The 72,089-nt window shown below is 42.3% G+C and overlaps 2 pseudogenes; one reads left to right on the top strand and one right to left on the bottom strand.

Annotated features, from left to right (window-relative positions):
• Window positions 1-1,492: 1,492 nt before the first annotated feature.
• LOC113611980 (retinol dehydrogenase 12 pseudogene) lies at window positions 1,493-2,440 on the bottom strand (annotated as a pseudogene).
• Window positions 2,441-19,621: 17,181 nt separating this feature from the next.
• LOC113611947 (SUZ domain-containing protein 1 pseudogene) lies at window positions 19,622-38,672 on the top strand (annotated as a pseudogene).
• The last annotated feature ends 33,417 nt before the right edge of the window (window positions 38,673-72,089 follow it).

Here is a 72,089-nt window from a genome sequence, read left to right as displayed (position 1 = left end):
TCCTCATTTGCTTCTGAGCCCTTATCAACAGCACCTTTAATGTTCATATTTCTACGATTTTGCTTATGACAATATATGTATTCTCTAAGATGATGTAGGTTTTCTCTTCCATGCTCCTCACTTCCTTCTGAGATCTCACCAGAATCACCTTCAAAGTTGTTATTTCTACTGACAGTCTTTTCAATTCAATCTAGGACATTTCTATTAAGCTTCTCAACATTCTTCTAGCTTCTACCCATTAGCCAATTCCAAAGCCACTTTCATATTTTTAGGTATTTGTTACAGCAGCATTCCACTTTTAGGTAGCAAAATCAGGTATTAGTTTCTTGTGGCTGCTGTAACAAGTGACCACAAACTTGGTGACATAAAACAATAGAGCTTTATTTTCCCACAGTTTGGAGGTCATAAACCTGAAATCAGCATCACTGGCCTAAATCAAGGGTGTCAGAAGGGCTGTACTCTATCTACAGGTTCTAGGGAGAATTCATTTTTTGCCTCTTTCAGCTTCTGATTACTCACATCATTCCTTGGCTTCAGGTGGCATTATTCCAATCTTGAAGGCCAGCATCCTCAGATCTCTCTATTCCATTATCACATTGCCTTCTCCTCTGTGTATCTCTTCAAATCTCTCTCCACCTTTCTTCCTTCCTTCCTTCCTTCCCTCCCTTCCTTCCCCCCTTCCTCCCTCCCTCCCTCCCTTCTTTCCTTCCACGTTCAGTTTTTATTTTCTCTAAAAATTGAGGTAAAGGGAACTCTTTAGAAAAAGAAACAATCTGCATGATTGAAAATGGAGGTCCTAACTTACACAGTGTTATATGTCAATTATATCTCAATAAGGCTGGCAATATTTTTAACCTTAAAAAAAGAACTGGAAAAAGAAAATGGGAAGGTCCAGCTTCATACAGTGGCTTCAGGATGCTCAGAGGAAGGAACTAAAGTTGGCCAAGGTTAGCCAAGATTTTCCTGAGTTGTCTAGACTCAAGAGATGCGACTAGAGAAAAGAGAAGAGAGAGAAGAAAAGAGAAGAGAAGAAGAAGAAGAAAAGAGAGAGAAGAAGAAAAGAGAAAACAGATCAGTCAAAAGTTTGAGTCTTACAGTCCCTGGAAATATGTAACACTGATGCTCCTGTCGCCTCAGCTGAAAATGTTCGCTGGCATTTCTGGTATTGATGAAGAAATTGCCCCCAATTTCCCAGGCTCTTCTGCCTTCCCCATGCCCACCTGGGATCTTCCCAGTCCTCCTGCCCCAAGAGAGCACTCTATTCATGAAATTATTGGAGAAGAATCCTCTGCAGTTGTGAGCATCTCATGCTGTAAGCCAGCTTCACAAGAGCGTTGGGTGTGCCAAGGTAAGGGTCAGGAGAATCAGAACAGGGCAGGGTTTGCAACAGCAGTAAACCAGAAGGAAAATCCTTCAGGATGGCCCTTCTCCTTGGTCCCCTTTCATTATGGCATGGACTTGGCCTGATAAGGCTGTGGCTCTTCCACCAGCTCTACTCCCACTGGATATCTAGAAGCTCACAGCTGACGTTCCACAGGCACTCAGCCATTTTGTTACTTCAGGCCCTTGGAGATACCCAGGTCCTCTTGCCGTCATTGAAGTACTTGGCACTCAGGGGCTCCAGGCCCTCAGTTATGGCACAGTGCAGTCTGGTCTGCGCCCTCTTCTCCCACACCAATTTGAAAAAGAGGGAGAAGAGCTGCCAGAGCAGGCACAGCAAGAAAGAGTATTGGACAAGCTCAGAGTGGACCATGCCTGGGTGCACTGCATACAGGGTGGCCCCCATCCGTTGGAGCCTCTTGGCCAGCTCCCAAGTAAAAAGTATATTGGCCATTTTGCTGTGGCAATATGCAAAGCCCCAGCTGTAGCACTTCTCACTCTCAAGGTCCTGGAAGTGAATCTTGTCAACATGGTGAGCCACCGATGACAGGTTCACCATCTGTGCAAGAGCAGACTCTTTCAGCTGCTCCAGGAGAGAGCAAGTGAGAAGGAAGTGGCCCAGGCAGTTGATTCCCAGGTGGGTTTCAAAGCTGTTAGCTGTCTTGGAATATGGACACATCATCATTCCTGTATTGTTGATCAGAATATGGAGCTGCTTTTGCACTGCCAGAAGGCTTTCAGCAAAAGCTCGGATGGATTTGGTACTGGATAGGTCCAGTTTCCACACCAGCACCTGAGAGTTCTTTGTATTAGCTCAGATTTCACTAGCAGCAGATTCCCACTTCAGTACATCTCAGCAGGCAATGCATACTCCTCTGCGAGTGAGCTCCCTGGCCGTCTCCTTACTGATGCCCATGTTGGCTCCAGCGATCACCACTATCTTCCTGGGAAGCTGCACATTTGTTCTCCAAATCTCACCAGCAAAGAACTTCCTAATGGACAGAGCTATCACATACAGGAAAGAAAGGAGGGAGGTGAGTAGTCCTAAGATAACCAGCATCTTTTCAACTTCTTTAGTTGCTGCTGCTTTAGCAAAAGCAGCTTCGACTCCAATTCTGGCTCCAGCCCCTGGTCTGGCTCCAATTCTTGGCTGCTTCTCTCTGCTTCTCCCTCCCACTCCCTTATCTCCTCTCTCTCCTGGACTCTGGGCATCTCTTATGTATCCCTTATGAAGATACATGTAGTTGCATTTAGGACCCACCCAGATAATCCAGGATAATCTCCACATCTCAACAGCCTTAACTTAATCATATTTGCAAAGAACCATTTTCCAAGTAAGGTAACATTTACAGTGTCCAGGGACTATGACCTACTATCTTTGGGGGCCATTATTCTGCCTACTGCAAGGAGTAAGTCAGATGCCTTGTTCTGAAGTTCTGGGGTCACTGGGTTTGGAAAGGAGTGACTGGAGCTCTTTGAGGTCGAATGGGGTGGAAGACAGTGCAGCCTGGTGGGAGGGATGTGGGCTCTGTAGGCAAACAGACCTGAGTTCACTTCCCTGCCCCAACACCTGATGACTGAGTGACCTTGGGCAAGTCACTCAACCTCCCTGACTTTCCATTTCCTCCTCTGTGAAATGAGGTAATAACTGCACCTCCCTCACAAGGCTATTGTAACTTGTGCTTGTAAAGCACTTAGCATAGGGCTAGGCACATAGTGAGTAATCTACGAACATTGACTGTTGTTATTATTGACTGATGAACATGGTGATAATAATACCATGCATGTATTGTGCGCTTACTCTGTTTTGGGTTCACAAGAAACCCAACCGCTCCCAGGAGCATGTGATATAGATGTCACAGATGTAGATTCAAGAGGCCAGAATTTGCCTAAGGTCAGACAGTCAACAAATAGTAGAGGGAGGAATGAAGACCATGTTTGGCTAATCCTTCACCACAATGCTAGTCTCCACCCCATGAGGAGACTGTAAACCCCAGCACCTGCAGAGAGCACGTGTAAATGAGGAATACATCTACAAGTAGGAAAGCCTGTGGCCAGTTGTGTGGAGGGACTTGCCTACTGTCAGGGCTACAGACTATAGTGTGAGAAACCAGGATGGTGGAAGTCTCTGTGCTCAGCACTTTTCCAACAAGGGAACAGGAGAGACTCTGTGCTGGTGGTGGTGACAGACCCCTGTGTGAGGGCAAGGCCTGCACCAGGACCCAGGATGCTGTGGACCTTCTGACTCCAGGATGGATGAATGAAAAGGCCAGCATTATGTGGCTGTGGGAGTTTCCCATATTGTCTAGAATATTGTTCATTGAGCTGAAGATTCTTTTGCTCTATAGTATATTTCCACTTCTCTTTTAAAAGAGTAAACTTTATATTGAAGTATAACATAAAGATGGAATTTTGCACAAATCATAACTATATCACTTGAGAGAAGCGGGGGAACTCAGAATCTGAGAGTTGGTGTTAAAGATAAATCATTGCTGCCGGGTATGAGATCAGAAAAATACATCTGCCAGTTTTATATCTCAACATCTTAGACTTTCTTGCATGTATTTCTGGCATGACTGATTATACAGATTGCTGCTATCTATGACGTTTTTTAAAAACAGCTTAATTGAGGTATAATTGACATACAGTAAATTGTACATATTTAAAGTATACAATTTGATAATTTATATTATATATAAATATATTCACCATAATCAAGTTAGTAAGCATTCATCACTCTCTCATCCCCACTTGCATACACCTAATCAAGCACTGATTTGCTCTCTGTCACTGAAGATTAATTTGCATTTTATAAGGTTTCATGTAAATAGAAACATACTCTATGTACCCCTGGTTGTCTGTCTTCCTTCACTCAGTATAATTATTTTGAGATTTATCCATGTTGTGTAGTATGGACTCCAATTTGTTTATTCAGTCACCTGTTTTTTAAAATATTTATTTATTTATTTATTTGGTTGCACCGGGTCTTAGTTGCAGCAGGCAGGCTCCTTTGTTGTGGCTCGCTGGCTCCTTAGTTGTGGCATGCGAACTCTTAGTTGCAGCATGCATGTGGGATCTGGTTCCCTGACCAGGGATCACACCCAGGCCCCCTGCATTGGGAGCATGGAGTCTTATCCACTGCACCACCAGGGAAGTCCCTCATTCACCTGTTGATGGACATTAAATTGTTTTCAGTTTTTGACTATTAGAAATAAAATTGCCATGCAAATCTTGTACAAGTCTTCATAGGGACATATATTTTCTTTTCTCCTGGGTGAAAACCTAGAAGTGGAATAGCTGTTAAACCCTCCAACTTTGTTTTTATGGTAGGTGCATTGTTAGATTTTAAAGAAACTACCAAACTGTTTTCCAAATTGGTTGTACCATTTTACGTTCCCATCAGCAGTGTATGGGCATTCCAGCTCTTCCACATCTATGCCAACACCTGCTATGGGCAGTCATTTTAATTTTAGCCATTTTAGTTAAGTGTGTAGTGGTATGTCTTTATGCTTTAAATTTGTATTCCCCTAATGACAATGGTGCTGAGCACCTTTTCATGTATTTGTCATTTGTATATCTTCTGCTCAAATCTTTTGCCCGTTTTTTATTGGGCTATTTTCATATTGATGAGTTTTGTGAGTCTTTTTTATGCTTAGATACATGTTTTTGCAAAGACTTTTCCTAGACTGTGGCTTGTTTTTTGTTTTGTTTTAACTATAACAATTTCTTGAGTACTTTAGTTTATTTATTTATTTATTTTTGGCTGTGTTGGGTCTTCTTTGCTGTGCATGGGCTTTCTCTAGTTGCAGTAAGCGGGGGCTACTCTTCATTGTGGTGTGGGCTTCTCATTGCGGTGGCTTCTCTTGTCGCAGAGCATGGGCTCCAGGCACTCGGGCTTCAGTAGCCATGGCCCGTGGGCTCCACAGCGCAGGCTCAGCAGCTGCGGCACATGGGCTTAGCTGCTCCACAGCATGTGGGATCCTCCTGGACCAGGGCTTGAACCCGTGTCCCCTGCATTGGCAGGCGGATTCTTAACCACTGCGCCACCAGGGAAGCCCTGTGTCTTGTTTTTTAATGATCTTAACTGTGTCCTTTAAAGAATGGATTTTTCAGTTTTGGTAAAATCTAATTTATCATTTTTTTCTTTTATGAATTGTGTTTTGCTGTCAAAACAAAGAAATATTTGCCTAACAATGTCAAAAATTTTTCCTGTGATTTCTTCTAGAAGTTTTATACTGTTAGGTTATACATGTAGGTCTATGATCCATTTTGAGTTAATTTTTGAATATATTGCAGGGTATGGATCCAAGTACATTCTTTTGCAATGAATATCCAGTTGCTCCAGCACCATTTGTTGAAAAGGCTATCCTTTCTCCACCACAATGCCTTTGTACCTTAAAAAAATCAGTTGTCTATATACATGTGTGGGTTTTTGTCTGGAGTATCTACTGTGCCCTGTGGACTGGTACACTGGTACAACCAATTTGGAAAACAGTTTGGTAGTTTCTTTAAAATCTAACAATGCACTTACCATAAAAACAAAGTTGGAGGGTTTAACAGCTGTTCCACTTCTAGGTTTTCACCCAGGAGAAAAGAAAATATATGTCGCTATGAAGACTTGAACGAGATTTGCATGGCAATTTTATTTCACTGCTTCCCAGAAGTGAAACTGATGTGTTAATGGGGCTGTGTAACCTTGGTCCCTACAACAGCAGCCCAAGTCAGCTGGATCCAGTACCCAGTACCCTGGAATGGTTGCAGTGACGCCCAGGCTCAGCATCCCTTCCAGGTGGATGTTGAGATTCACACCGCCTCTGGGTAGCAAAATCCAGATGCTGGTCATCAAATCCTGAATAATTCACCAGGTGTTCTTTCTCTGTCCCAGAAGTTCCCATGGCCCCATTGGCCCTTGTACCCTCATTCCTTTCAATCTGCAGAGCTGCAAAGGAAAGCAGCTTAGGCCATCTGCCAAGAAACCTGGGACACACAATTCTCCCCTTAGGCTTTTGAATCTGCTGGTGCGGCTGGTATGTCCTGGTACCTGGCTACCTGGAGGCAGGGGGTTGGACAAAATCACCTACTGGGGCATAGACAGCACAGAGAGGAGACACTTTCCGTAGCCCAGGTCCAAGGGTGTCAGATGTGGGTCCCTCACTCCTGCCCTGAGGATACCCCAGCTGCTCCTGGGCAGAGATGCAGTTTTTCTGCTTCCTTTAGTCCCTCCCAACCCCCTCCCCAGGGCTGTCCAGTGGGAGGAAGGCATCAGCCCACATTCTGATCATTTTCCTGGGGAGTGTTCTCGGTAGGTTTCGCTGGACATGTGAATTTATTCTGGAGGGGCGATAGTAGGGACTCAGTGGGACAGATGACAGGGCAAGGGCTCCTCCAGAGAGAGGCCAGCGTAGCCCAATCCCTGACTTAGATTCTTATAGATTCGCCTCCAGTTTTGCCTGTGAGTTGAGTGCACATTCCTTGGGCAGAAGGCCCTCCATCCCTGCCTCACCAAGTTGCACACTCTGTCATTTTTTTTTTTCCGATACGTGGGCCTCTCACTGCTGTGGCCTCTCCCATTGCAGAGCACAGGCTCCGGACGTGCAGGCTCAGCGGCCATGGCTCACGGGCCCAGCCGCTCCGCGGCATGTGGGATCTTCCCTGACCGGGGCACGAACCCGTGTCCCCTGCATCAGCAGGCGGACTCTCAACCACTGCGCCACCAGGGAAGCCCCGCACACTCTGTCTTTTATCTGCTTATCTATTTCTGACTCTTTCTCTCTCACAGCCTCTCAGATTCCTCTCTCCCTCCCTCACACTCTCCCTCTTCTTCTGTTTCTCTCTCCTCTTTACCTCTTGCCTAAAGGTGTTTGTGGCAGCATCTATAGCCAATGTCCAAACCCTAATACAATCACAAACCAGGGCAGTGACGTTGCCTTTTAGTTGTTGTCATATCTTGGGACCCCAGCAGGACCTGGACACCCTGCTGAGGTCACCAGTGTATCATTTACTTCCAGCCTCGAATGAAACAACTCACTGCAAACCACCCCTGGAGATGTGACGTCAACCACCTGGGAGGCAGCGAAGGATGAGGAACTCTCAGCATCACCTTTCCACTTTGGACCAAGCTCCTGAACTGGAAAGGGCCCATCTGCTCAGCCCTCCCCACTCCCCGTGCTGCAGGGTTTTGCAATGAAGTTTTTTCTTTCCTGATATCGATAACCTTTCTGCTTTTGCAAAATCAAAAATTTTAAGTTAATTTTGCATAATTAACTAGATTTTAGAGGAGAATTTTAATTCATGTTTCTTAGAAAAATAATTTTCTGTAGCCTTTTATTTCCTATTATTGTAGCAAGTACTCTAGAGATAATAACTAAATATTGGCCACACTGGCATACAGGACAAATTTTACCTTTCATTAAACCTAAATTAAATAAAATAGTGAAACTCCTCAGTCCTTAGGCTGAATAAGCCTGCAACCAAGAGCTCAGATGAATCCTCTTAACCTTCAACACACCATATCCAGGGAATCCAGTAGGCAGGGATATTTGCAATCAGGTCTCTAGAGACATTTACTGCAGAAAGGAACTGGAGCATAGACTCACAGGGAACCCCTCTCCCAGGGCCCAACACTTCACTCTGAGCCTGCACATGAGGTAATGAATGAAATTTGTAACCCAAAGGGAGTGGGGTGGGAACGTGGTGGAAAGGAGGAGGGCATGGGGACTAGGACAGAGCAGGAAGCATTATTTCTCTGAGTATACCTTTTTGCAGAGCTTTGAGTCTTAGAATAATCACGTTTCACAGACTCTAGAAAAAAAATAAGGAAAGTAAGAAAGTGGTTGCAAAATAAATAAATTAAAATAAACTAGGATGAGAGGGGAACCCCAAATGGGATGTAAACAGAAAAAATGGAACCTAACTGTATTACAAATGAATAATATAACCACACCGAAGGGCATGGGGGAGAAAATAACTAACCTAAGTAGCTTTGGGAAACAATATTTATTTTGAAGGCTGAAAGCAAAAAGAACTGTACACAAATGTTGTACTTTAGTTAGTTAATTTTTTTTTTTAAACAGGGGTATGTTTAGGAATTCTGAAACTACCTTATATGAAGATCTGAGCAAACAAATATATGATAGATAACAAGAGTCATGTTTTCCATTGTCAGAGAAAGGCATTTCAAATATGGGAAAGGGATAAGTTTACAATAACCCTGAGGTCTTGGATTGGAATCAGAGATATAAGAATGAATCCAAGGGACAGTCTACAAAACAACCTGCCTATGTTTGACAAAAATGTCAATGTCATAAAAGATGAAGAAATGCTAGATTTCAAAAAGACTGAAAAAAAAAAGACTGAAAGAAGTGACAAGTAAATGCAACACACTATCCTGGACTGGATCTGGGAACAGAAAAAAATGTTTTCTTTTGCTAGTAAGGGCATTATTGGGACTATTGGCACATTTTGAAAAAGATTTGCAGATTAGGTAATAGTGCTGAATCGATGTTAATTTCCTGGCTTTGTTTTTATACTGTAGTTATACAAAATAATGTCTAGCTTTTTAGGAAAAATACACTAGTATTTAGGGACATTTACTTTCAAATGTTTCAGGAAAAAATATAATTACTATTCTTGCAACACTATCTGTAAGTCTGAAATCATTTCCAGATAAAAAGTTAAAATAAATGCAGATTATTGGACCTCAACCTTACCTACTGGATCAGAAAATCTGGGTCTAGGGCCGAAGAATATGTATGAAGGGTATTACTCACTGTGTCAAAAAATTCTTGAGAAGAGCTTTGATTTTTTTTTAACATCTTTATTGGAGTATAATTGTGTTACAATGGTGTGTTAGCTTCTGCTTTATAACAAAGTGAATTAGCTATACATATACATACATCCCCATATCTCCTCCCTCTTGCGTCTCCCTCCCACCCTCCCTATCCCACCTCTCTAGGTGGTCACAAAGCACCGAGCTGATCTCCCTGTGCTATGCGGCTGCTTCCCACTACCTATCTATTTTACATTTGTTGGTGTATATATGTCCATGCCGCTCTCTCACTTCGTCCCAGCTTACACTTCCCCCTCCCCGTGTCCTCAAGTCCATTGTCTACGTCTGCGTCTTTATTCCTGTTCTGCCCCTAGGTTCTTCAGAACCGTTTTTTTATTTGTTTGTTTTTTTTAGATTCCATATATATATGTGTTAGCATACGGTATTTGTTTTTCTCTTTCTGACTTACTTCACGCTCTATGTCAGACTCTAGGTCCATCCACCTCACTACAAATAGCTCAATTTCGTTTCTTTTTATGGCTGAGTAATATTCCATTGTATATATGTGCCACATCTTCTTTATCCATTCATCTGTCAATGGACACTTAGGTTCTTCCGTGTCCTGGATATTGTAAATAGAGCTGCAATGAACATTGTGGTACATGACTCTTTTTGAATTATGGTTTTCTCAGGGTATATGCCCAGTAGTGGGATTGCTGGGTCGTATGGTAGTTCTAATTTTAGTTTTTTAAGGAACCTCCATACTGTTCTCCATAGTGTCTGTATTAATTTACATTCCCACCAGCAGTGCAAGAGGGTTCCCTTTTCTCCACACCCTCTCCAGCATTTATTGTTTCTAGATTTTTTGATGATGGCCATTCTGACCGGTGTGAGATGATATCTCATTGTAGTTTTGATTTGCATTTCTCTAATGATTAATGATGTTGAGCATTCTTTCATGTGTTTGCTGGCAGTCTGTATATCTTCTTCGGAGAAACGTCTATTTAGGTCTTCTGCCCATTTTTGGATTGGGTTGTTTGTTATTTTGTTACTAAGCTGCATGAGCTGCTTGTAAATTTTGGAGATTAATCCTTTGTCAGTTGCTTCATTTGCAAATATTTTTTTCCATTCTGAGGGTTGCCTTTTCGTACTGTTTATGGTTACCTTTGCTGTACAAAAGCTTTTAAGTTTCATTAGGTCCCATTTGTTTATTTTTGTTTTTATTTCCATTTCTCTAGGAGGTGGGTCAAACAGGATCTTGCTGTGACTTATGTCATAGAGTGTTCTGCCTATGTTTTCCTCTAAGAGTTTATCACGTCTGGCCTTACATTTAGGTCTTTAAACCATTTTGAGTTTATTTTTGTGTATGGTGTTAGGGAGTGTTCTAATTTCATTGTTTTACATGTAGCTGTCCAGTTTTCCTAGCACCACTTATTAAAGAGGCTGTCTTTTCTCCATTGTATATTCTTGCCTCCTTTATCAAAAATAAGGTGACCCTAGGTGCGTGGGTTTATCTCTAGGCTTTCAGTCCTGTTCCATTGATTTATATTTATTTTTTTGTGTGTCAGTACCATACTATCTTGATTATTGTAGCTTTGTAGTATAGTCTGAAGTCTGGGAGCCTGATTCCTCCAGCTCTGTTTTTCTTTCTCAAGATTGCTTTGGTTATTCGGGGTCTTTTGTGTTTCCATACAAATTGTGAAAATTTTTGTTCTAGTTCTGTGAAAAATACCATTGGTAGTTTGATAGGGATTGCATTGAATCTGTAGATTGCTTTGGGTAGTATAGTCATTTTTACAACGTTGATTCTTCCAATCCAAGAACATGGTATATCTCTCCATCTGTTTGTATCATCTTTAGTTTCTCTCATCAGTGTCTTATAGTCTTCTGCAGAGAGGTCTTTTGTCTCCATAGATAGGTTTATTCCTAGGTATTTTATTCTTTTTGTTGCAATGGTAAATGGGAGGGTTTCCTTAATTTCTCTTTCAGATTTTTCATCATTAGTGTATAGGAATGTGAGATTTCTGTGCATTAGTTTTGTATCCTGCTACTTTACCAAATTCATTGATTAGCTCTAGTAGTTTTCTGGTAGCATCTTTAGGATTCTATATGTATAGTATCATGCCATCTGCAAACAGTGACAGCTTTTCTTCTTCTTTCTGATTTGGATTCCTTTTATTTCTTTTTCTTCTCTGACTGCTGTAGCTAAAACTTCCAAAACAATATTGAATAATAGTGGTGAGTGTGGACAACGTTGTCTTGTTCCTGATTTAGAGGAAAAGGTTTCAATTTTTCACCATTGAAAACGTTGTTTGCTGTGGGTTTGTCATATATGGCCTTTATTGTGTTGAGACAAGTTCCCTCTATGCCTACTTTCTGGAGTGTTTTTTTTATCATAAACGGTGTTGAATTTTGTCAAAAGCGTTTTCTGCGTCTATTGAGATGATCATATGGTTTTTCTCCTTCAATTTGTTAATATGGTTTATCACATTGATTGATTTGCATATATTGAAGAATCCTTGCATTTCTGGGATAAACCTCACTTGATCATGGTGTATGATCCTTTTAATGTGTTGTTGGATTCTGTTTGCTAGTATTTTGTTCAGGATTTTTGCATCTATGGTCATCAGTGATATTGGCCTATAGTTTTCTTTCTTTGTGATATCTTTGTCTGGTTTTGGTATGAGTGTGATGGTGGCCTTGTAGAATGAGTTTGGGAGTTTTCCTCCCTCTGCTGTATTTTGGTAGAGTTTGAGAAGGATAGGTGTTAGCTTTTCTCTAAATGTTTGAATAGAATTCACCTTTGAAGCCATCTGGTCCTGGGCTTTTGATTGTCAGAAGATTTTTAATTGCAGTCTCAATTTCAGTGCTTGTGACTGGTTTGTTTATATTTTCTATTTCTGCCTGGTTCAGTCTCAGAAAGTTGTGCATTTCTAAGAATGTGTCCATTTCTTCCAGGTTGTCCATTTCATTGGCATACAGCTGCTTGTAGTAATCTCTCATGATCCTTTGAATTTCTGCAGTGTCAGTTGTTACTTCTTCTTTTTCATTCCTAATTCTATTGATTTGAGTCTTCTCCCTTTTTTCTTGATGAGTTTGGCTAATGGTTTATCGATTTTGTTTATCTTCTTAAAGAACCAGCTTTTGGTTTTATTTGATCTTTGTTATTGTTTCCTTCACTTCTTTTTCATTTATTTCTGATCTGATCTTTATTTCTTTCCTTCTGCTAACTTTGCAGTTTTTTTGTTCTTCTTTGTCTAATTGCTTTAGGTGTAAGGTTAGGTTGTTTATTTGAGATATTTCTTGTTTCTTGAGGTAGGATTGTATTGCTATAAACTTCCCTCTTAGAACTGCTTTTGCTGCATCCCATAGGTTTTGGGTCGTCATTGTCATTTGTTTCTGGGTATTTTTTGATTTCTTCAGTGATCTCTTGGTTATTAAGTAGTGTACTGTTTAGCCTCAATGTGTTTATGTTTTTTACAGATTTTTTTCCTGTAATTGATATCTAGCTTCATAGCGTTTCAGTTGGAAAACATACTTGATACCTTTTCAATTTTCTTAAATTTACCAAGGCTTGATTTCTGATCCACAGTATGATCTATCCTGGAGAATGTTCCATGAGCACTTGAGAAGAAAGTGTATTCTGTTGTTTTTGGATGAAATGTCCTATAAATATCAATTAAGTCCATCTTGTGTAATGTGTCATTTAAAGCTTGTGTTTCCTTGTTTATTTTCATTTTGGATGATCTGTCCATTGGTGAAAGTGGGGTGTTAAAGTCCCCTAGTATGATTGTGTTACTGTTGATTTCCCCTTTTATGGCTGTTAGCATTTGCCTTATATAATGAGGTGCTCCTATGTTGGGTGCATACATATTTACAATTGTTTTATCTTCTTCTTGGATTGATCCCTTGAACATTATGTAGTGTCCTTCTTTGTCTCTTGTAATAGTCTTTATTTTAAAGTCTATTTTGTCTGATATGAGAATTGCTACTCCAGCTTTCTTTTGATTTCCATTTGCATGGAATATCTTTTTCCATCCCTTCACTTTCAGTCTGTATGTGTCTCTAGGTCTGAAGTTGGTCTAGTAGACAGCATATATATGGGTCTTGTTTTTGTATCCATTCAGCCAGTCTATGTCTTTTGGTTGGAGCATTTAATCCATTTACATTTAAGGTAGTTATTGATAAGTATGTTCCTATTCCCATTTTCTTAATTGTTTTGTGTTTGTTATTGTAGGTCTTTTCCTTCTCTTGTGTTTCCTGCCTAGAGAAGTTCCTTTAGCATTTGTTGTAAAGCTGGTTTTGTGGTACTGAATTCTCTTAGCTTTTGCTTGTCTGTAAAGGTTTTAATTTCTCCGTCTAATCTGAATGAGATCCTTGCTGGGTAGAGTAATCTTGGTTATAGGTTTTTCCCTTTCATCACATTAAATATGTCTTGCCACTCCCTTCTGGCTTGCAGAGTTTCTGCTAAAAGATCAGCTGTTAACCTGTTGGGGATTCCCTTGTACATTATTTGTTGTTTTTCCCTTGCTGCTTTTAATAGTTTTTCTTTGTATTTAATTTTTGATAGTTTGGTTAATATGTGTCAGCATGTTTCTCCTTGGATTTATCCTGTATGGGACTCTCTGCACTTCCTGGGCTTGATTGACTATTTCCTTTCCCATATTAGGGAAGTTTTCAGGTATAATCTCTTCAAATATTTTCTCAGTCCCTTTCTTTTTCTCTTCTTCTTCTGGGCCCCCTATAATTCGAATGTTGGTGCATTTAATGTTGTCCCAGAGGTCTCTGAGACTGTCCTCAATTCTTTTCATTCTTTTTTCTTTATTGTGCTCTTCGGTAGTTATTTCCACTCTTTTATCTTTTGGGTCACTTATCTGTTCTTCTGCCTCAGTTATTCTGCTATGGATCCCTTCTAGAGAAGTTTTAATTTCATTTATTGTGTTGTTCATCATTGTTTGTTTGCTCTTTAGTTCTTCGAGGTCCTTGTTAAACGTTTCTTGTATTTTCTCCATTCTACTTCCAAGATTTTGGATCATCTTTACTATCATTACTCTGAATTATTTTTCAGGTAGACTGCCTATTTCCTCCTCATTTATTTGGTCTGGTGGGTTTTTACCTTGCTTCTTCATCTGTTGTGTGTTTCTCTGTTTTCTCATTTTGCTTAACCTACTGTGTCTGGGGTCTCCTTTTCGCAGGCTGCAGGTTCATAGTTCCTGTTGTTTTTGATGTCTGCCCCCAGTGGCTATAGTTGGTTCAGTGGGTTGTGTAGGCTTCCTGGTGGAGGGGACTGGTGTCTGTGTTCTGGTGGATGAGGCTGGATCTTGTCTTTCTGGTGGGCAGGACTGCATCTAGTGTTGTGTTTTGGGGTAACTGTGACCTTATTATGATTTTAGGCAGCCTCTCTGCTAATGGGTATTGTTTTGTTCCTATCTTGCTAGTTGTTTGGCATGGGGTGTCCAGCACTGTAGCTTGCTGATCGTTGAGTGGAGCTGGGTCTTAGCATTGTGATGGAAATCTTTGGGAGAGCTTTCGTTGTTTGATATTACATGGAGCTGGGAGGTCTCTGGTGAACCAATGTCCTGAACTTGGCTCTCCCACCTCAGAGGCACAGGCCTGACACCAGCCAGATCACCAAGACCCTGTCAGCCACATGGCTCAGAAGAAAAGGAAGAAAAAAAAGAAAGAAAAAAATAATAAAATAAAGTTATTAAAATTTAAACAATTATTTAAAATAAAAAACATTAAAAAGTCATTAAAAACAAGAAAGAAAGAAGAGAGCAACCAAACCAACAAACATCCACCAATGATAACAAGTGCTAAAAACTATACTAAAAACAAAACAAGACAAAAAAAAATGGTCAGAGAGAACCCTCGGACAAATGGTAAAAGCAAAGCTATACAGACAAAATCACACAAAGAAGCATACACATACACATTCAGAAAAAGATAAAAAGGGAAAAAAATCTATATATATATATACAAAAAAGGAGGAAAGCAACCAAATCAATAAATAAATCTACCAATGATAATAAACTCTAAATAGTAAACTAAGATAAACATAAAACCAGAAACAAATTAGATGCAGAAAGCAAACCCCAAGTCTACAGTTGCTCCCAAAGTCCACCGCCTCAGTTTTGGGATGATTCATTGTCTATTCAAGTATTCCAGAGATGCAGGGTACATCAAGTTGATTGTGAAGATTTAATCCTCTGCTCCTGAGGCTGCTGGGAGAAATTTCCCTTTCTCTTCTTTGTTCGCACAGCCCCTGGGGTTCAGCTTTGGATTTGGCCCCGCCTCTGTGTGTAGGTCGCCTGAGGACATCTGTAATTTGCTCAGACGGGCCAGGGTTAAAGTAGCAACAGATTAGGGGTCTCTGGCTCTCTCAGTCTGGAAGGAGGGAGGGGTACAGAATGCGGGGCGAGCCTGCGGCGGCAGACGCCAGCATGACGTTGTACCAGCCTGAGGTGTGCCATGTGTTCTCCAGGGGAAGTTGTCCCTGGATCACGGGACCCTGGCAGTGGCGGGCTGCACAGGCTTCCGGAGGGGGAGGTGTGGATAGTGACCTGTGCTTGCACACAGGCTTCTTGGTGGCTGCAGCAGCAGCCTTAGCGTCCCACGCCCGTCTCTGGGGTCCGTGCTGATAGCCGTGGCTCGCGCCCGTCTCTGGATCTCGTTTAGGCGGTGCTCTGAATCCCCTCTCATCACGCACCCCGAAACAATGGTCTCTTGCCTCTTAGGCAGTTCCAGACTTTTTCCTGGACTCCCTCCCAGCTAGCTGTGGTGCACTAGCCCCCTTCAGGCTGTGTTCATGCAGCCAACCCCAGTCCTCTCCCTGGGATCTGACCTCTGAAGCCCGAGCCTCAGCTCCCAGCCCCCACCCGTCTCGGCGGGTGAACAGACAAGCCTCTTGGGCTGGTGAGTGCTGGTCGGCACCAATCCTCTGTGCGGGAATCTCTCCGCTTTGCCCTCTGCACCCCTGTTGCTGGGCTCTCCTCCGTGGCTCCGAAGCTTTCCCCCTCGCCCCCGCCCATCCCCCATCTCTGCCAGTGAAGGGGCTTCCTAGCGTGTGGAAACTTTTCCTCCTTCACAGCTCCCTCACTAAGGTGCAGGTCCCGTCCCTATTCTTTTGTCCCTATTTCTTCTTTTTTCTTTTGCCCTACCAGGTACTTGGGGAATTTCTTGCCTTTTGGGAGTTCTGAGGTCTTCTGCCAGCGTTCAGTAGGTGTTCTGTAGGAGTTGTTCCACATGTAGATGCATTTCTGATGTATTTGTGGGGAGGAAGGTGATCTCCACATCTTACTCTTCCACCATCTTGAAGGTCTCCCCCCGAGCTTTGACCTTAACTTCATGAAAATTCTTAATTTCCAGGGGTCCTGTCATAACTAGTTTCCCACATAATTGAGACAACTCTTAAAGATGTACATAGTTTTGTATTATTCTGCTTGGGCTGTCATAACAAAATACCATAGACTGGGTGGCTCAAACAACAGAAGTTTGTTTTTTCACAATTCTGGAGGCCAGAAAGTCCAAGATCAAGGTTCTGGCAGGGTTTGGCTTCTGGTGAGAGCTCTCTTCCTGGCTTGCAGATGGCTATCTCCTCTTTGCATCCTCACATGGTGTCTCACAGATGTCTCTGGTGACTCCGGCTCTTTTCTAAGGACACCAGTTCTATCAGATCAGGACTCTACCCTCATAACCTCATTTAGCCTTAATCACCTCCTTAAAGGCCCCGTGTCCAATACAGTCACATGGGGATTAGGACATCAACATGCGGGGAGGGGGCGCTCAATTCAGTCCATAGCCACTACTGTATAACACTACTGAAGTCAAGACATGATTGTGGCTTTAGTCAGGACCACACAGAAGATTACGTGTCCCCTGTTGTCCACATTGAATCTGGGTCTTGGGTCAGACTTCTACCATCTATTTCCCTCAGATCTGAACCTTGGTCCTGGTCCTCTGTTAACTCTTCCTCTCAGGTCTGACTTGCACCTGGTTCTCTGTTCAATTTTCTCTCTACACAGCCTTCTGTTAATACTTCTGCCACTAATGTGCCGCTTGTCGGGACATCTAACTTAGGTCTCTGTTAAGTAACTATTTCATCATCAATTCAGTCTGGCGTGAAACCCAAACCCGAGTTCTATTTTTATTTCTTCCTTCATTAATGCCTCTTCTGATCTGTCAATCAAATCCAAGTTTCTTAACACCATTAGTTCCCCTCTCTGATCTTTATATTAAACCCAGATCACAGTTGTAGATTTTACTACCAATGCCCCTCTTTTCTGACCATGAATCTATCTGTTAAATCTTTAATCATCAGTGACCTTCAGTTTTAATCTCAAAACCAGGGCTCTGATAAGTATTCCACCATCAGTGTGCCTATGTTTTATATCTTAAACCTGGGCCTCTGTTAATGTGTCCACCATCAATGCTCCTGTAACCTTGGTCCAGAGTCTCTATTGAGATTTCTATCAATTTCCTTTGTTCTAACCTTGAACCTAGGCCTTTGAAACAATTCTGACATAACAGCTCGAGCCCCTCATTGATGCCCATCTGGTTTGAATTCAAACCTGATCTACCATCAGTTGTCTTCCCCTATTAATACACTGTGTCTGAATCAGATTTTCCACCACCATTAACCCTCTGGTTTGACCTCAGAATTAGGCATTATGGTAGATAGAATAATGGTCTCCCAAATATATCCACGTCCCAATCCTTGGAATCTGTAAATATGTTTTCTTACATGGCAATAGGGACATGGCAGATGTGATTAAGAATTTTGGGACTTCCCTGGTGGTCCAGTGGTTAAATCTCCTGGCTTCCACTGCAGGTGGCATGGTTGGGAAACTGAGATCCCTCATGCTGTGTGGTGCGGCCAAAAAAAAGGAAAAAAAAGAAAAAGAAAAAGAATCTTGAGATGGGAAGATTATTGTGGATTATCCAGATGGGTCTAATGTAATCACAAGGCTCCTCATAAGAGAGAGGGAGAGAGGGAGGAGAGTCAGAGTCAGAGAAGGAGGTGTGATGGTGGAAACAGAAGGTCACAGTCAAAGAGAGAGTTGAAGATGCTACATTGCTTGCTTTGAAGATGGAAGAAGGGGTCATTAGCCAAGGAAGCTGGAAAAAGCAAGGAAATGAATTCTCCCTAGAACTTCCAGAGGGAGTACAGCCTTGCCAACACCTTGACTTCAGCCCAGTGAAACCCACTTTGGACTTCTGACCTCCAGAACTGTAAAGTAATAAACTTGTATTGGTTTAAGCCAACACAAGTTTGTGGTCATTTGTTAGAGCAGCAATAGGAAGCAAATACAGGCATCTTTGAAATATTCCACCATTGATGCCCACCTGGTCAGTACTCAAACTATGTCCTTGTTAACTCTTCCACCATCCATGCCCTCTGTGTGATCTCAAATCCCAGCCACTGTTAGCCATTCCACCACAAGAATCCCTTATCTATGTCCTCCCAACCTGTGCCCCTGTTAACTTTTCCAACCTAAATCAATCTCTGATTTTTACCTTGAACTCAGGCAACTGTTATCTATTCCACCATTAATGGGTTCTGATCTAGATGTAGAATCTAGGCTTTTGAGGGTAGATAGTAAACAGTCCCTTGTGTCTGTGTATTGCACTTGGAGGTCTGTTCACTTTTTCACTATCAGGGCAATTTATGCGTGAATCTTTTCTCAAGCCTGTTAACTCTTTCCCTATTGTTGCTCCCCAGGGTCTGTACATTGACTACAGGTCTCAGTTAAATTCTCCCCATCTATGTTCCTTTGGTGTGTATGGAAAATCAAACATCTGCTAACTCTTCCACTGTTAGTGCCTCTTCTCCTATGTGCATCAACCCCAGCCCTCAGTTAATGTTTGTATCATGAGTGCCCATTACGTGTGACCTTGAAGTCAGGTCTTTGTTAACTCTTCCACCATCATTGCCCCTTTGGTATAGGTTGTGAGTTGTGGGCCATTGTTAATTATACCACTATTAATGCTTCTCTGGTCTATTTCAGATTTGGGTCTAAGTTAACATTTCCATTTTCAAAGCCTCTCTGAATGACTTTGGAACTGGGCCACCATTCCACTATCAGAGCCCTCCTAATTTGACCTTGAAATCAAGATTTTTGTTAAGTTTTCTCCATCCATACAACTTGGTAGAGATCTTGAATCCTAGGACATTCTTAAATACTGCACCATCAGAGATCCTCTAGTTTGTAGATATAGAACCTACGCCTTTGTTAACTATTTATTCCCGTTCTGGGCTGACTTCAATCTAGCCCTTTGTTAAGTTTTCTAAAATCAGTGCCCCTTAGGTTTCACCTTGAACCTCTGACTCAACTCTTTGAGCTTTGATATGGGCTGCAAAAGGTCGCTTCTGCCCACTTTAACTGACGCGGGTAGAAAGTCCAGGCTGTGAGTGACAAGAGGGGGCGGGCCCTGACCTGAGGAAGGAGCAATAGGAGGGCAGGAGGGTGGTGACGCTAGGCTCGGAGGAATGCGTCGGCAGTGAGGTCTGAGCCCCCAAGTGAATACAAACATGTCAAGGTACTCTTCACTTTCTCCAGACGTTTTAGAAATGAGGCTTCCACAGAACAGTCTTTCAGGTGGTGCTTCCACTCCCCGCCTCGCCCCCCGGTTCCCACCGAACACCCCAGCCAGTCGCATCGCCACGCCTTTGCTCACGCGGTGCCTCCGCTCAGGGCCTGGAATCTCCCCCCCAGGACAGTCGCGGCGCTTCCGAGCTTCACACTGCTTTCGAGCACCCTGCCTCGGAAATATCACGGGGACTCCCCGAGCTCCAAAACGCATATATCTTCTGGCTGGAATGGCAGCCCCCAGAAGCCGTGGGAGGCACTAGCCATTTCCCGGCCGGCAACAGAGTTGCTGGCGCAGAGCGAATGACGCCATTTTTGCTACTGGCAGAGCTGGGTTTGGCGGCTGGTTCTGATCTGGCGAAAGATAAGCTAATGCGCCATCCAGACCCACCGAGGAGAGCTGGAAGGGGAAGGGATTTTCGAGGGATGTTGAGCCCATTTGTGCAAGCGGGGAGCCAAGCTCCTCCAAGCCTGGGGAGCTTTTGGGTCCTGAGCGCAGAGCCAGGGTGAGGGGCCTGGCTGAGTGATGGGAGTCTGTCTGGTCAGTGATGGGGACATGTGGAAGCTCTAATGAGGGGTCCTTTGGACTGAATGATGTGAACTACAGTGATAGGGGAGTCTGGAGGATCAGGTGTGTGGGGTATGTGATGGGGAGTTTATGGGGGTGAGTGATGGGGGATCTGTGAGGTGAGCAATGCTGCCTGTAGGGTGAATGATGGGATTTCAAGGGGATGAGTAAAGGGGGTCTATAGAGTGAGTGAAGGGGGTCTGGGGTGAGTGATGGAGGGTCTGTTGGGTGAGTGATGGGGGTTTGTGAAGTGAACAATAGGAGGTCTATAGGATGAGTGACAAGGGTCCATGGAGACAGGAATGGGAATGTGAAGGGTCATGTTGGGATTCTTTGGGGTCCATGATGGGTGGCTCTTTGAGATCAACAATACATCCATGAAAACAAAAATCCCAGCCTTTTTGGTTTCAACATTCCAATGGAGGATTCAGACATTGAGGTTTTGATTTATATTCCCTGATGACTACCTTTTCATATATGTATTGATCACTTGGAGATCCTGTTTTGTGAGGTGCATGTTCAGATCTTTTGCTCATTTTTATATTGCATTGTCTTGGTGACGTGTTTTGCAACTATCTCCTTAATTTTTGGTTTCTCTTTTCCTTATTGTGGCTTTGAATATTAAGATTTTAAGTTAAACTGTAAAGCACAATGTAAATGTAACATTTTGTAATCCTTTTTTTTTTTGGCGGTACACGGGCCTCTCACTGTTGTGGCCTCTCCCGTTGCGGAGCACAGGCTCTGGACGCGCAGGCTCAGCAGCCATGGCTCACGGGCCTAGCTGCTCTGCGGCATGTGGGATCTTCCCAGACGGGGGCACGAACCCGTGTCCCCTGCATCGGCAGGCAGACTCTCAACCACTGCGCCACCAGGGAAGCCCTAACATTTTGTTATTCTTGAGTTAAAAACCAAACAATGTTTTCTGTAGTTTAGAAGGAGAATTAATTTTTTAGGGCATCCAGAAGCAGACTGAGGGTTGCATCTCTGAAAACCGTGGTGCCACAACAGCTAGGGAGGAGTTCTCTGCTTTTCATTTTCTCACCACCTCACCTTCTAATCACTGGTTGTGTGATCTCAGACAAGTCACTTTTCCTGTCTAGGCCTCAGTATCCTCTCTAGGAAATGAGGATGATATCAGGGCCTATCCTTGAGGCTTGGGATGATAATTAAGTGAGTTAATACCTGATTATTATCCACTCCCCATGGACTTGTAGCACCGATCATGTATATATTTAATGGATCTTCCATGAACTCTATGTCAGAGCTGCTCCTGTGATACCCAAGAAAATCCCATTAAAGAAATTAAATACCAAGGAATAAGATCGTGTCAGGTAGAGTTGAGCCTTGGAGGGCCGCAAACTATTGTAATATCTTGGGGGACAGATGTTTGTTTGTTATTAAACAGTTGGGAGCATGATCTTGTGGCCTGCCTCTTCTTCACGTCACAGCTATCCTTCCATGCCATTAACTTTATTTCTATAGTAGTTTATTTCCAAACTTAGTTTATTTCTGTGGAAGTTTTCAAACTTTGAGAACTGTATAATGAAACCCCATTTTGCACATCACCCAGTCTCATCAATCATCAACTCTTGGCCAGTCTTATTTCATCTAGACCAGGAGATGGAAAACTGCAGGCAGTGGGCCAAATCTGGCATGCTTTTATACAGCCATAAGCTTAAGAATGGTTTTCACATTTTTTTAATGGTTGGAAAAAAAAAGAAGAATATTTTGTGAAATGTGAATATGATACAAAATTCAAATCATAGTGCCCATAAATGAAATATTATTGTAACACAGTCAAGGAGCATAATTGTTTTGTGTATTGTCTGTAGCTGCTCTCACCCTGCAATGGCAAAGCTGAGTAGTTGCTGCAGGAACCATAGGCTTCACAATTCTAAAATATTTGCTATCTGGCTCTTTACAGAAAAAGTTTGCCAACCCCTAACCTAGACTACGCATTCATTTCTTCCTCCCAGATTGTTTTTTTCTTTGTTTTTAATTGAGGTATAACATAAAATGCACAGATATTAAGTGTACAGCTCAATAAATTTTTACATGTCTGTTATTATTTGAAGCAAGTCCCAGACATATTGTTTTATCCATAAATACTCCATTATGTATCTGTAAACGATAAGGACTTAAAGGTCCATACCATGGGCTTCCCTGGTGGCGCAGTGGTTGAGAGTCCACCTGCCAATGCAGGGGACACGGGTTCGTGCCCCGGTCCAGGAAGATCCCACATGCCGTGGAGCGGCTGGGCTCGTGAGCCATGGCCGCTGAGCCTGCGCGTCCCAAGCCTGTGCTCCACAACGGGAGAGGCCACAACAGTGAGAGGCCCACGAACCACACACACACACACACACAAAAGGTCCATACCATTATTCAAGGTAAAATAATTAACAATAATATCTTCAGATCATTAGTGGTTAAATTCCTTAATATCAAATATCTAGTCAGGGCTCAAACTTTAATGATTATCTCAAAGATTTTTTGTCTGTTCAAATTAAGATTCCAGACAAGGTTCATACTTCAAATTTGGTTTCTGTGTCTCTTTAGTCTCTTAATCGTCTATAGTGTTACTTTTAATGGTTGCCTGCCTTTCCATCCTTTGGAGGTTCCATAACTTATTCTCTCATTTCTCAGTGATTGGGCATGTAGGTTATTTTCAATATTATGGTTTTAAAGACAAAGCTGTGATGAAGGTTCCTGCAGTTAAATCTCTGTGCACATCCATGATTCTTACCATAGGACAAAGTTATAGAGATGGAATTGCTGGTCAGATGAGAAACACAAGTTATCAATGAATGAACAAACAACACATTTCACATCCAGCCATTGCAGAGTGGCTAACCCAACTTGGTCTCTGAAGACTCTTCTGTAGTAGTCTTCAGACTCTCTGAACACTCTTCCCACCCCACCCCAAGTAGCTTTCTAAAGAGGAAAAGAAAATGATTGAGTCTCAGATAGGTTGTTTGTTTCCCACTTGGTTTTCCCACAGCAAAATGGGAAAGGGCAATTAGTTGAAAATAAGAATTAGAGAAATTTAGAGGGAATAGAAGATCAAGAAGCAGGTAAAGTTTCTGTGAAGAGACAGATCATCTGGCCTTAGTTCAGATAAACTGAGCTGAACATTTTATCTGTGAGCTTCATGGCAGCCACAGTGAAAAGGGCAAACATGATCAGTTAGATGATTTGTGCTCTCCATCAAGAGAAATCAGTTCATCACTCCAGCTCCTCAGCAAGTCAAAATTTCTGGGCCTTTAGCCTAAGAAATTTTATTGTTGAGTTTTCCTAAGGGCCAATGGTTTTCAGCTCTGTGTGGTATCATCAGTAGTTGTTCCAAAGAGGCTGTTATTAGTTAAAAATTTCTGGCAGAGCCTTGGAGTGTGAGTGGTTTCCTGGTTTTCCATGGCTCCTTTGCTGTCATCTCAGTTTGTGGGGTCATGCTCTAACTCAAGGCCATCTCCTTTGCTCTTCCATTTTTAGTCTTTATTATTTTTTTCTCCTTGAAGGGCAATGCAATGTGGGGCAAAGAATGTAAACAACATAGCAAAGTAAAACAATTAGGAAGTGGAAATATCTCTGTAATCTAACTTCTGCCTTCTTCCCTGGCATAACTAGTATTATGTAATTTGGGGATGATCCTTCCAGACTCTTTATACATTTAACCTCATCCAGGTATGTAGGTGTGCATTATAAATATGTGTGAGTGATCTTATTATTTTCATGTATTTTCCTTTACCATACACAAAAAATACACACACTGTATCTTCTGTTCTGCAACTTTCTTTTTTACCTATTGATAAAATATATCCAATACATGTAGTTTTAGTACATTTTATTACAGAAATTTCAATTTGGAACGTCTACAAAAATAGATTTTAGTGAAGCCCTTTGTACTTATCAGTCAGCTGCAAATATTATCGACTGGTGGTCAGTCTTGCTTTATCTATCATTTATCTCCACACACCCTTATCATCATCATCATCATCACCATTATCACCATCATCATCACCACCATTATCACTATCATCATCACCTAGCCAGTCCCTTATTAATATTTTGTTTAGGATTTTTACTACTATGCTCATGAGACATATTGGCCTGTAATTTTCCTTTCTTGTATTGTTCTTGTCATGTTCTGGCATCACAGTTATGCTGGCCTCATATAACAATTTGGGAAGTGTTATCTGGAAGAGTTTGGGAAAATTGGTATTATTTCCTTCTTAAATGTTTGGAAGAATAAGTTATTAGGGTGTGGAATTTTCTTCGTGGGTAGGTTTAAAATTATGAATTCGATGTATTTAAAAGATATAATACCATTCAGGTTATCCATTTCTTTTTATGTCAGACTTGGTAAGTAGTGATTTTCAAGTAATTTGTCCAGTTTGTCTAAGTTAGGGGTCAGTAAACTTTTTCTGTAGATGACCAGATAGAAATATTTTTGGCTTTGTGGGCCATATGGTCTCTGTTGCAATTACTCAAATCTGCTATTGTAGGTTGAAAGCAGCTGTAGATAATATGTAAATCAATGAGGATGGCTGTTATCCAATAATATTTTATTTATGGACACTTGAAAGTTGAATTTCATATAATTTTCACATACTGCAAAATTTTCTTCTTTTTCACATTTTTTTCCCCAACCATTAAAAGTGTGAAAACCATCCTTAGCTTGTGGGCCAGATTTGGCCTGTGGGCCATACTTTACTGTCCCCGGATCTGCACTGTCAAATTTCTTGTCATAAAATTGGTCATAGTATCCTTTTATTAGCCTTTTATTGTTTGTAAGATACGAGGCCCTTGTTAATGGACCTTTTTATTGTTTCTAGTTTTTTCTTTGATATATAATAGTGAGTATAATAATAAAAATATTCACAGCCACTGTTTATTGAATGCTTACTGTGTGCCAGGCACCATTATAATAAATTCTAATGGAATTAACTCATCTAATTTACCCAGGAACACTTTGTGCTAGGTACTATTATTATCCCCATTTTTCAGATGAAGAAACTGAGGCACAGCTAGTACATGTTCTAGCCAGAAATCTAAAGCAGTGAAGTCATAAATAAGGGAACAGCCTTATAAATATATCTTTGTGGGACTTCCCTGGTTACACAGTGGTTAAGAATCAGCCTGCCAATGCAGGGGACACGGGTTTGAGCCCTGGTCCAGGAAGACCCCACATGCTGCGGAGCAACTAAGCCCATGCGCCACAACTACTGAGCCTGTGCTCTAGAGCCTGCAAGCCACAACTACTGAAGCCCGCATACCTAGAGCCCGTGCTCTGCAACAAGAGAAGCCACCGCAATGAGAAGCCTGCGCACCGCAACGAAGAGTAGCCCCCGCTCACCGCAACCAGAGAAAGCTCGCTCACAGCAACGAAGACCCAACGCAGCCATAAATAAATAAATGAATAAATAAATAAATTTATTAAAAAATATATATCTGGGGCTTCCCTGGTGGCGCAGTGGTTGAGAGTCGGCCTGCCGATGCAGGGGACACGGGTTCGTGCCCCGGTCGGGGAGGATCCCACATGCGGCGGAGCGGCTGGGCCCATGAGCCATGGCCACTGAGCCTGCACGTCCGGAGCCTGTGCTCCGCATTGGGAGAGGCCACAGCAGTGAGAGGCCTGCGTACCGCAAAAAAAAAAAAAAAAAAAAAAAAAAAAGATATATATATATATATATATATATATATATCTGTATATTTGTCAAGTATTTATATAGGCCAAATTCTTTTTTAAAAATTTATTTTATTTTTGCCTGCTTTGGGTCTTCATTGCTGCTCGTGGGCTTCTCATTGCGGTGGCTTCTCTTGTTGTGGAGCACGGGCTCTAGGTGCGCGAGCTTCAGTAGTTGTGGCTCGTGGGCTCTAGAGAGCAGGCTCAGTAGTTGTGGAGCACAGGCTTAGTTTCTCCACAGCATGTGGGATCTTCCTGGACCAGGGCTCGAACCCATGCCCCGTGATTGGCAGGCGGATTCTCAAGCACTGCGCCACCAGGGAGTCCCATATATGGGCCAAATTCTTAGACATGAGTGTGCTAGGTCAGAGAGCAAGCATGTTTAAAATTTAAAGATTATTTCTCAAATTCTATTTTGATATTGTATAATCAGCTACTACATGTGGCTACAAATCACTTACAAGCAGAACCATTTCCCAATATTTTCCCCACTACCAGATAGCATCAGTGTTTTTCATTCTTGCTGTTTTTATGGTTGAGCATTATATTTTATTTTCATTTGCTTTTCTTTAATGGTTAAACAAGCATCAGCATCTTTTCACATATTTATTTGCCATTTTGTGTTTCTCTGTAAATCTTCCCTTTCCTTCTTTGTCTTTTGCTTTCTAGCAGCTTTTTGTATATGAGTAATATGAACTTTGAAGTACACATTAAAATTTTTCTTTTGGATAGGTGGTGACTTATCTCTCAACCTTGTTGCCTGTCCTCACTAGAATATAAGATCTTCGAGGGAAGGTATTTTGGCCAGGTTTCTTTCCTGCTGTATCCCCAGTCCTTAGAACAGTGCCTGGTATTCAGCAGGTGCTCAGTAACTGATTGCTGAGTGGATGAATGCTTTTATTACTTAACAATATCTCTTAGAGATTGTTGCATATCATTGTACGTAGAGCTTACATGTTGCTTTTTATGGTTCCATATGGTATTTCCTTGTGGGGATTGAAGCATAATTGATTCATCCAATCCCCCATGAGGCTGTTTACATACTTTTGCTATTATAAACAGTACTATAGTACAGTATCTTCATATGTGCTGTTTTGCTCACATATATGAGTATTTATGTAGAATAATTTCTAGAAATGGAATTGCTAGTCAGAGGATATGTACATGTAAAATTTTGATGAATATTGCCAAATTAATTGCTCTTAAAATATATTATACCGGCATATACCCACAATTTGAGTGTGCTTGACATCTTCACCAACTCGGTGATGTATCAAACTCGAATCTTCAATAATATATAAAGGAAATGTGGTGTCTTGTTTTAATTTGCATTTCTCTTCATGTGAATGAAGTTGAACATCATTTTACATGTTTAGAATCCCTTTGCATTTCCTTTTCTGTGAATTGATGGTCATGTCCTTTGATGATTATTATTTTTTTAAACATCTTTATTGGAGTATAATTGCTTTACAATGTTGTGTTAGTTTCTGCTGTATAGCAAAGTGAATCAGCTGCATGTATACATATATCCCCACATCCCCTCCCTCTTGCGTCTCCCTCCTACCCACCCTCCCTATCCCACCCCTCTAGGTGGTCACAAAGCACCGAGCTGATCTCCCTGTGCTATGCAGTTGCTTCCGACTAGCTATCTGTTTTACATTTGATAGTGTATATATGTCAATGTTACTCTCTCACTTCGTCCCAGCTTACACTTCCCCCTCCCCGTGTCCTCAAGTCCATTCTCTATGTCTGCGTCTTTATTCCTGTCCTGCCCCTAGGTTCATCAGAACCATTTTTTTTTTTAGATTCCATATATATGTGTTAGCATACGGTATTTGTTTTTCTCTTTCTGACTTACTTCACTCTGTATGACAGACTCTAGGTCCATCCACCTCACTACAAATAGCTCAACTTCATTTCTTTTTATAGCTGAGTAATATTCCATTATATATATGTGCCACATCTTCTTTATCCATTCATCTGTCGATGGACACTTAGGTTGCTTCCATGTCCTGGATATTGTAAATAATGCTGCAGTGAATATTGTGGTACATGTCTCTTTTTGAATTATGGTTTTCTCAGGGTATATGCCCAGTAGTGGGATTGCTGGGTCCTATGGTAGTTCTATTTTTAATTTTTTAAGGAACCTCCATACTGTTCTCCATAGTGGCTGTATCAATTTACATTCCCACCAACAGTGCAAGAGGGTCCCCTTTTCTCCACACCCTCTCCAGCATTTATTGTTTATAGATTTTTTGATGATGGCCATTCTGACCAGTGTGAGGTGATACCTCATTGTAGTTTTGATTTGCATTTCTCTACTGATTAGTGATGTTGAGCATCCTTTCATGTGTTTGTTGGCAATCTGTATATCTTCTTCGGAGAAATGTCTATTTAGGTCTTCTGCCCATTTTTGGATTGGGTTGTTTGTTTTTTTGATATTGAGCTGCATGAGCTGCTTGTATATTTTGGAGATTAATCCTTTGTCAGTTAATTTGTTTGCAAATATTTTCTCCCATTCTGAGGGTTGTCTTGTTTATGGTTTCCTTTGCTGTGCAAAACTTTTAAGTTCCATTAGGTCCCATTTGCTTATTTTTGTTTTTATTTCCATTTCTATAGGAGGTAGGTCAAAAAGGACCTTGCTGTGACTTATGTCATAGAGTGTTCTGCCTATGTTTTCCTCTAAGAGTTTTATAGTTTCTGGCCTTACATTTAGGTCTTTAATCCATTTTGAGCTTATTTTTGTGTATGGTGTTAGGAATTTTTCTAATTTCATTCTTTTCCATGTAGCTGTCTAGTTTTCCCAGCACCACTTATGGAAGGGGCTGTCTTTTCTCCATTGTATGTTCTTGCCTCCTTTATCAAAGATAAGGTGACCATAGGTGCGTGGGTTTATCTCTGGGCTTTCTATCCTGTTCCGTTGATCTATATTTCTGTTTTGTGCCAGTACCACACTGTCTTGATTACTGTAGTTTGTAGTATAGTCTGAAGTCTGGGAGCCTGATTCCTCCAGTTCCGTTTTTCTTTCTCAAGATTGCTTTGGCTATTTGGGGTCTTTTGTATTTCCATACAAATTGTGAAATTTTTTGTTCTAGTTCTGTGAAAAATGCCAGTGGTAATTTGATAGGGATTGCATTGAATCTGTAGATTGCTTTGGGTAGTATAGTCATTTTCACAGTGTTGATTCTTGCAATCCAAGAACATGGTATATCTCTCCATCTGTTTGTGTCACCTTTTTTTTATTGTTTAATTTTTGGCTGTGTTGGGTTTTCGTTATTTCACGTGGGCTTTCTCTAGTTGCGATGAGTGGGGGCTACTGTTCGTCGCAGTGCACGGACTTCTCATTGCGGTGGCTTCTCTTGTTGCGGAGCATGGGCTCTAGGTACGCAGGCTTCAGTAGTTGTGGCATGCAGGCTCAGTAGTTGTGGCTCGTGGGCTCTAGAGCACAGGCTCAGTAGTTGTGGTGCACGGGCTTAGTTGTTCCGCGGCACGTAGGATCTGCATTGGCAGGCGGATTCTTAACCACTGTGCCACCAGGGAAGTCCTCTGTGTATCATCTTTAATTTCTTTCATCAGTGTCTTGTAGTTTTATGCATACAGGTCTTTTGTCTCTTTAGGTAGGTTTATTCCTAGGTACTTTATTCTTTTTGTTGCAGTGGTAAATGGGAGTGTATCCTTAATTTCTCTTTCAGATTCTTCATTGTTAGTGTATAGGAATGCAAGAGATTTCTGTGCATTAATTTTGTATCCCGCTACTTTACCAAATTCATTGATTAGCTCTAGGAGTTTTCTGGTAGCATCTTTAGAATCCTCTATGTGTAGTATCTTGTCATCTGCAGACAGTGACAGTTTTACTTCTTCTTTTCCGATTTGGATTCTTGATTATTCTTTTAAAAGTTAAGTTGTTAGTCTTTTTCTTCTTGCTTTGTAGAAGCTCCTTCTGTCTATTGAGGGCATTAACTCTTTTGTCCATCCTATGTGTTAGTTATCCATCTCTCCATGAAGGCAGGGACTTTTTTGTCTGCTTTGTTGCTTTACTTTCATCCACAGCACTTAAGCACTTATCAGTGGAGGATAGGAGATAGATAGATGATGGATAGATAGATAGAATATGATATATGTATAAATATATAAAATGTTAAATATAATCCTGTACATATAACATATATATATATATATATATATATATATAAAACTATAGTCATATAGATATCTTCTCTCTTGATAAATGCTTAAGTGCTGTGGATAAAAGTAAAGCAAGATGTACACACACTACTATATATAAAATAGATAACCGGGACTTCCCTGGTGGTGCAGTGGTTAAGAATCCGCCTGCCAATGCAGAGGACACGGGTTCTATCCCTGGTCCGGGAAGATTCCACGTGCCGCGGAGCAACTAAGCCCGAGCGCTACAACTACTGAGCCTGCGCTCTAGAGCCCGTAAGCCACAACTACTGAAGCCCATGTGCCACAGCTACTGAAGCGTGCGTGCCTAGAGCCTGTGCTCCGCAACAAGAGAAGCCACCACAATGAGAATCCCACACACCACAATGAAGAGTAGCCCCTGCTCACTGCAACTAGAGAAAGCCCGCGCTCAGCAGCGAAGACCCAGCGCAGCCAAAAAATAAAAAAATAATTAAAAAAAAAACCAACAAGGACCTACTGTATAGCACAGGGAACTATACTCAATATCTTGTAGTAACCTATAATGGAAGAGAATGTAAAAAAAAAAAAGAATATATTCTAATATATTTTTACATTGTAAATCAACTATATTTCAATAAAATTTTTTTTAAAAAGAAAGTAAAGCAAAATAAGGAAACAAGGAGTGGCCTGTAGGGTATGGGGTGGACAGGGAAGGCCTCAATGACAGGGTGCCATTTGAGCAGAGATGTGAAGAAATTGAGGGCGTATGTGAAGGACAGCATGTCAGGCAGAGGGAACAGGAAGTGTAAAGGCCCTGAGGCAGAGGCATACCTGAAATCATATCTCCAGTGTATTTCAAAAGTACTTCAAGGATTCACATTAAGTGGTCCCAGATTGTTGTGACCCCAGGTGCCTGAAAGAAGTGAATATAAATGCACTCTGGTGTAAGCCAGCCACCTTTCAACCCACAGATAAAATTCCAAAATATAAGAGCCAACAGTGGAAAAAAGTTATAAAACACATAAGCAAACAAGACACTATTAGCAAGATCCATAAGAAATAACAAACAGAATCTAACCCATAAAACTTCAGATATTATGGGACTTCGCTGGTGGTCCAGTGGTAACAAAAGAAGGTGTTTGCTAGGGCTGCCATAAGAAAGTACCAGGTGGCTTAAACAAAACATTTCTGGAGGCTAGAATCCAAAATCAAGATGTTGACAAGGTTGGTTCCCTCTGAGGGACTGTTAGGGAAGGATCTGTCCAGGCCTCTTTCCTTGGCTTGTAGATGGCTATCATCTCCCTGTGTCCTTCACATGATCTTCCCTCTGTGAACGCTTCTGTGTTTAAATTTCCCCTTTTTGTAAGGACACTAGTCGTATTGGATTAGAGCTCAACCTAGTGACCCAGTGACCTTATCTTAACTTGATTACTTCTGTAAAGTCCCTGTCTCCAAATAATATCACATTCTGGGGTACTGGGGTTAGGACTTCAACATCTGAATTTTGAGGGGAAACAATTCAACCCATAACAGAGGAATGGAACATATAAGTAGAGAGCAAGAGAATCCAAAGTGACTAAGCAGATTTTTAAAAATTGAAGTATAGTTGATTTACAATGTTGTGTTGTTTCAGGTGTACAGCAAAGTGATTCGTATATATATATACGAATATCAAGAATATATATATATATAAAACACGAATATATACGTATATATTCCTGTTTTCCCTTATAGGTTATTACAAAATATTGACACCTTGATTTCAGACTTCTAGCCTCCAGAACCGTGAGACAATAAATTTTTTTTGTTGTACCCATTGTTTTTTTTTCCTATTCTGTTTAATAGCTTTCTATCCACAAAAACAAGGGCAATATATACCTGTGTATAACACACTGTGCCACATCAGGCATGCTGCTGTTATTTTTTGTCCATTACAACCAGGGACTTTCTTAAGCATTCTATCATCAAGGTTTATAATGACATATAAATCAGTCTGTTGAGAACCGTAGACCACACAGTCTGATGGCCTGGTAGTGAGTAGTTCCCGGAAATTCCTTCTCAAATGGTATACTTTATAGTAGATGTATCTTGAAAAAACAAGAAGTAAAAGATACTGGCATGTAGAGTTCCATTTAGTCATCAACAGTTGGTCCAATTCATCGTTATATGGTACGACCAAAATGTAACCCAGAGTGATGCCACTCAGATGGCAGGCTTCCATTCAAACTTGTCAGGTTCCAAAAGCAGGGGCAGTCTTGGCAAACATATGGATTCACCTTTTCAAGCATCTGGTATAATTGTGCTAAGAGACCATATCATTCTCTTGCTCTGAGCTTCTCTCGAGGCACCAGTGTAATATTGTATTTCCCTCATTGCATAAACCATTTATTCATTCCTTTTCCCTCAGCTACTATTTCTCCTTTTTCTCCACTAGTCACTGATTTTAACCCAAGCGTTTCTACTGCTGGAAGGGATATTAAGGTCAGCTGCTGTGCCGGTCCAGATTGCCAACAGCAGTACCAGTCTAGTAATACTACACCCTCCCTAGTCTATTCCCATTCATATGGGTAGTGTTACATGGGTACAGAACTAGTGAGCTACTTTGACCAATAGGTAATAGAGCTGTATTAACTGTCAGATCCTGCTGTATTCACCCAGGTATTCATGATGGTTTCTTGGACCCTTTGTGTCCTTTTCTGCTGAAAAAATAGGAATCTACAATGGTGAGTCACACCTCCTAATTTAGTCCAGTGCTCTGGACATTGATTTGTTGTAGCATGGTAGTAAGGAGTTACTTCTCTTTCTGGCTAAGAGATGTTTCTTTGCCCTTCTGTAAGGCCACTTCTGTTTTTCTTTGGCTCCCCTAAACTGGGGATTGTGCATGGGAGTTTCCTCAATTCCCCAAACCCATGGATTTGGTGTGGATGTTTCGTTAGCTCCCCAGTCCCTAAAGATAGCATGTGGGGGTTCACATGGCTCTTCACCCCAGAAATTGCACATAGGGGTTCCCTTGGCTCTCTGCCCTGGAGACTGCATGAAGGGTTTCCTTAGCTCTCTAATCTCGGTTTAACTATTTGTTAATCCCATGGGTAACTCATTCTGCCAGGTGTCTTCCCTCCTCTTCTTCCCTGCTTACTACATACTTTACCATTACTGCACTTACTTAGTTGAATATCTTCATAAATAGCAAAAATTTACCAAATTTTCCAAAGGCAATTTGGAACTTCAATGACCTCTTTGGGAAACTTGAGGCCTTCCCAAACTGGCTCATCCAGGACTTGCCCCTTCCCATCACTTCCACTCCTTCTTCCTCCTTTTACTACCTTTGCTCTTCCCTGCAGCTCCCTTAAGTCCTTTGATCTGTCCCCCTTCAACATCCCTGCCCGACTTTTCTCTTCCCACTCCAGCCCCTCAGCTTGAGCTTTAGGCCTCCTGACTCTACTGCGGGAATCTCAGAGGCAACCACCTGAGGCTGAAAAAGCTAACTGGAAATAGACTGGCTATTTTATCCACTCAGATGTCTTTGGAGACACCCAGATGGCTGCTGGGTATCTCTTTGGTCCCCCTCCCCATATTTATTCCACAGCCTCCATAAGATTACATATCAAGTCAAAGAAGATGGTGGGAAACTCTAAGCCCTCATATGGAACAGATAACCTCAACTTGTTCCATCAGTCAGAATAATCCTGATTAATAATATAAAGTGGGGCAAAGACAAGGGCCAAAACTCTGTTATATAAACCAGGGAGTTTTGCAGTTCTGTGTTTATGCATGACTCAACTAAAATTTTAGAATAAAAGCTATAAGATCTTCATTTGTATATGTCTGTATGTTTATGTATGTATGTATGTATGTTATGAATATGTGATATTTTCCAACCTTCAGATGGCATTACCAAATTGTTCAAATATCCTGACATCTTTTGACATTTTGCCTTCCCCAAATCTAATCCCAATTGGTATCTTTTATACCCAAAATTGACTTTGGGGTTTCCCAGAGGGCCACTGGAAAATCACAAAGGATTTGTTCTTTCATCTTGTAAAAAAAGGTGCTAAAAATAATTAGGTTTATTTAATATTATATAAATGATTATATAAATTGCATGGGAAGTGTTGTCAAAAAATACTTAGACTTCCCTAGATTAAAGTTGTTTGGGTAAAATGTTATTCATATAAATATTTCAAAAATTATATAAAGTTCCTAGAGATTTGTCATTGCGCTCACTGTCCATGATATATTTCTATTTGTGTCCTCATGCTGCTTTACCTTATGTTAGGTAGCAACAATATAATTTTGGGAATCATAATTTCAATTATTTAAAAAATATTAACTTGGTCATAATTTTACTTTTCAAAATCCAGCATATTCTAGGCTAACTGGGGATTCCAATTCCAATTGGAAATTTACATCACTCACCTTTAGAGTTTTATTAATAGATAGATATTTAGGACCTTTTCTTCAGCTTCTAAATCTCATGGTTGTAAAATAAACATGTTCTAGACACAAGGAGGGGATACGGGGATATATATATATACACACATACATATACATATAGCTGATTCACTTTGTTATACAGCAGAAACTAACACAACATTGTAAAGTAGTTATACTCCAATAAAGATATTAAATTATAAAAATCAGTTCAAAGGGAAAAAAAAACATGTTCTTACTATCATATGTATGTTTTCTCTCTGGCTTAAAACTTTCCCTTGTAAAAGGGCTGCTGCCACTATGATTGCTAAACTTTTATCAGGACAGGTGTTCCACACATGGAGAATACCACTGTCTCTTTCAAGTGACTGAGGGGCCCATTTCACCAGTAAAGTCATCCAAGAAATCCAATGAGTTCTTCCTATATCACAAAAATTACACTGTCTATTATTCCCCACTCATCTGGAATGATAGAGCTAATGGACTATTAAAATGAAAGCTTGCTAAACTGATGGAAGAAGTCAATCTCCCATGGCCTAAGGGTTTTACCCTTATCCCTGATTGCCCTCTGGTCCTTTCCTGATGGGTTATACCAGCTGTCCCCATGTAAAATTACTGGCTAGCCCATAGAATTTTCTATTCTGTCTGGGCTCTTGAAGACTCTAACCTGGTCAATTCAGACATTCTAAAATATGGTAAGAAATTTATTCATTATTCCCAAACTTCTCTTCAACAGGTGGAAGCTGCTTTTCCTTCATTTCTCCTATGCAAACCACTATATAACCTACAAATTGGAGACTTAGTTCTCTCAAGGCAACCAGAAAACTAATCTTGATCCCTATTAAAAGGGCCCTTGAATCATCCTCTTTACATCACTAACACTGCTGCCAAACCCCAGGGGGTCAAACCCTGGATTGGTGTTTCTCAACTGAAAAGATGTTGAAATCTACTCTAAATGGAAGTCCATCCCAACTGCAGACTCTAAACTGAGGGTCTCTGAAAGCGGTGAGTAAGATGGAAGATGAGGAAGTCCCTGAGAGCTGGGAGGCGGCAGACAGTGGGGAAATCCAAATCTCCTCCAAAGTGCCCATTGGGATTCAGGACGATAGCCTTCCCATGGGGCCCCTCCACAGATCCGCATCCTCAAGAAGCCCACCAGCATTGGTGTGGTCAGCAGCCCCAACTCCACCAGCAGGCCAGCCCTTCCCGTCAAGTCCCTAGTGCAGTGTGAGGCAGAGTACGCAGAGGCCTGGAAGTGGATCATGGGCAGCACCAGCCCAGAGGAGGAGCAAGAGAAACCCATCCTCGACAGGCCAGCCAGGATCTCCCAACCTGAAGACAGCAGGGAGCCCAACAATGTGATCAGACAGCTGTTGGGTCCTGATGGGTTACAAGGCTTCAAACAGCACAGATAAATGCGGGCAGGAAAGGATGCCACCGCCACTGCCTCCGTCACCACTTCTTGGGTCGTCCGCTGTGGGTCGCACTGCTGTGGCAGACAGCTGGACTTGAGCAGAGGGAACAACCTGACTTACTTGCAATGTGATTCCCTTTGCTCCGCCCACTGTGACCTTGAACCCCATGTACTGTGACCTTCCTCCCCCCACTGTGATTGGCATGTCTAGAAGGGCTGTCCCAAGTCAATGGAAAGGGAAAGGGTGGGGTTAGAGGAGGGTTGGGGGGGACCCACCAAGGACTCAGAGAGTCAGACAGTGCCACTTGGCCACTTGGGGTAAAGCCAATGTCAGCAATAACAGTTTATCATGCTCATTAATTTGGGATTTTAAAACACAAATGAGAACTCCCATCCCCCCACGCTCAAGTGCATGTTTTCATCACTTAAAAGCAAGGTCCATCTGAAAATATCCTTTTTGTTTCTTTGCTTCCTATTTTTGTTTGTTTATACAATATTTGATTTGCAAAAGTAGAAGTGCATGGGAGGGGTTTTAGCAGTTTAATGAATTTTTAATTGAGAAAGAGTAGTTTGGTAGTCTACTTAAAAATGTTTCTGGGCAATTCACTAGAAACATTAACCAATAGGATTTTGGTGAGCTTAGCTTCTGTATTCCTACTGCAGCCCAGAAAAGGGGCAGGGCTCTGCAGCCCCCAGGACAGATGAGCACCCCATGCCTATACCTCCCTTCCCCCAGGTAAGTCCCAGAGCATCTGGGTACTACCTGAAGACTGGGCTAGCTCTATAGGCTCAGAGAGCCTGGGGAGGGTGCCAACCCCTCAACTCTAGTGTATTTTGGAAGATAGGGCAAGTGAACAGACTTCCCCTTCCAAAACCTCTCAGGAGGCTTACTACTTCTAGAAATGGGCAAGGAGTGAGGCTGCACTTTGGGGCTATAGGAGTAAGGGCTGTGAGGAACTTCCCTGGTGGTCCAGTGGTTAAGGCTCCGCACTTCCACTGCAGGGGGTGCAAGTTGGATCCCTGTTCGGAGAACTAAGATCCCACATGCCACGCGGTGCGGCCAAAAAGTAGAAAAAAAAAGTAAGGGCTGCAAGCCTTGCTCAGTATTTTGCTGTCAGCACAAGGAAAGCCAGGAGAGAGTCTTGACTCCAGGACTCCGAGCCTTCTGCCGAGTGTGGTCAGAAAGTAGGTAGATCTTCCTGCTCCAGCAAGGCTTAGAACTCTCAAGGGTCTGTGGAGTGCCATCTCTGTTGATGGCATCAGCTCCGTAACTCTATCCAGCACATTTCCCTTGTGAAATCACTACCTTGGGAGCAGACCATTCTCAATACATTTGGGAAGAGACAAGCTGTGCATTGCAAAGATTGGTAATGACAGACTGGTTCCCCATAGGCCTAGGCTATCCTCCAACCTGTCTTCCAGAGCAAGGGCCTGGAATGAAGGCAGTTTCCCCTCTGTCCTTGGAGCCTGGAGATTTGCTTTGGTTCTTTGAGGGGGAAGAGACTTAGGGGGCCCTGCCTAGAGCAGCTGTGTGTGTACACTCTGGCCCCTCTCGGGCTTTCTGATCTCTTCCATTGCATTGCACCTTATATCCCTCAGCCAGCCAGATGGCCTCCTCGCTCAGGAGTGGTTGGTGTGACATTTGTATAAGTCTTGGCCCACTACATCTTCCCCTAGGAGGAAAGTTCAGCTGTCAGTTGAGTCAGCAATTAGTCCACAGGCTTACAACTACATGAAGGCAGGAAATTGTCTGTGAGCAGAGCTGGAACAAAGCTTCAGTCAGTAAGAACCTGAAGGATGTTGAATGGTGCCCACAGGCTGCTCTGAGGGGAAATGACCTCCAGGAGTGGGGACGGGAGAAGGTTGCAGCTGTCTTTACAGTTCCACTGCCAAGACCAAGTTTCTGCATTCTAAATGGATAGTGTCCATCCCTCATGTAATAGTGGTTTCTGGCCCAAGATGAAACTATCCTTTTCAGTTGGAGAAGGTACAGAGGTAGGCCAGGTGGGAAGGCCAGAAGTGCTGATTGCTCAGCCGTTGGGACCACCTGTTCTTGCTCCCCTTCTCTAGTGGGAGCCAAGGGGAGGCTGGCTGATGAGTGTCTGTGGATCAAGGATGTAGTAGGGCCTGATGCTCCCACCTCCCTCTGGCCAAAGATGGGGCTCTGCCTGCTGTGTGCCTGTCACCACCCACCAGCAGTCATATCCTGGCTTCCCAGATGGAGAGGTGGCAGGCAAAATTTTAAAAAGAAAGAAATGAAAACAGGAAGCTATGGTGTTGGGGGGAGGTGGGAGGGGAGATGGGGAAACAGTTTGGATTTTGTGTGTGTGTTTGTGGGTGTTTTTGGTTTTTGTTGTTGTTTTTATGCAGTTGTCTGTAACTTTCCTTAAGTGCTTTTTCTTTTTTTTTATTTTCACATTTTATTCAGTACATATAACAATGCATATTAAAATATTAACAATAAGGAGATTTTTAATTTTTTGCTTTTATAAATCACTTTTCTTTTTAAAATTTTTTTTAAAAAAGTAAGCTGTAGGCTTTGGCTTGCAAAACACCAGGGGAGTGGGGGACAGAAACCTGAGGCTGCTGCCCCTTATCTGCCTTCACAGTACTGTCCCCTTCTCCCAGCTCCTCCCTGACTCTATGAGCCAGGCCTCAGACCTTCCACCTAACTGCTTCCCATGAACCACTACTCTGATGTCATCCTATAACCAAAGGAGCTGGGGGTCTGGGCCTGGTGACCAACCCTTTGCCACCCACTCAGTCAGGGTGCTCCCCACCTGCAGGCAGGCGGCAACACCCTATCTGCTACCATCAGCCCCTTCCAGAGCCCACTGCCCCACACCTCCCTGTCTAGCCCAGCCATATGCAGCTCTGCCCCATCTGGGGATGCTCTGCTCAGAGATGGGCTGGCAGGGCCGCCCCAGCCTCCCTGGTAGGCAAAGACTCTGGAAACCTCTGGAGTCCTGTGTTCGGCCATGTGATCCCAGGGGTGCACATGGGCCCCTTGGGTATCTGAACAGAAGGGTATGGGAGGGAGGGCCGCACCCCTGCAGTCCCGCTCTGCTGGTCTAATGGGCAGCTGCCCACCCTACCCCACCCCGCACCGCGGGCTCCTGAGTCGGCAGATTAAGCATTTTATAAATTGCATTTTAAATACATGTTTTAAACTTGAAAAAAATAAACAGAGGGTCTCTCGAGAGCCCCCAGAAGCAGATGTTGCCACAAGGTAGACTGCTTTCCTAAGAACTTCAGACCAAGTAAGTAGATGACATCATGAGGTGGTCAGCTTCCACCCAAGATGCCAAACAAGACCCTGTAGGATTCTCTTACATACTTCCTAATCTCACCATTTTTACTGTTCTTCTTGCAGTATCATCCTTTTTCTCTATCCCCTCCAGCATCATCTTTGCTATCCAGGTAACTCCTCCCATTACAACTGCAGCTTTCCATAACGAGCCTTCATTTGTATTATCTCCTCTTCCCCTTCACCCAGGCTGTTCTCCCCTTTAACAATTCTGCCATCCGTGCACGGACCCCAGAATCTATAGCGTTCCTTCACTCAACTCATAGTACAGTCTCACAACCTTACTTTAGAATGCTGGTTATGTTCTCCCTCTTCTTCGGAAGCCTCCAGCTTCCCTTAAATTCCTATGCCATCTCATATTTAAGGGCATCCTTTGTGCTATCACTCAGGGTCCCTTTAGCTTTTCCCCCTAGACTTCAAAAGGAATCTCGAACCTCAATACTCTTCAAAAAGGGCCATCTATGCTTAACCAGACTGCCTTCTTTTCTCACCTTAACTACTCTATTACCTCTGATTTAAGTTTTCCAGACACTAGATGAGGCAAGAGGTCTACAAAACATGTTACAACTACAAGCTTAGGCAGAATCCAAGCCCCAGAAGGAGGCTGTGCTCTTCTTGTCTCGTTAGGTTCTTAAGAAGCCTTAGAACAAGAGGCTAAGAGACTGGGAGTAAATCTAAAAAACTTGCTGCAACAAGTCAACTATGGGCAACCTGCATGCCTAGAGCTGCTGCAGTGCGGGCCACTTAGAAGTTCACCCAACCACCTGCATCTTCTATGCTCTGCTACAGAAAATAACCATGACTGTGGATCTTACCACTAACATCTAAAACCACTAACATCATTGCCAGAGAACTACAGGAACTCCAGTGAGTGGATCTTCATAATTGTCTGGCATTGGACACCAGCCTGGCTTCTCAAGGGGAACACTTTTGTAATGATCAGAAGCCATTGCTGTGCATGTGTTCCCTGAAACCTCTCTGATGGTTATGCCATCACCAAAAACATCCAAACATTCCAGAAAATTCTTCAGATTTCCATTGTCATATTCACTCCACTATCTGAATACCCTTCAAGCCCAATGTCTAGGAATCTTCTCGACTTGCTCTCTCTGAACCTCAAATCTTGGTTTTACTCGCTTATTCAACCTTTAATAACTATTATTTTATTTTATTTCTGAGTATTTCTCTTGTTAAATGCCTAATTGCTAAGGCCTTCCAACAGCTGTCAGCCTAACAGCACAATCAACAGATGATACAGTAGTCAGTTCTTCAGGAACAAGAGGAACATGAAGGCCAGCACCCCCTTGAAAACTATTTGGACCTAACTCAGCTTCCCAATGACTCTTATTCCATCCCTAATAGTGCTCAAGGACAGATTTTGTCTGACTTAAACAACAAGGGGGGACCGACTAAGTGTTCACAATTACCTGTTGCTTACCCTCTGCTTTGTCTTGACCAAACTTTAGTCAGGATTCTCCCTTCCTACAGGTTCCTGAACTCTGCTTGCCCCCAAGCCTGAGCAAACACAAAAAAGTGAAATTTGCCTCCCTTCTCAGCTTCTCCTGAGAATTGACTGACAACAGCAGGATACTTTCCTGTCAGACCCCACTGGCCATTTCCCCTTGCTTGTCCAACTTCTCTGAAAGATTCTGCTCATCTCTGCTTGCCTCCTCCTTACCCTGTGAAAGAAAAGCCTTTTTCTGCTTGATTTTGAGACCCTTGTAGACCTTATGGTCATAGCATTCTCCCTATTGCAACCAGCCCTCCCCCATTACAATAGTCCCTTTCCCTCCCTTCCAATAATCCTTCTGAAAAATAGTTTCTCCTTACTAAGTCCTGATTTGTTCTTCTTTGACAACCAACATGCAACAAGATGTGTTAATAAAGGCCCAGAAATAGGTAATCTAGAGCTATGCTGTTATCTAACACCATGGCTGCTAAAGTATGGTGAGATTCAGCCAAGAGTTCCAGTCCTTGGGCAATTTATTTACTTTGTGTGGATAACTCCTAGGACATGACTGGCTGTGTTTCTTTTCATTGTTGTGTGGCGTCCTGCACATACGCTGTTCCTACTGCCCATCTGCTCACCAATTAGTGATCCTAAAGTGGTTAGTATCAGGGGAATATTTGGAAAGATTGTGGCGTTGGAGAGTTGTGGCTAGTGTGGTTGATGAGGGTAAGTCCTTGCGGGGTTCTGCTGCTGAGTAAAAATCTACTGCAATTTTGAGTCAAACCCAGTGTCCAGTGTTGGACAAGGGGAAGCTTGTAATAGGGAAAGCCCTTTACCAGGGATTCCCTTACAGGCCCACCAAGGCTCCCATTGTTGCCTATATTCTGTGTTCCTGTGAAGGCAAGTTGTGGGGCTTAGTGCAATTCCAGGTGGTGTTAATAGGAGCTTATAATGTTATAGCCAAGTAAATGTGCATGTTATCTACCTCATACTCAGCACCTGAGTCAACTCAATTGGTTATGTGCTCAGCCCATGATTGGCCACATATTTGAAGTTAGAGTTGACCCACAGAATTAGAAGGCACCTGTGAGTCACAAGCCACATCTTAGAGCCTGGCTTAGCCAGAATGGGTGTTGCTGGTAGCAGTAGAGATGGAAGGAGGAGGAGCGCTAACCTCAGTGGTGGTGTCTGTGGTCATGTTAGTAGGACTGACCAACCTGAATGGCCAGGAGCGTGCTTCCCGTGGTCCCCATCCTGACCCATGTTGTGTGTCTCCCGTGTTGTGCATGTGGCATGTTGTTTCCAGACCTTGTCAACAGTAGGGTTTAGTTCGCCAGGGGAGGGTGATCCATCAATGGGTGTGTAGTCGACACTGGTGAAGGGAGGAACTTCTCAGGTATGGAAGGGGCACAGCAACAGAATAGGGGTGAAAGTCAGAGGTCATCTGTGGGCAGCAGTAGGAGATCTGATTGTCCCTTGGGTATCGTCCAAATGGTGTTACCCAGTCCAGGGGTAATTAGTTCCACCTCCTGGGTATCAGGAGCTGGTCCAAGATTGTTCTATGGTGATTTAGTGGAGTATGTGGGCAGCAGATGAGGACGCCTCTCTCTCCAGATAGTGGTGAGTGATCTGCTCAGCTTACACTGGATGAGGAGCAGAAGCATGCTGAATGTGGTCCCAGAGTTGGTGGTCCACAGCAGGTCCCTGTTGGGATCAAGGGAGAAGTGGCTGCTAGGCTCTGGAGTTTCTATGAGGGAGAAGGGAAAAAGGTGGACGTACCAGGTGGATGTTCATTTGCTGTGGGTAGCATGCAAGGCTCTCATGTCCATGAAAACTGGGAATTGGGTTGTGTCCAGTGTGGATGTGTCCACCAGGAGAGGTCACAGCGTCTCTACAGGTGGTCGTTTCATTTGTTGTGAATTTTAATACAGTGCAGTCATGTCTTTCGTCTGCACTTTTGAACTTGATGGACCATCTTCCTCCAGGTTCTCTCAGGAGCCCTTGTTTTAAAATACCATTATGCCTTTCTGTGACATCTGCTGCTGTAGGACAATGGAGTAGGTGAAAACTCACACAATGTGATTTTGTAATGCCCGCTATTGTGTTGCTTTGCACTGGGAGCCTTGATCTGTTTGTATAACCGGTAGCACTCCCAAGGGCTGTGAGGCTCCGGTGTTAACACTTCAGTAACATTAACAGAGGTTGGGGCCCCACAAGAGCCATCAGTGGAAGGCCTGTGTGGGCACCCACCACTATTAACCATGTGTTAACATATACGTTCCTGCCGCTGCAGGGGGAGGCCCAATGAAATCAATTTGCCATCTCTGATGTGGCCCTCCTCCTCTGTAAGGTAGGCCCAATGTCTAGTGAGGCCCAATGTCTAGATTTCTGGCTTCTGGTACAGCCACTAATGTTTTGTCTCCCTGCTGAGCCGACTCCTCTACTAACAATCCATTTTCATAACCCTGTGATGCCCCAAAGCCCTGACCTCTCGTGTGCTCCCTGATAGAAGGGGAGGGTGGCTCCTCCCAGAGGTCTGGAGATCTCCCCCTCCTTCCAGAGCCCTAGCTGCTTTGGTGGTTCAGTTAGCTCATCAGGCTTTGAGTCGTAGAGCACTTCCTCTGTGTCTTGTTTGGTATGAGCCGAGGTATGGTGCACCCAGATGGGCAGAGTGGGAGCCAGTGTGGCAATTGGCCCCATACCTCTTTAGCCCAAATGTCTTGGCTTGTATTTTCCAGCCCTGATTTTGCCAAAGTCCTGACCAAGTAGTTAGCTCATGAACACCAACCAGGAGTCAGTAAAATATGAACATTGGGAAAATGTTTGTCAAAGGTATACTCTACTTCTAGGACTATTATATGCGGCTCAGCCCACTGGGCACTTTGGTCTGTGCCCCGTACGGATTTGGGGGTGACAGGCTGTGGCTGTCTATTGTCTGGTCCCTTACACCTTGTGCTCACTCCATCGGTAAAGGAAGACAGTTGCTTTGCTTGTTTTGAGGGTGCTGACCATCCTCCCTCCCGTCCCCATTGAGCAAGGGGTAGAGGCATTTCTGGGGTTTGGGCAAATTAGCTTCAGTGGCAGGTATGTGGTTATTTCCTCAGGGAGTTTGTGACACTCCAGTAGTTAGCTCAACCCTGTAGATAGCATTTCCATTTTAATAATGGGGCCTCTGATGCCAATCTGATTTTATGGGGAGTTTTTCTTCCATTATGTAGGGCATACGAGGAATCTCTGTCTGTGGGATAACTGGCTCTGCCCCCAAAAGGGCCTCAGTTTCCATAAGTGCCCTGTATGCTGCTAGAAATTGCCTCTCCAGTGGCAAATACGTCTGGGCTGAGGCTAGGAGCCCCTTACAGCAAAAGCCCAGGTAGAGGTTTGCGTGTCCATTTGGTCCAGAGGCCCCAGGAAGCAAATTTTGGGGTGGGAGCAGAAACTTCTAAATGTAAAGTCCTATCCTTGGGGCACTAGTGGGAGAGCTGAAGTGATAGCCTCCTTTAGTTTATCTAGTGCCTGTTGTAGCTCAGGTCCTCACTCAAAATGGAAGACTTACAGGTGACTCAATACATAGATAGGGTCTAGCAAATAGTAGGCGTGAGGAACGTGTTGGCACCAGAATCCAAACTTTTCTACCAAATGTTGGGCCTCCTTGCTGATGTGGGAGGTTGGAGCACTAGGAGCTTTTATTTTATTGGGTTGGGAAGAGTTTGCCCTTCTCAGTTCTGAATGTAACCGCCCAATTTAACAGACTGGTAGGGGCCTTGTACCTTATGGAGGGAGGCAGTTGCCCATTCCCTTTCAGTGAGGTGCTCACTCAGGATTGTGACTGCCTGGCCCTCAGTGCCTTGTCATATCCTGTACTATGGCGTGTTTACCGCCCACACCAATAACGAAATGGTAACTGGTTCCCACTGGTTGGCGCCCACCAATAGAGTAAAAGCCTTGGGTTTGTTCCATGAAGTTAGCTGCTGACTGAGCCGGTCCAGTAATGGGAACAGGGATAGTCTCCAAGGGGACACCAGGAAAGAAACATCTTTTAGCAAATCTGGGCCAATTTTAATAGTTAAGTGGGTAATTTTCCTTTTAATTAATTGTCCTCTGAAGTCAGTCACCTCTTTTGGGGGGAGGGGGAGTTCCCTTTAAAGCATGAATGCTCCCTGGGATTAGGAAGGTTTGAGCACCTGTGTCCAACAGAGCCAGCCAGTGTGTTTGTGTTCTGGAGCCCAAACTACAGTTAATGTGTTACAAGGGCTATTCTCTTCCAGGTGGGGCCCTACTTCTGTAACTGCTGGATCCCTCTGTGTGGGCTGTCCTGGCCACTGGTGGAGACCAGAGGCAAGTACTGAAAATGAGGCTGCCTCTGAAAGGGAAGCCTGCCACAGCTCGTAATCTAACCCTAGTAAGTAGTACTATTGCTGCACTGATTTATCAGAGAACCTCCAATTTGGGACCCTCTTGTCCCTTAACCTGTGATGGTTAAGTTTATGTGTCAACTTGACTGGGTCACAAATGCCAAGACATTTGGTCAAACATTATTCTGGGCATGTCTGTAAGGTTCTGGATGAGATTAACATTTGAATTGGTGGGCTGAGTAAAGCAGATCACCATCCCCAGTGTTGGCGGGTCTCATCCAATTAGCTGAAGGTCTGAATAGAACAAAAAGGTGACCCTCCCATACGTAAGAGGGAATTTCTTCCTGCCTGACTCCCTTGAGCTGGTACATTTTTTCCTGCCTTGGGACTCAAATTGAAACATTGGCTCCTCCTAGACCTCAAGCCAGCAAATCTTTGGACTGGAGCTATACCATGGTCTCTCCTAGGGCTCCAGCTTGAGGACTGTAGATCTTGGGACTTGCCAGGATAACCCTGTGAGCCAATCCTTATGAAAAAAAACCCTCTTTTTATATATACATCCTATTGGTTCTGCTTCACTGGAAAATTCTGACTAATATATAACCTGTCTTGTTTTCTCAGAGTTCACGCTTAAGCAGAGGCCAAGCTGTAAGTTTGTTTGACTTAGGAGGGGGGAGGCTTCACTCTCGATAGTAATTTTGATTTAGGCCAGGTGGCTTAAACACTTGGATCTGAGTTTGTCTTTCAGGGGTTTCTATTAAATCCAAGGGCAGCTGTGACTTTTGAACTGTTTTTGTGTTAACCATCACTGCCAGTAAAGAGGACTTACCTTTGTCAGGAGCCCCTCTGAGAAACAACGCTGTGGACTCAGGACTCTATTCACCCTCCTCCCACTTGCCCAGTCATCCTGCTGCACACCATCTGTTACCTGATAAGCCCACTCCAGCATCCCTAGCTGATGGAGGAGATCTTTGGCCTCAGCTGGTGTTTTCCGTTGACAGTCTGCCCAGGTGATTATGAGGCCTCATGTGGGGTGGGTGGCCCTCCAAGCCATTAAAAAATCCATATCAACAAGGTATATGTGAACTAGCTGCCTCTGGGGGTCCTTCCTCCCTTCCTCACTAATTGTGCAAGATCCCTTACCAGGGGCCCATTTTTCCATCCCATTCTGTGGCCGCCAATTGTTTAATTCCAGACCCTGTTAGGTGGAATTCTCGCTCTCTGCCTGATACATTCTATACAGCCAGGCAGTCCCTTTTTCATGTGGTTCCCGAACTCTGTCCTTATGGAGGACTGGGCCTCAGGGAGAAGGGGGATGTGTCGCTTCCCCCAAGTGAGAACCTGTCCCTTTTTTTTGACCTTCCCCTCTTGTGTCTTCTGTTACTTTGTGGGTGGTCCTGGGTGGAGGGTAGATTCTCCTCACCATGACCGTACTGGCATCGTGCTGCCTGGGCCTCTAGAGGGCACCAGTCCTCTTCTCCAGGGCCCTCCCCTCCATCTGGTCTTCCAAGGAGTGTAAGCTCCTACCTCCTCACCAGGCTGTGGCCTGGTGAGAAGCCACCAAGAGGAAGTTCTGGCTTGCCTCTCTCATTCAACAGGATGGCCCCCTGTTTAGGAGTCCTGGGAGAGGCAGGAAGATGACTTCCTTGTCTTTGTCACTTTAAGGAATGCTTTAGCTGCCTCAGCCCAAGTTGGGGTCCAGATAGCCCTCCAGGGAAGGGCTAGAATGATGCCACCTGTAACAGCAGATCCAAGTGCGACAGCATCAGAGTCAGGCTAGCTGTTTGCAAAGGTGCCTCCCCCAACTGCACTTCGGGGACTAACCTTGGCCTGATGCCTCTGCCTTATAGGCTTGTTTAGCTGCCACAGTGGTCCCCAGCGGCAAGGATGTCCTCTCGTCACAGAGTAACGCTGAATCACTGGCCATTGTCAGGGAGCTCCTCCCATTATAGCCCATTATGGGGTCAGGGGTATCCACCCCTCAGTCCAGAGGTGTGCACCCCTCCCCCTTTTCTGTTCAGGCCCACAGGTCTTACAGTGTCCACCACCTGCCTAATGGATACCCAGGTGGGCAGGCTGACTTCCTACCGCATGCAGCTGGGCCCCTCTGGCCCCCCACAAATTAGTTCCAGTGGCATGTGTTCACTCAAATACTGATGCTATCACTTGGCCAGGCTATTGAAGCACAGGAGGATACCCCCCAAAATATAGAGTGTAATACAGTACAGAGCAGTGCCACGCCAAACCGAAGCAGTGGCATTCCAAATTTTGAATCCCACTCATTTGAGGCCATCCAGGATTTTTGCTAATTGATTTTCCTGCTGACTGGGTGGCCTCCATATCGATTTCCTAATTATCTCCAGAAGTTCTCCCCTTATTGCCACTTACGGGGTTTGAGGTATTTGGGGGTTATCAAGAAAAAAATATGACCACGAGGTGGCAGGAGCACACACGAGTGTTACTGGGCTTGCAGGCTGGGGAAGTGCCTCACAGCAGGAGCCTGTACGAGGACGAGGAGGAGGAGGAGGGGGAGGGGGAGGGGGAGGGGGAGGGGGGGGGGGGGGGGGGGGGGGGGGGGGGGGGGGGGGAGGGCAAAGGAACTGCTGGGGGATAAGGGGTTAAGAGAGGGAGCTTTTGTGTCTACGTGATGTCACTCAGCAGCAAAGTGGGGAGTCTCTGGGTCAGAGAGCCCTGAAGGGCAGCAGCAACATGGGTCTTTTACAGCCCGGGCTTACCTTATCTATTGCCAGCAGATGTAGGGTGAGGTTTCATTGGGTATGCAAAGCAGGTAGGCTCTAAATAGTGAAAAATCTACTTGTTTGGGCTATTTATAAAATAATTGGATGTGTACAAATTTAAGTTGGCATCAGCAGGTTTTGAGCTATTGGGTCTCAGCCTGCAGTGAAGAAATAAACAACCTAAGGACCAATACAGAAAGGCCATCTTTGACCTATCTGTATAACAGGTGAAGGCACAACCCATCCCATTAGATCCTTAGGAATTCTGGTGGGATCTTAGTTCCCCGACCAGGGATAGAAACTGTGCTCCCTGCAGTGGAAGCACAGAGCCCTAACCACTGGACTGCCAGGGAATTCCCAGAATTCTGGCATCAAGGTTTAAAGGTAGAGTTACAGTTTCTCATTTAGGGATCATCCCTGCTTCTGGCACCTGCAGTTGTAGCCCTGGTCCCAGGACCACTGCATCAGGTCAGAAAAAAGAAAGTTGAGGTGTTGCAGGGAAAGAATTGTGTAGTAGTAACAGCATCTTCCCTGCACTCTCTGCCTCAGACCTCACAGAAAAATGGAGGAATCTATCTAGCAGGGACTCTCCCTTGGCCTGTATCATGTTAAATGTGAGCATACATTCATGAAGGGGTGTAAGCCAGTTCTTCATGCCTTTATCTCCCCCACTTTAGGTATCTACCTGTTCCAATTCTCTATCAAATGAATACTCTGAGCTATATATGCAACATTATATATTCATTTAAGGTGCTATCTCTTTGCTCATTTTTGGACACTATGAGCTGTAAAATGTGTTCTATGGTTTGAAATAATGTAACTCAGTGGTCCCAATTGCTACAGTAGCTTCTATTCCAGTCCTTTTTCTTTTTTTAATGCATCTTTATTGGAGTATAATTGCTTTGCAATGGTGTGTTAGTTTCTGCTTTATAACAAAGTGAATCAGCTATACATATACATACATCCCCATATCTCCTCCCTCTTGTGTCTCCCTCCCACCCTCCCTATCCCACCTCTCTATGTAGTCACAAAGCACCGAGCTGATCTCCCTGTGCTATGCGGCTGCTTCCCACTAGCTAGCTATTTTATGTTTGGTAGTGTATATATGTCCATGCCACTCTCTCACTTCATCCCAGCTTACCCTTCCCACTCCCTGTGTCCTCAAGTCCATTCTCTAAGTCTGTGTCTTTATTTCTGTCCTGCTCCTAGGTTCTTCAGAACCTTTTTTTTTTTTACATTCCATAAATATATGTTAGCATACGGTATTTGTTTTTCTTTTTCTGACTTACTTCACTCTGTATGACAGACTCTAGGTCCATCCACCTCACTACAAATAATGCAATTTCTTTTCATAGCTGAGTAATATTCCATTGTATATATGTGCCACATCTTCTTTATCCATTCATCTGTCGATGGACACTTAGGTTGCTTCCATGTCCTGGCTATTGTAAATAGAGCTGCAGTGAACATTGTGGTACATGACTCTTTTTTTTTTTTAACATCTTTATTGGGGTATAATTGCTTTACAATGGTGTGTTAGTTTCTGCTTTACAACAAAATGAATTAGTTATATATATACACGTGCTCCCATATCTCTTCCCTCTTGCGTCTCCCTCCCTCCCTTCCACCCTCCCTATCCCACCCCTCCAGGCGGTCACAAAGCACTGAGCTGATCTCCCTGTGCTATGCGGCTGCTTCCCACTAGCTATCTACCTTACGTTTGGTAGTGTATATATGTCCATGCCTCTCTCTCGCTTTGTCACAGCTTACCCTTCCCCCTCCCCATATCCATGACTCTTTTTGAATTATGGTTTTCTCAGGGTATATGCCCAGTAGTGGGATTGCTGGGTCCTATGGTAGTTCTATTTTTAGATTTTTAAGGAACCTCCATACTGTTCTCCATAGTGGCTGTATCAGTTTACATTCCTACCAACAGTGCAAGAGGATTCCCTTTTCTCCACACCCTCTGCAGCATTTACTGTTTGTAGATTATTTTTTGGTGATGGCCATTCTGACTGGTGTGAGGTGATATCTCATTGTAGTTTTGATATGCATTTCTCTAATAATTAGTGATATTGAGCATCTTTTCATGTGCCTCTTGGCCATCTGTATGTCTTCTTTGATGAAATGTCTATTTCGGTCTTCTGCCCATTTTTTAATTGGGTTGTTCTCTTTTTGATATTGAGCTCCATGAGCTGCTTGTATATTTTGGAGATTAATCCTTTGTCCGCTGTTTCACTGGCAAATAGTTTCTCCCATTATGAGGGTTGTCTTTTTGTCTTGTTTATGGTTTCTTTTGCTGTGCAAAAGCTTTTAATTTTAATTAGGTCCCATTTGTTTATTTTTGTTTTTATTTTCATTACTCTAGGAGGTGGGTCAGAAAAGATCTTGCTGTGCTTTTTTTTTTTTTAAAGAAGAGTACTTTTTCTTTTCTTTTAATTTATTTATTTTAATTTATTTATTTTTGGCTGCATTGGGTCTTCGTTACTGCACGCGGGCTTTCTCTAGCTGCAGCAAGCAGGGGCTAATCTTTGTTGTGGTGCACGGGCTTCTCATTGTGGTGGCTTCTCTTGTTGCGGAGCACAGGCTCTAGGCGCATGGGCTTCAGTAGTTGTGGCATGTGAGCTCAGTAGTTGTGGCTCACGGGCTCTAGAGCACAGGCTCAGTAGTTGTGGCACACGGGCTTAATTGCTCCGTGGCATGTGGGATCTTCCTGGACCAGGGATTGAACCCATGTCCCCTGCATTGGCAAGCAGATTCTTAACCACTGCACCACCAGGGAAGTCCCTTGCTGAGGTTCATGACAGAGAGTGTTTTTCTTATGTTTTCCTCTAAGACTTTTATAGTTTCTGGTCTTACATTTAGGTCTTTAATCCATTTTGAGTTTATTTTTGTGTATGGTGTTAGGGAGTGTTCTAATTTCATTCTTTTCCATGTAGCTGTCCAGTTTTCCCAGCACCACTTATTGAAGAGGCTGTCCTTTCTCCATTGTATGTTCTTGCCTCCTTTGTCATAGATTAGTTGACCACAGGTGCGTGGGTTTATCTCTGGGCTTTCTATCCTGTACCAGTGATCTGTATTTCTGTTTTTGTTCCAGTACCATATTGTCTTGATTACTGTAGCTTTGTACTATAGTCTGAAGTCAGGGAGTCTGATTCCTCCAGCTCCGTTTTTCTTTCTCAAGATTGCTTTGGCTATTCGAGGTCATTTGTGTTTCCATACACATTGTGAATTTTTTTGTTCTAGTTCTGTGAAAAATGCCATTGGTAGCTTGATAAGGATTGCACTGAATCTGTAGATTGCTTTGGGTAGTACAGTCATTTTCACAGTGTTGATTCTTCCAATCCAAGAACATGGTATATCACTCCATCTGTTTGTATCATCTTTAATTTCTTTCATCAGTGTCTTATAATTTTCTGCATACAGGTCTTTTGTCTCCTTAGGTAGGTTTATTCCTAAGTATTTTATTCTTTTTATTTCAATGGTAAATGGGAGTGTTTCCTTAATTTCTCTTTCAGATTTTTCATCATTAGTGTATAGGAATGCCAGGGATTTCTGTGCATTAATTTTGTATCCTGCAACCTTACCAAATTCATTGATTAGTTCTAGTAGTCTTCTGGTGGCATCTTTAGGATTTTCTATGTATAGTATCATGTCATCTGCAAACAGTGACAGTTTTACTTCTTCTTTTCCAATTTGTATTCCTTTTATTTCTTTTTCTTCTCTGATTGCCATGGCTAGGACTTCCAAAACTATGTTGAATAAGAGTGGCGAGAGTGGACATCTTTGTCTTGTTCCTGACCTTACTGGAAATACTTTCAGTTTTCACCACTGAGCATGATGTTCACTGTGGGTTTGTCATATATGGTCTTTATTATGCTGAGGTAGGTTCCCTCTAAGCCTATTTTCTGGAGAGGTTTTTTTTTTTTTATCATAAATCGGTTTTGAATTTTGTCAAAAGCTTTTTCTGCATCTATTGAGATGATCATATGGTTTTTATTCCTTAATTTGTTGATATGGTGTATCACATTGATTGATTTGCTTATATTGAAGAATCCTTGCATCCCTGGGATAAATCCCACTTGATCATGGTGTATGATCCTTTTAATATGTTGTTGGATTCTGTTTGCTAGTATTTTGTTCAGGATTTTTGCATCTATGTTCATCAGTGGTAGTGGTCTATAATTTTCTTTTTTTGTGATGTCTTTTTCTGGTTTTGGTATTAAGGTGATGGTGGCTTTGTAGAATGAATTCGGGAGTGTTCTTTCCTCTGCAATTTTTTGGAAGAGTTTGAGAAGGATCAGTGTTAGCTCTTCTCTAAACGTTTGATATAATTTGCCTGTGAAGCCATCTGGTCCTGGCTTCTATTCCATAGTATTCTTATAGTATTCTGAGTATTTGCATCTATCACTGAATATGCAAAACCTAGTACAGAGTGTCTGTTCCTGTCAAGACTCATTTGTAAGACTCATTTATGTGATGCAACAGACGTGGTTGCTAATGCTACAGTGGCAATCGTATTGCACTATATACATGTATCAAATCAACATGCTGTTCACCTTAAACTTACATAAGTGTTATATGTCAATTATATCTCAGTGAAAAAAAAAGATCCATTTATAACCTCCTGGAACTACCAGCAGAAGTCTGACATAGACTAGTTGCCAGCTGTATGTGGAACCTTCCTCCAGGGAATCTGCCCCATAGTCATCTGAAGTCTCTGCCTCTTGCCAGACAGGACAGTTCTGGTTCACATTTTGTATCTCAGTGTGTGCTAGAGGAAGATGTCAGTGATCAGCTCATCCCTGCATTGCAGTATCTTTCCCATATCAACTCATTTCATGGACCCAGGTGGCTACCTCAAGCAAGCATATCAGGATATCCACTTGCCAAATCCTTTGGCTCCTGTAAAGGGGTTCTTCTGATGGGCATCAACATGTTCTACTTTTCAGCACCATTTAAATTTCCCTAGTGCTTTCCATAGGGCTGTGCCCCATGTGGGGATCCCTTTAATAGTCCAATTTCTGTTGCTCCTCTGCCTGACCATACGGCCAGGCCATTGGTGACAACCCATTAGTCAGTAAAAACTCAAACATAGCAGCTCTTTTCTTTGTTCAATTCTTCCATAATTGCCAGAGAAATAGCATGCAGTTCAGACCACTGAATTGATTTGTTCTCGCCTTATTCAATTGGACTTTCTATATGAGTCAGTTGTAGTGTGGTGGCCTTCCAAACAGGATGTTATCTGTCCACTTTGGAACTGCCATCTGTAAACTAAGTAGCTTTCTGATATTCAATAGAGAGCCGTTTATAGGACACTACCTTTGTGGTAATAGGATTTGGCAGCTCCTCAGGTGATTTCAGAGTCAGCCCTAAGAAAAAGAGTCTGCCTGTTTGTGAATACTATTTCTTGCATTCCTTTGGTAGCATGTTCCTATAGAAATCATTTTCATTCTATTATGGAACTGTTTTGGGCACTGCCTTTCTTCTTGGAGTGTTTCTCTGACATTACCCAAGACATTATGGGCATTTCATATTGCAAGATTATTTTAAATCCTTCAGTTATAGGGACAGTTTCAATTAATGCCTGATAACAAGCTGGTAATTGTCTCTCAGCTGGTGTCTACTGTACTTGCCATGCCTGGAAATTTTCTGGTCCAAAATCCTAGTGGTTGCCACTGGGTAGCACTCATGGACCTTTCCCACAAGCTCTGGTCTATGTCTTTTCATCCACCGGGTATTCTATACAGTTTCAAATTAGCAACGCATGTGAGTAAGTTCCCATTTAACATGTTCAATTAATACTGGCCTCATCATCAAAAAAATCTACAAACAATAAGTGCTGGAGAGGGTGTGGAGAAAAGGGAACTCTCTTGTACTGTTGGTAGGAATGTAAATTGATACAGACACTATGGAGAACAGTATGGAGGTTCCTTACAAAACTAAAAATAGAACTACCATATGACCCAGCAATCCCACTACCAGGCATATACCCTGAGAAAACCATAATTCAAAAGGAGTCATGTACCACAATGTTCACTGCAGCTCTATTTACAATAGCCAAGACATGGAAGCAACCTAAGTGTCCATCAACAGATGAATGGATAAAGAAGATGTGGCACATATATACAATGGAATATTACTCAGCCATAAAAAGAAATGAAGTTGAGTTATTTGTAGGGAGGTGGATGGACCTAGAGTCTGTCATACAGAGTGAAGTAAGTCAGAAAGAGAAAAACAAATACTGTATGCTAACACATATATATGGAATCTAAGAAAAAAAATGGTCATGAAGAACCTAGGGGCAAGATGGGAATAAAGATGCAGACCTACTAGAGAATGGACTTGAGGATATGGGGAGGGGGAAGGGTAAGCTGTGACAAAGTGAGAGAGTGGCATGAACATATATAACACTACCAAACGTAAACCAGATAGCTAGTGGGAAGCAGCCGCATAGCACAGGGAGATCAGCTCAGTGCTTTGTGACCACCTAGAGGGGTGGGATAGGGAAGGTGGGAGGGAGGGAGACACAAGAGGGAAGAGATATGGAAACATATGTATATGTAGAAGTGATTCACTTTGTTATAAAGCAGAAACTAACACACCATTGTAAAGCAATTATACTCCAATAAAGATGTTAAAAAAAATACTGGCCAGAGGGCGAACTTACACACCTTCTGTTTTACAATACTAGATAGGAGAAGTGTTCCCCAGTCAGACCTCATCCCAATAATACATTCAGGTAGGGGAGATGCAACTACGTCACATAAAGTCCATTCACACATTTTAATTTTCATCTAAACTTTCATCTTAATCTTATCAACTATTGCATCCCTATATCCTCACAATCTAACTGTAGCCCCTGTTAGGACTTCACCAACAGATTTTGGAATAACTATGCATTGGTCTCCCATGTCAAGGAGTCCCAGAAAGTTTTTTTTCTACCCTGGCCATTTTACTCACATATGTGCATATGGCCTTGGATCCCCAGGCCTAGGATCAGTTCAAGGGGCCTTGTGGCTTCTTCATCAATCCTCATCCTGATTAATTTGCCAAACCATCACCCCCAGCAACTCAAGATCAGTTTTCCCTTTGTTACCTTTGCCTTCTGGCTTTTTAAATTCCTGTAATTAGGGAGAATAGAGTGCGTTTGTTTAGGGCATTTCAATGTTGGGGGACTAGCAGAGGGCCCCATTGGTCCACCCAGTCTCCAATAGAGCTGCTTTAATCCCTTGATTTTGGCCCCATCAATGTCCCCTTTATTAATCCCATTTCTTTTTTTTTTTTTTGCGGTACGCGGGCCTCTCACCGTTGTGGCCTCTCCCGCCGCAGAGCACAGGCTCCGGACGCGCAGGCTCAGCGGCCATGGCTCACGCGCCCAGCCGCTTCGCGGCATGTGGGATCTTCCCGGACCAGGGCACGAACCCGAGTCCCCTGCATCGGCACGTGGACTCTCAACCACTGCGCCACAGGGAAGCCCTATTAATCCCATTTCTTAATAACTGTTTCTATTTTTCTTGATTTTTAAAAATTGAAGTATAGTTGATTTACAATGTTGTGCCAATCTCTGCTGTACAGCAAAGTGACTCAGTTATACACATATAGACATTCTTTTTCTATATTCTTTTCCATTATGGTTAATCCCAAGAGATTGGATATCGTTCCCTGTGCTATACAGCAGGACCTTGTTTTTTATCCATTCTAAATGTAGTAGTTTGTATCAACCAACCCCAAACTCCCAGTCCATCTCTCTCCCTCCCCGCAAAGCCTATTTCTTTTTTTAGTTTGTCCGGATAGCTTCTTTTTTCTTTTTTTTATTGGAGTATAATTGCTTTACAATGTTGTGTTAGTTTCTGCTGTACAGTGAGGTGAATCAGCTATATGTATACCTATTTCCCCTCACTCTTGGACCTCTCTCCCACCCCACCCCCATCCCACCCATCTAGGTCATCACAGAGCACCAAGCTGAGCTTCCTGTGCTTTATAGCGTGTTCCCACTAGCTATCAATTTTACGCATGGTAGTGTATATATGTCAATCTTAATCTCCCAGTTCGTCCCACCCTCCCCTTCCCCCTCTGTGTTCACATGTCCGTTCTCTACGTCTACATCTCTATTCCTGCCCTGCAAACTGGTTCATCTGTACCATTTTTCTAGGTTCCACATATATGCGATAATATATGATATTTGTTTTTCTCTTTCTGGCTCACTTCACTCTGTATGACAGACTCTAGGTCCATCCACATCTCTACAAATGACCCACTTTCCTTTTTATGGCTGAGTAATATTCTATTGTACATATGTACCACATCTTTATCCATTCATCTGTCATTGGACATTTAGGTTGTTTCTGTTTCTATGTCCTGGCTATTGTAAATAGAGCTGCAGTGAACACTGTGGTACATGACTCTTGTTGAATTATGGTTTTCTCAGGGTATATGCCCAGTAGTGGGATTACTGGGTCATATGGTAGCTCTATTTTTAGTTTTTTAAGGTACCTCCATACTGTTCTCCCTAGTGGCTGTATCAATTTACATTCTCACCAGCAGTGCAAGAGGGTTCACTTTTCTCCACACCCTCTCCAGAATTTATTGTTTGTAGATTTTTTGATAATGGCCATTCTGGCCAGTGTGAGGTGATACCTCATTGTAGTTTTGATTTGCATTTCTCTAATAATTAGTGATGCTGAGCATCTTTTCATGTGCCTCTTGGCCATCTTTATGTCTTCTTTGGTGAAATGTCTATTTAGGTCTTCCGCCCATTTTTTGATTGGGTTGTCTGTTTTTTTGATATTGAGTTCCATGAGCTGTTTGTATGTTTTGGAGATTAATCCATTTAGGATTAATCCTAAATGAAGCCTGTTGCTTCATTTACAAATATTTTCTCCCATTCTGAGGGTTGTCTTTTTGTCTTGTTTATGGTTTCCTTTGCTGTGCAAAAGCTTTTAAGTTTCATTAGGTCCCATCTGGTTTTTTGTTTTGTTTTGTTTTTATTTTCATTACTCTAGGAAGTGGGTCAAAAAAGATCTTGCCGTGGTTTATGTCAAAGTGTGTTTTTCCTATGTTTTCCTCTAAGAGTTTTATAGTGTAGAGTCTTACATTTAGGTCTTTAATCCATTTTGAGTTTATTTTTGTGTATGGTGTTAGGGAGTGTTCTAATTTCATTCTTTAACATGTAGCTGTCCAATTTTCCCAGCACCACTTATTGAAGAGGCTGTCTTTTCTCCATTGTATGTTCTTGCCTCCTTTGTCATAAATTAGGTGACCATGTGTGTGTGGGTTTATCTCTGGGCTTTCTATCCTGTACCATTGATCTATATTTCTGTTTTTGTGCCAGTACCATATTGTCTTGATTACTGTCGTTTTGTAGTATAGTTTGAAGTTGGAGAGCCTGATTCCTCCAGTTCCATTTTTCTTTCTCAAGATTGCTAAAGCCTATTTCTATTGAAGGTCAAGTTCCACTGCTTTCCTCTATACTCGTTTTGCCCCACTGTTATTCCACATCTCACAATACAAAACATTCCATGAGTCTCAATTTCAACGTCTCTAAAACAGGTGTGAAGCTTGCCATTACAGTGCTATTGCAGAGTTAAATCACTGAACCAAGCCCAGGGTTTGGCACATGTAAGTGCTCAAAACACATTGGCAGACATCCCATTACTTATTCCAAGCTCCAGCACCCCCGGGGCTGGATAAAGTTTGAGGGGTGAGGGTGGGCATGTGGCAGGGTTATGCCATTGGGGTAGGTCTGAGGTCACCCTGCCCTAGCCCTGGCACCTCGGTCGCTACAGGGTGGTGTACACAGCCAGGCAGCCAAGCCCCCTCTTAATAACTGTTTAAAGATTTATATATATTGGGACTTCCCTGGTGGTCCAGTGGCTAGGACTCCACGCTCCCAATGCAGGGGGCTCTGGGTTCGATCCCTGGTCAGGGAACTAGCTCCCACATGCTGCAACTAAGAGTTCGCATGCCACAGCTAAGACCCGGCGCAGCCAAATAAATACATAAATTAAAAAAAAAGATTTATATATAAAGATGTATGTAAAGATACTTGTCCAACCTGCTTGGACAAGTCCCTTGACTCTCCCTATTATAGTTCTCCATTCTTTTGTAAATCACCCTAATTTTCTTAGCATGTGTAAGATGCATAAAGGGAAGCTGATGATACTGATCCACAAAATGAGATAAGTCCTTGTTATAACTGTTATATTAAAAGTTGTTAAATAGAGGTCTATGGAGCTGAATGGAGAGCCTAGATTCAACAAAGAAATTGAAATAAAGAGGTTTATTTCTCACATATCCTGGAGGAGGCACACCTTGATGGGCCACATGGGGAGGTCAAGGCAGGGTACAGGTGGAGAGAGAGACAAGACTTGGGCCCATATCTTTATTAGGGTTGGTGGGTAGAGTGCTTTAGGGTTTCCAGGCTAAGGCTGGATTGGTCAATTCAAACCAAAAAGAGTGGGGTTTTGGTCATTTCCACAGGGGTTTTATCTAAGGGGTACACAAGGGGAAGTTCCTAGGAGGTGGGGAGACTGTTTATCACAAGGGTTGTTGAGGAAGTCATATCAGGAACCTACATTTACTTGTGATTCCGTGGGCTGTTATCTAGTGCACGTGCTTGCATGAGTGGGCTAGTGTCACTTTAAGGCCCCTGCAGGCTGCTTGGCCAAACAAAATGGATGTTGAGGAAGCAAAACCATGGAGCAGCTTAGCTAAACTCTCAATGCTCCTTCACTCTATACCCTCTGGTGTCAGTAGTTTCTTGCTTTTGCTCCCCTGCCACCTGCACTACCTTCTTGGTGACCAGAGGTTGTAGAGATACTATCCAGTATTCTGGCATATTATTTTCTCCTTTGGTAGTGGCTCTGAGGCTAGCAGCTATAGCTCAGACCAGCTGAAATCTGAGGTTGGCACAGTGTCAGAATCTACCTCAACACTCTGCTTTCATTTTAGCTGTTACAGATAATAATAACCAAGAGATTGTATATTTAGCTTGTTTCTTGTTATTTTGCATATCCTTATATTTCAAGTGTGATGGGTAATTTTATGTGACAACTTGACTAAATCATTGGGTGCCCAGATATTGGGCTAAACATTATTTCTGGGTGTATTTGTGAGGGTATTTCCAGATGAGATTAGTATTTGGATCAGCAGACTGAGTAAATCAGAGCGCCCTCCCCAGTGTGGGTGGACCCATCCAATCAGTTGAGGGCCTGAAAAGAGCAAAAACGTGAAAGATGGGAGAATTTGCTCTCTTTCACTGACTGAGCTGAGACATTGGTCTACTCCTGCTTTTGGACTGGGGTTAATACCATTGGTGCTCCTCGTTCTCAGTCCTTCAGACTTGGACTGGGATTTATACCACCAACTTTCCTGGATCTCTAACTTACAGATAGCATACTGTGGGACTTCTCTGCATCTATAATTTCATGAGCCAATTCCTTATAATAAATCATATGTGTGTGTGTATGTGTGTGTGTGTGTGTGTGTGTGTGTGTGTGTGTGTGTTTATATGTATATTTGGTTCATTTTGGTTCTGTTTCTCTGGAGAACTCTAATACATCCAGTGAGGCAACTCCTCAGGAGTTAGGTCTGTCATTTCTAAATTCCACTGGTAACTTTTACCTCTGGTAAATTCACAACTACTATTTTATACCAAGGGTGACTTGGAGGCTATCCAGGCATCAAAGGTTCATCAATTCGTATCCACTCATCCTTCCTTTTCCCAAACAATACTTTTGCTATGTTTCAGTGAGTCAAGGTCATTCTAGTGAATGGCACTTCTGATGCCAAATATGGGGTCTCCAGGAGTACTCTCAGTTTGACAATTCACTAGAAGGACTCACAGAACTCAGGAAAGTGGTTGTACTCACGATTATGGTTTATTACAGTGAAAGAACACAGATTAAAATCAGCAAAGGAAAAAAAGTGCATAGGTCAGAGCTCAGAAGAAACCAGGCCCTAGTTTCCAGTTATCCTCTCCCAGTGATGTTGTATGGTCGGCACTTAATTGTTCCAGCAATGATGTGTAACAATATGTATAAAGTATTGCCAACCAGGGAAGTTTACTGGCACCTTGGTATCCAGGATTTTTACTGGGGGTCAGTCACATAGGCATGGAGTACCTGCGTGACTCATCTTAACTATTTAGTCTCCAGCCCTCCAGAGGTCAAACCAATACAGTGTGGCCCAAAGCCCCAGACATACAAAAATGTACATTCAACATAAATCAGGTTTTAGCATAAACTATCTGGTGTGGCCCACAATCTCAGTTACACAAAGATGCTCTTATCAGGCAAGATATTCCAGGGACTCATAGATTATTGCCCAGGAGCTGGTTAAGGGCCAGCCCTGAAGAGGTTTGGAATATGCAGGGTTTGGGAAGCCCAGGCCTGCTGCATTAAGTCTTTACTGCACAGGATAAACAAACATCTCACTAGGGATTATATCATTTTCTACTCCTGTTTAGAAAGGACTCAAGGGGAAGAACAGAGTGTTGAAAGACCTGGGTGGCAAGCATCTTTCTATTGGAAAGTGTAAAAATGTTGTCTCTTCATATGAACTACTTGTTGCCCTCCTTTGATCCAGCAATTCTATTTATAGTTCTAGAAATTCATCCTAAGGCAATAATCATGTATTTTCACAGAGATTTAACTTTAGGAGTCTTCATCACAGGTTTGTTATTAACACCAAGAAATTGGGAATAACCCAAACTCCAACCATGGGTATTGGAGAAACAAATGATACCTCCAAAGTGTGGAATGCTAGAGGATCATTAAAAGCAATACTAAAGATGATTAAGATACTCCTGAGACATAGCAAGCAAATGAAACATGTGGGTCCAAGATTGAGGTCTAGATTGGAGGAGGAACTGGTAGTGAAATGGTTTTAACAGGACCAAGTTCAAGGTAAGACCAGAAGGACTGTGTCGGTACAATAGTAAACAAGTGCTTGGGTTCTAGTTCAGACCTGAAAGACATGGATGTTGTAATATTTAACAAAGATCCATATTCAAGGTAAGACCAGAGGGGCATTGGTGGTGAATGACTTATTAGAAGCCTAGGTTCTAGATCAAAGAGAAAGGAGCATTGACGGGGAAATAGTTAAAAGAGGCCCAGGTTTAAGATCATAGCCAAGAAACACTGATGGTGGAGGAGTTAATAGACAGGAAAAATTGAATCTTAGACTAGGGAGCCATTAATGGTAGGCAGGTTAACAGTGGTCCAATCTTAAGATCTAATATAGAGGAACACTGTTGGTGGAAAAGTTAACAGTAGCCCAGGATTTGACATCTAGACAAGAGAGTCATAGACTATTGAAGAGTGTTGAAAAATAATCATTTGATCTAAGAAAGGATTGGAAAATTTTATGTGAGCTAACTTTTAGGATTATAACCTGGGAAGAGCATCACAGAAAGCTGAGAGCTGTTCCACCGGTTAGAAGTCAAGGCACAGTTACATAAGTTTTTTGAGACAGAGGGCTGTACATTAAATGACATATTATTGACAGCTTACATAATCCAGATCTAAGTGTCAGCCTGGTGGGTCATGTGACCTCTTACAAGATCAAGAAGGAATGTTGTCTTTTAAGGAGTTGTCTTGCTGTTGCTAGGAGAATGTTCCTCTTTATGGTTGAGCAGGTACTCCTGCCAATGGGGGAGGTTTGGTCGATGCATAATGCAGATACACAACACACCGTGGAGGGGGAGGAGGAGGCTAAAGGGCATAGAATAATTTTTATGTTTAAATTTTTCTTGTCTTGCCGTACAGTATGAATTTTGTTTCACATGCGTTAACAGAGTCCTAGTTTAGATCATGGGTTCTACTTGTAGAAGCATTAATAATGAAAGAGTTAACAGAGGCCTAGGGTCAACATCAGCTCACAGGGACATTAATGGTGGATGAGTTAACAGAGAGTTGGGTTTGAGGTCTACAAAGAACTCTTTTGCTGGAATAATTAACAGAGTTTTGGATTTAAGGTTAAAATAGAGGATCTTTGATGGTGAAAATATTGAGAGGAACCCAGGTTCAAGATGAGATTAGAGGAGCATTTGAACCAAGTCCCCCTAAAACAGAGTTCCCCCACCAAGTTTTTGATTAACATCTCTATCTAAAATTTTATTCCCTTCTTGTCCTGTCCCTGTTCCCCTCAGGATAGAGGAATATCAAAAAAGGGGGGGATTGAAACTGAGCAGAACCCTGCAGGAACTTCCTGGCTACAAAAGCTCCTCTTTGTCCCCTGTTTCTTGTTTGTAGAAAAAGACTTTAGTCTCCTAGACCTTCTCTGAGCTCCAAAGAGCAGACTCAAGCAGTTACTAATTAGGGAAGTGAGGGAATGCTGAAACAAAGGAAAAGCAGTCAATGAACAATAGTTCAGTGACAAAACAGAGTCCTAGTTCCTCCTCAAGGGATATACATAACAATCTGACACATATCTTTGAGTTGTTCAGTGGGAACTAAAACACTCTACTCAGGTGAGGGATGATGACTACATGCTGAGCACAAGCACTAGACCCCAGACTGGTTGGAACCAGAAGCTTGATGAGTAAGATTCCTGAAACATCACCCTATTACCATACCACCAACAACCAATCAGAAGAAAGTCCATGAGCTGATCACACACCCTGCAATCCCCAACCCTAATGTTGCTTTAAAAACCCTTCCCTGAAAGCCATGGGAAGTTCTGGTCTTTTGAGCATGAGCTGCCCCTTCTCCTTGCTTGGCATCTGCAATTAATTCTGTACTTTCCTTCACCATAACCTGATGTCAGTAGTGCTGCACAGTAGGCAAGCAGACTCAAGTTTGATTTGGTAACACACCAATGGTTGAAAATATAATACAAGCCTTGATTTGAGGTCAAACCAAATAGAACTTTATGGTGAAATTTGTTCCATATGTCCAGGAACAAGATCCAGACCAGAGGAGTATTGATGGTAGAAGAATTCACAAAGTCACAGATTTAAGAATCATAGGCCATTAATATTGGAAAAGTTAACAGAGACCTGAATCAGAAGGTTAGTGATATGGGAATTGTTAACAAGTGTGGCAGATTGTTATATTAATGTATTTCATGCCTTCCAATGAGTCACTTCTCCTGGTATCCTAACTCTTCTGTAGTCACTTGAAGGGGCCCAGAACTGAGATTGGACCATAGCAGCATAAATGGTGGAAAATTTAATAAATATCCAACTTTTCAGTCTGTCCAGGGTGGCATTAACGTTAGAACGATTAACAAGTGCCTGAACTGACAATAAAAGCAGAGAGGCAGTGATGGTGGAAGAGAGCTCAGAGACCTAGGCTTTGAGATTTAGACCAAAGAGTCATTGATAGTGGAAGAGTTAAGAGTGGCCTCAATTTGCAGTCAAAGCAGAGGGGCACAGTGGGGGAAGTATTAATAGAGGCCTAGGATTTGATATCTAGATTAGGGGATCATTGCTGATAGAACTGTTAGCAGAAGGGTTCAAAATCTAGACTAGAGGGCTTTGGTAGCAAAATCATGACCAGGATAGGAAGTCAGAGCAGAGGGATAATGGTGGTGGAAGAGTAAAAATAAGTCCAAGTTCAAGTCAACAACAGATGGTGGAAGAGTTAACAGAGACAAGTGTTTGAGTTCACAAAGGAAAATTGTCAGTGGATGAATAACAGAGGCCTGGATCAGAGTAGCAATGATGGTGGAATAGTTGAAGAATGCTGGGATTGAAGTCATCGATGGTGGAACTATTAACAGAGGCCCAGGTTTAGGTTATAGCGGAGCGCTAGTAATGATGGGATACTTAACAGAAGCCTGAATTTTAGGTCAAACCAGGGAGGCATTAATGATTAAATAGTTAACAGGGGCCCAGGTGCCAAAGCAGAACAAAGGTGTTGTATTAATCTGGGTTCTTCAGAGAAACAGAACTGATTTTGTGTGTGTGTGTGTGTGTGTGCGCGCGCGCGCGTGTGTGCATGCATACATAAAAAGATTTATTATAAAGTAATTGGCTCACACAGTTATGCAGGCTGACAAGGCCCAAGATCTGCAGTCGGAAAGCTGGAAACCCAGGAGAGCCAACGGTCTAAGTTCCAGTCCCAGTGCAAAAGACTGATGTCCAGCTCAAAGACAGCCTGAGAGAGTGAATTCTCCCTTACTGAGCCTTTTCTTCTATTCAGGCCTTCAGTAGATTGGATAGGGCGCACCCACTTTAGGGAGGGCAATCTACTTTACTTGTCTACAATTCAAATGTTAATCTCATCCAGAAACACTCTCAGACACTCCCAGAATAGTGTTTAACCAGTCATGGCCCAGTCAAATTGATATATAAAATTAAACATCGCAGGGTCATTGATAGAGGAAGAATGAACAGGGGCCCAAGTTTAGGATCAGGCTGTTGGTTTGATGTTGGCATAGTTAACAGAGACATAGGTTCTAGTTCAGAATCAAGGGACACTGATTGTATAAAAGTGAATGGAAGCACAGTTTCAAGGTCTAGAATAGAGAGTCACTGGTGGAATAATTTGAAGATGCCCAAGCTAAAGGTCATTTCAGAGCAGCATAGATGGTACAATACTAAAAAGAGGCTTGATATCAAAATGACAAGAGATAACAAGTGTTGGTGAGAGTGTGGAGAAAATGAAACATTTATACATTGTTTGTGGGAATGGGAATTGGTATAGCCACTATGGGGAAAAGAATGGAGATTCCTCAAAAATTGATCCAGTATTCTCACTTCTGGGTATATACCCAAAGGCAATGAAATCAGGGTCTCGAAGAAGTATCTGTACTCCCATGTTCATTGCAGCATTATTCACAATAGCCAAGGTATAGAAACAACCTAAGTGCCTGTTGACAGATGAATGGATAAAGAAAATGCACACACACACACACACACACACACACACACAGGAATATTATATAGCAATAAAAAGAAGGAAATCCTGCCACTTGCAACAACATGGATGAACCTGAAGGACATTATGCTTAGGGAAATAAACCAGACAGAGAAAGACAAATACTGTATGGTATCACTTATATGTGGAATATAAAATAATCGAACTTATAGAAACAGAGAGTAGAATGGTGGTTGCCAGGGACTGGGGGTAGGGGAAATGGGGAGATGTAGGTCAAAGGGTTCAAACTTTCAGTTATAAGATGAATATGTTCTGGGGATCTAATTTACAGCATAGTAACTATAGTTAATAATACTACATTGTATACTTGAAATTTGCTAAGAAAGTGGATCTTAACTGTTCTTACCACACCAAAAAAAAAAAGTAACTATGTGAGGTGATGGATGCGTTAATTAACTTAATTGTGGTGCTCATTCACACACACACACACACACACACATATATAGATATAGATATAATGTCTCATCACGTGCAGTCCTTAAATATATATACTTTCTGTTTCTCAATTATACCTCAATAAAACTGGCGATAAAACTGAGAGGCTTGAGTTCAAGTTCAGACCTGAAAAGCTGGATATTAAAGTATTCAACAATGACCCAGATTCAAGGTTAGACTAGAAGGGCATTAATGGAAGAATAGTTAACAGATGCATGAGTTACACGTGGGTCAGAGGAAGAGCATTGATGGTGGAACAGATAACAGGTATCCAGGTTCAGTATCAGTCCAGAGAGAATTTGAAGGTAAAGGTGTTAATTCCAGGCCCTGAGTTGAGAAGAGCATTGATAATAGAATTTGTAATAGAGGTTCATGATTTTAGATCTATACCAAATGGGCACTGATGTTGAAAGAATTCACAGACCAAAGTTTGAAGTCAGACCAGAAGAAAACTGATAGAGGTAGATAAATCAGAGGCCTGGAATTTGAGATCTAGACCAGAAGGTAATTGGTGGTGGAGGAGTTAACAGGGGCCTGGGATTAAGATTAGTCCACAGAGACACTGATTGGACAATAGTTAAAAAATACTTAAGTTTGAGGTCTGTCCAGAGGGGCATTCATGTTGGAAGAGGTAACAGAGGCTCTGGGTTTGAAGTTACAGCTGAGGGACACTGATGGAGGCATAGTTAACAGAAGTTCAAGGGATATTTTTTAAAATTAATTAATTTTTGGCTGCACTGGGTCTTCATTGCTGTGCAGGCTTTCTCTAGTTGCAGTGAGTGGGGGCTGCTCTTTGTTGCGGTGCGCGGGCTTCTCACTGCAGTGGCTTCTCGTTGCGGAGCACAGGCTCTAGATGTGGCGGGCTTCAGTAGTTGTGGCACACGGGCTCAATAGTTGTGGCTTGCAGGCTCTAGACTGCAGGCTCAGTAGTTGTGGCGCACGGGCTTAGTTGCTCCATGGCATGTGGGATCTTCCTGGACCAGGGCTCAAACCCATGTCCCCTGCATTGGCAGGCGGATTCTTAACCACTGCACCACCAGGGAAGTCCCCAGAAGTTCAAGGGGTATTAATGGTGGTAGTTTAAAGTGACCTGGCTTCAAGGTCACAGCAGATGGATATTCACAGTGGAGAAGTTGACAGAGGTCTTTCTCAATTTCAAAGTGGAGAGTCATTGATGAGGGAATTAATGGAGGCCCAGGATTTGAAGCCTAGATCCACGGGTATTTATTGTTTTGTATTGCACTAATTATTAAAGGGTTAATTAGGATAGTTTCAAGTTCTAAGTGGAGTAGTTTAGAGAGGCTGACTTTGAGGTCAGTCTAGAATATCAGAGATACTGGAAGACTTAATGAGGCATTAATTCTCATTACAATACAGAGGGGAATTGATCAAGGACAAGATAATAGAACCAAGGAAAAATTCTAAAAAAGAAGGAAATTGATGGTAATTGAGTTAACAGAGACCCAAACTGGAGGTCAGTTTAGGGGGACAGTGATGACAGAAGAGTTGTTTGATGCTTGGGATTTGGTATCCAGACCAAAATGAAGTTGATGTTGGGATAGTTAACATAGGGCCAGATACAAGGTTAGAAGCAGAGGGGTATTGATGGTGGTGTTGTTAATAGAAGTCTGGATTCAAGATTTACACCAAAAGAGCTTTTATGATGGAATAGGGCTGGAACTGACATGAGACCAGAAAGCTATTAATGGCACAATATTTAAGAGACCTGGGTTTAAGGTTAGACCAGAAAGGTGTTGATGGTGAAAGTGTTAACTGAAGTACAATTGGGATGTCAGATCCATTAGTGGTGAAATAGATAAGACACTCTCAGGTTTATGGTTAGGAATACAAAACAGGTGATGGTAGAATAGTTTGTAGAAGTCCAGATTCATGTTGAAAGCAAAGGAATTTAGATGGTGGCTCTTCAATGTGGCAGAGCCTACCCCTACCGGTCACTCTTGGTCTGAACATTACCACCTGCAGCCCTCATATTGGCTTCAGTGCTGGTACCACTTCTCCTAGCCCAGGGATCACTGCCTCACATTAGGGCTTCATATTGGCAAGGCTTGTCCCTGCCTATCACTCACAACCTAGGAGTCACTGCTGTCTAGGCTTTCCATTGGTCCTTTCTTTTTTTTTCACCAAGCCATTAATGCTTTATAATTATGGTTTTGTCTAATTTTATAAGCCCTCTCCTCCCCCCAAACTGTACTAATTATATTTTTTATTTTCTGTGTCTTATGATGTTTTTGTTGTTAGTTTCTGCTTTATAACAAAGTGAATCACTTACACATATACATATGTTCCCATATCTCTTCCCTCTTGCATCTCCCTCCCTCCTACCCTCCCTAATCCACCCCTCTAGGTGGTCACAAAGCACCCAGCTGATCTCCCTGTGCTATGCGGCTGCTTCCCACTAGCTACCTATTTTACGCTTGGTAGTGTATATATGTCTATGCCACTCTCTCACTTTGTCACAGCTTACCCTTCCCCCTCCCCATATCCTCAAGTCCATTCTCTAGTAGGTCTGTGTCTTTATTCCTGTCTTACCCTTATGTTCATCATGACATTTTTTCCCTTAGATTCCATATATATGTGTTAGCATACGGTATTTGTCTTTCTCTTTCTCACTTACTTCATTCTGTATGACAGACTCTAGGTCCATCCAACTCCCTACAAATAACTCAATTTCATTTCTTTTTATGGCTGAGTAATATTCCATTGTATATATGTGCCACATCTTCTTTATCCATCCGATGATGGACACTTAGGTTGTTTCCAACTCCTGGATATTGTAAATAGAGCTGCAATGAACATTTTGGTACATGTCTCATTCTGAATTACGGTTTTCTCAGGGTATATGCCCAGTAGTGGGATTGCTGGGTCCTACGGTAGTTCTATTTGTAGTTTTTTAAGGAACCTCCATACGGTTCTCCATAGTGGCTGTACCAATTCACATTCCCACCAGCAGTGCAAGAGTGTTCCCTTTTCTTCACACCCTCTCCAGCATTTATTGTTTCTAGATTTTTTGATAATGGCCATTCTGACTGGTGTGAGATGATATCACATTGTAGTTTTGATTTGCATTTCTCTAATGATTAATGATGTTGAGCATTCTTTCATGTGTTTGTTGGCACTCTGTATATCTTCTTTGGAGAAATGGCTATTTAGGTCTTCTGCCCATTTTTGGATTGGGTTGTTGTTTTTTTGCTATTGAGCTGCATGAGCTGCTTGTAAATTTTGGAGATTAATCCTTTGTTAGTTGCTTCATTTGCAAATATATTCTCCCATTCTGAGGGTTGTCTTTTGGTCTTGTTTATGGTTTCCTTTGCTGTGTAAAAGCTTTGAAGTTTCATTCGGTCCCATTTGTTTATTTTTGTTTTTATTTCCATTTCTCTAGGAGGTGCGTCAAAAAGGATCTTGCTGTGATTTATGTCATAGAGTGTTCTGCCTATGTTTTCCTCTAAGAGTTTGATAGTTTCTGGCCTTACATTTAGGTCTTTAATCCATTTTGAGCTTATTTTTGTGTATGGTGTTAGGGAGTGTTCTAATCTCATACTTCTACATGTACCTGTCCAGTTTTCCCAGCACCACTTATTGAAGAGGCTGTCCTTTCTCCACTGTACATTCCTGCCTCCTTTATCAAAGATAAGGTGACCATATGTGCATGGGTTTATCTCTGGGCCTTCTACCTGTTCCATTGATCCATATTTCTGTTTTTGTGCCAGTACCATACTGTCTTGATTACTGTAGCTTTGTAGTATAGTCTGAAGACAGGGAGCCTGTTTTCTCCAGCTCCATTTTTCATTCTGAAGATTGCTTTGGCTATTCGGGGTCTTTTGTGTTTCCATACAAATTGTGAAATTTTTTGTTCTAGTTCTATGAAAAATGCCATTGGTAGTTTGATAGGGATTGCATTGAATCTGTAGATTGCTTTGGGTAGTAGAGTCATTTTCACAATGTTGATTCTTCCAATCCAAGAACATGGTACATCTTTCCATCTATTTATATCATCTTTAATTTCTTTCATCAGTGTCTTATAATTTTCTGCATACAGGTCTTTTGTCTCCTTAGGTAGGTTAATTCCTAGATATTTTATTCTTTTTGTTGCAGTGGTAAATGGGAGTGTTTTCTTGATTTCACTTTCAGATTTTTCATCATTAGTGTATAGGAATGCCAGAGATTTCTGTGCATTAATTTTGTATCCTGCTACTTTACCAAATTCATTGATTAGCTCTAGTCGTTTTCTGGTAGCATCTTTAGGATTCTCTATGTATAGTATCATGTCATCTGCAAACAGTGACAGCTTTACTTCTTCTTTTCCGATTTGGATTCCTTTTATTTCCTTTTCTTCTCTGATTGCTGTGGCTAAAACTTCCAAAACTATGTTGAATAAGAGCAGTGAGAGTGGGCAACTTTGTTGTGTTCCTGATCTTAGTGGAAATGCTTTCAGGTTTTCACCATTGAGGACGATGTTGGCTGTGGGTTTGTCATATATGGCCTTTATTATGTTGAGGAAACTTCCCTCTATGCCTACTTTCTGGAGGGTTTTTTATCATAAATGGGTGTTGAATTTTGTCAAAAGCTTTCTCTGCATCTATTGAGATGATCATATGGTTTTTCTCCTTCAATTTGCTAATATGGTGTATCACATTGATTGATTTGCGTATATTGAAGAATCCTTGCATTCCAGGAATAAACCCCACTTGATCATGGTGTATGATCCTCTTAATGTGCTGTCGGATTCTGTTTGCTAGTATTTTGTTGAGGATTTTTGCATCTAGGTTCATCAGTGATATTGGCCTGTAGTTTTCTTTCTTTGTGACATCCTTGTCTGGTTTGGTATCAGGGTGATGGTGGCCTTGTAGAATGAGTTTGGGAGTGTTCCTCCCTCTGCTATATTTTGGAAGAGTTTGAGAAGGATAGGTCTTAGCTTTTCCCTAAATGTTTGATAGAATTGGCCCGTGAAGCCATCTGGTCCTGGGCTTTTGTTTGTTGGAAGATTTTTAATCACAGTTTCAATTTCAGTGCTTGTGATTGGTCTGTTAATATTTTCTATTTCGTCCTGATCCAGTCTTGGCAGGTTGTGCATTTCTAAGAATTTGTCCATTTCTTCCAGGTTGTCCATTTTATTGGCATAGAGTTGCTTGTAGTAATCTCTCATGATCTTTTGTATTTCTGCAGTGTCAGTTGTTACTTCTCCTTTTTCATTTCTAAATCTATTGATTTGAATCTTCTCCCGTTTTTTCTTGATGAGTCTGGCTAATGGTTTATTAATTTTGTTTATCTTCTCAAAGAACCAGCTTTTAGTTTTATTGAGTTTTGCTATCGTTTCCTTCATTTCTTTTTCATTTATTTCTGATCTGATCTTTATGATTTCTTTCCTTCTGCTAACTTTGGGGGTATTTTTGTTCTTCTTTTGTTCTTCTTTCTCTAATTGCAAGGTGCAATTAGGTGCAAGGTTAGGTTGTTTATTCGAGATGTTTCCTGTTTCTTAAGGTAGGATTGTATTGGTATAAACTTCCCTCTTAGAACTGCTTTTGCTGCATCCCATAGGTTTTGGGTCGTCGTGTCTCCATTATCATTTGTTTCTATGCATTTTTTGATATCCTCTTTGATTTCTTCAGTGATCACTTCGTTACTAAGTAGTGTATTGTTTAGCCTCCACGTGTTTGTATTTTTTACAGATCTTTTCCTGTAATTGATATCTAGTCTCATAGAGATGTGGTCGGAAAAGATACTTGATACAATTTCAATTTTCTTAAATTTACCAAAGCTTGATTTGTGACCCAAGATATGATCTACCCTGGAGAATGTTCCATGAGCACTTGAGAAAAATGTGTATTCTGTTGTTTTTGGATGGAATGTCCTATAAATATCAATTAAGTCCATCTTGTTTAATGTATAATTTAAAGCTTGGGTTTCCTTATTTATTTTGATTTTGGATGATCTGTCCATTGGTGAAAGTGGGGTGTTAAAGTCCCCTACGATGAATGTGTTACTGTTGATTTCCCCTTTTATGGCTGTTAGTATTTGACTTATGTATTGAGGTGTTCTATGCTGGGTGCATAAATATTTACAATTGTTATATCTTCTTCTTGGATCGATCCCTTGAGCATTATGTAGTGTCCTTCTTTGTCTCTTCTAAAAGTCTTTATTTTAAACTCTATTTTGTCTGATATGAGAATTGCTACTCCAGCTTTCTTTTGGTTTCCATTTGCATGGAATATCTTTATCCGTCCCCTCACTTTCAGTCTGTATGTGTCTCTAGGTCTAAAGTGGGTCTCTTGTAGACAGCATATATACGGGTCTTGTTTTTGTACCCATTCAGCCAGTCTGTGTGTTTTGGTGGAGCATTTAATCCATTTACATTTAAGGTAATTATCGAGATGTATGTTCCTATTCCCATTTTCTTAATTGTTTTGGGTTTGTTATTGTAGGTCTTTTCCTTCTGTTGTGTTTCCTGCCTAGGGAAGTTCCTTTAGCATTTGTTGTAAAGCTGGTTTGGTGGTGCTGAACTCTCTCAGCTTTTGCTGCTCTGTAAAGTTTTTAATTTCTCCATCAAATCTGAATGAGATCCTTGCTGGGTAGAGTAATCTTGGTTGTAGGTTTTTCTCCTTCATCACTTTAAATATGTCCTGCCAGTCCCTTCTGGCTTGCAGAGTTTCTGCTGAAAGATCAGCTGTTAACCTTATGGGGATTCCTTTGTGTGTTATTTGTTGTTTTTTCCTTGCTTCTTTTAATATGTTTTCTTTGTATTTAATTTTTGACAGTTTGATTAATATGTGTCTTGGCAAGTTTCTCCTTGTATTTATCCTGTATGGGACTCTCTGTGCTTCCTGGACTTGATTAACTATTTCCTTTCCCATATTAGGGAAGTTTTCAACTATAATCTCTTCAAATATTTTTCAGTCCCTTTCTTTTTCTCTTCTTCTTCTGGAACCT

The sequence above is a fragment of the Aethalodelphis obliquidens genome, unplaced genomic scaffold (assembly GCF_003676395.1).
Source record: "Aethalodelphis obliquidens isolate GAN/ISIS:26980383/991018 unplaced genomic scaffold, ASM367639v1 scaffold71, whole genome shotgun sequence".
Taxonomy (NCBI): domain Eukaryota; kingdom Metazoa; phylum Chordata; class Mammalia; order Artiodactyla; family Delphinidae; genus Aethalodelphis; species Aethalodelphis obliquidens.
This window is presented reverse-complemented; position numbering and strand designations above follow the sequence as displayed.